At 43.3% G+C, this 60,948-nt stretch overlaps 1 protein-coding gene and 1 long non-coding RNA gene across 3 annotated transcripts; one reads left to right on the top strand and one right to left on the bottom strand.

Annotated features, from left to right (window-relative positions):
- Window positions 1-4,100: 4,100 nt before the first annotated feature.
- LOC114017680 (uncharacterized) lies at window positions 4,101-7,581 on the top strand. Its single transcript, XR_003562872.2, has 2 exons — window positions 4,101-5,115; window positions 6,047-7,581. It is a non-coding gene; the product is annotated as an uncharacterized LOC114017680 (long non-coding RNA).
- On the bottom strand, window positions 6,012-55,638 carry DCBLD1 (discoidin, CUB and LCCL domain containing 1). 2 transcript variants are annotated; one of them, XM_055714490.1, is made up of 15 exons: window positions 55,278-55,638; window positions 39,235-39,447; window positions 28,848-28,985; window positions 28,249-28,300; window positions 27,445-27,514; window positions 25,491-25,624; window positions 20,717-20,757; window positions 19,219-19,434; window positions 18,365-18,495; window positions 16,398-16,545; window positions 16,192-16,308; window positions 14,176-14,266; window positions 13,078-13,127; window positions 11,413-11,532; window positions 6,012-8,357 (listed from the first exon to the last, which is right to left on the bottom strand). In XM_055714490.1, the coding sequence occupies exons 1-15, from the start codon at window positions 55,516-55,518 to the stop codon at window positions 7,840-7,842; spliced, it is 2,280 nt and encodes a 759-aa protein (XP_055570465.1). In that variant the 5' UTR covers window positions 55,519-55,638; the 3' UTR covers window positions 6,012-7,839. The 2 variants fall into 2 exon arrangements, with proteins under 2 accessions (XP_055570465.1, XP_055570464.1); XM_055714489.1 differs by having other exon boundaries at window positions 27,445-27,517.
- Between the last annotated feature and the right edge of the window lie 5,310 nt (window positions 55,639-60,948).

Here is a 60,948-nt window from a genome sequence, read left to right on the forward strand (position 1 = left end):
GCCAGTGCCCTTCAGTCATGATATGCAACCAGCCTTGTGGCATTCCTGGGATCTTTGCTGGAACAGAGGGTGCCCATGTCGTGTCAAACTGTGGCAAGAAGTGCAAAAAAACGGAGGTGATGATTAGGTTTTCCTCTAGTCTAGTTTCAGACAGAAGCTTCTCAGCTGGAGGAAAGAGGACCGTCAGTTCACATTGACCCATCATCATCTTTTCTCTGCTGCTGTTGGTTTCCACTGACCACCCAATGGTAGTGCCGTCTCCAGACCTTGCTTGTTGTCGTTAGCCAGGTGATGAGTGATTTTCTCAGTGAAATGTTCTGTACCTCAGATATTTATGTCCTCTATGCTGATCCTTGTACAGTGACATGAGTGTACTATACGTGGGGGTGGATGGAGTGTGACTTCATCTGCAAAAAGTTACCCATATAAATGAAATACTTATCCTAAAGAGGTATTTTATGAATGCCATCTGCCAGGCATTTGTAAGATAGTAGACAAGTTATTGCAGCATTGTTACCAAAACTGTGGCTTGCTCTGTGTTGGGGATTGTCAAAAAAGACTTGTGCTGCTTTTCATAATGAGGCGCTGAAAGCACGTGGCTATCTGTGGAAGAGAAGTTGCATGAGCCGTCCACAACCTTCCCATGTATAACTCCGGTATTTCCATATAATGGGCATGCTTTATCCAGGTCACCTTATTCAAATTTTATAAAACTGTCTGTCAGAACAGATGGTGTCACTTAAGGATAAAAAGCTTAGCCATAGATGTGAAGAAAAGCTGCCTCTTCAAGTGAGGTCTGCTAGCTCATCTTAGTCTTTATGACCCCTGTCTTCCCTCAGTGCACGACAGAGGACTTCTCGCAGGTTTGCCATAGGCGTTTTCAGAGCCCTTTACATTTTTGGTTGCTCTTGATTTGTTGCTACAGCTCCGGACAAGTGGCAGAATATCTGCCTAAATTGGCCCATCTGTGAAATGGCTGCCTGGGCCACAGAAATTAAGATGTATAAAATAGGTTTGTAAAGGCTGAAGTTTCTAGTGCATGCTCAAGGTGTGAAATCGCTCAGACCAGAGGCTGGGTGCTGGCTACTATAACTTACTGTCTTTCTGTGGTCTTTTCCTCCCTTCTTTTATGGCCAGCATCACCATCATCTCTGCTACCTGCCACTTCTCCTGGAGGAGGACTTCCGATAAGCTCTCTGTTGTGGGTCAGGCTTCAATTAGTGCTGTATATTTCTGTATTGTTTGTATTAAATTGTTCTTGGTGTTTCTTTTAAGCCTCAAATTTTGGCATTATTTTTTTGCCTACCTTCTAGTAGGCAACGTATGTGTGCTTTTAAAGTCTGTTATTGTTTGTCTTATCTGAGTTGGCTTGGAGAATGTCACAGGTTTTGAATCATTTCTCACTCCTTTTAGTAGCTCATCTCACACTCAGGAGGAAATGCTGGGTATTCAGGGCTACTGTTCCTCTTCAGGTGAGCAGATAATGCAGATCGTGAAGGGAGATTTTCCAGTAAGGTCTGTTAAAAATTCCCTGTCTGGTCAAAATTATGGATTCCTGAGGACAGTTCAGGGTGGTTATTCAGGACACAAAAGCCTTAGTAACAGTACTATGTCATGTATGGTGGCTTATATTTTTTGCTATGCTCAAAAATGTTGTGCTTTTACTTAATCAGGTTGTCTCCTCTCTGGATTTCTCTTTTTAATACCTGTGACTGTATAAAAATAAATGGGACTATAATCTCTTGGATGTCCCATTGCAGCTCAGTAGCTCTGTTGCAAGTGTCTGAACAAATAGTAAATAAACTTAGCCCAGGACAAGAGGTCACTGAATAACCTCTGCCTACTGTGCATGGCAAATGTTTTTCAGGACTTACAGATGCATAATAGAGGCCCAGCCTGAACAAATACAGTGAAGTCTGAGTCAAAAAGTCTCCAGATTCTCATGTCTAGACTATACAATGAAATAGCACAGAAAGTCAGATGCTAGGCGCTCTCCTTATCATGGATAACAGGAGGTTTTCCCCAACTCAGGATGTCTTCCCTCTTGCCTTTATCTAGTTTTAGAAATGCTTTATCTGACGCCTTCTCATGTGTCCTTCATGGATGGTAGGATTGTACCGGGGTGGGGGTGGGGGGGTGTTCGGTAAAAGAGGCCCTCAGGAGAGGTTTCTATTTTAAGTTTGAAAGTGATTGTGCTTAAATGGCACCTTCCCTTCAAATAAGCATGTTCCTTGAAACTTCTTCTGTCTTCAATAATTCATAGACATTGCTGCTGCTGCTTCTTCATCATGTTGTTGGTCTTGTTAACCCCACACAGCTATGGCAGGGTAATTTTCAGTATAGTGTCAACAACACTGATGAGTTTCAAATGAAACGATAAATTCTGCTTTCATTTACCCCATGCTGTCTGTTGCAGCGGAGGTTGGAGTTCAGTGCAAGCTTACATCATAGGTGACATTGGAAAGAAAAGGGCAGTATAGAATTTTTATTATGGAAAATAATAAGGAAAAAAGGACTGCAACAACATAACCTTGGCATTCCTTGGGTCCGGACTGATTACAGGCTAGGGGAGCCCTTAAGACACCCACTCGCTGAGCAAACCTAACCTGGTTTTGGAGAGAGGGTGACCAGAAGCATACTGATGGATTTCTACGAGGTTACTTTTCAGTGAGTGCCCGGCCCCCAGGACTGCTGTGAGACCACTGACTCCTTTCTTAGATGTCACAGAACTCTGTTCATTTTTGTGCTTTTTGTTACTTGCCATCCTGGGCTGAATTAGAATGCCCTGGAGAAAAATTACCTGCTTGCCTTCCCTTTGGCAAAAGCCAAGGCACAGGCAAATAATTGCACTTCATTTAGTTTTTATTAACTACCTCAGTGGTGAATTTATATGCATATTTTTGAAGGTGTTGCTGAAATGCAACACTACTGTTTCAAGGTCAGAGGATGTCAGTGTAACTTAGTGTAAACAGTAGTTTGTTATGGCAATAGTGCTTCCTGGCTATGGCTTTTAGAACCCTCAGAAATAGCGAGTGAGTCCTCATATCAGATGACTGCCACCTGTATTACGTGGATACAAAACAGGGGCTTCCTTGGGATGTCACAACAGAGCTGACTTGGAGGTTTCCCTTAATGCTTCTCTCGTTCAGCAGTGGGTGTGGGTCAGAGGTGTGGGCTCTGCCCCTTGGTGATACTGGTCAGCTGCTTTGCTCTGTGGTGCAGAAGCAGGTTAGATCTCCCAAGCCCTGAAAGGCCTCTGGTGCCTTCTGCAATTTTCTGCACGGCCACAAGATCATTTTCCTCCAGTGCAATGGAATGGAGTCCTGGAGCAGCTCAGCTTCTGGAAATGTGTCCAGAGAGTCTCGATGATGGAGCTGCACTGGGGAGGGTGCAGCGATCCTTGCCGTGTGTCTGCATGGGATAGGAGTCTCCAGCACCATGGGGGAAAAAAATCATGCATGTTTTAGTGATAGTGATCCACCAAACAGGTAAGCACAGTTAGGTATCTGTCCCCGTAACAGGACCTACAGCCTGACATTCCCCTCCTGTGTAGGGAATATTTTGTGCCTCAGACAGGGACCCACTAAAATCTGCCCATGATGTGGAGAACTGCCAAATGGCAGGCAGTGGGAGAAATCTGACGGAAGTCTTCCTGGGTTTTAGCCGTGCCAGTAATGCAGACAAGCCATGGGATTCACAGTCTACTTCCCATAGCTGGAATCCAACCTCATGGATGGTTTTTTTTTTAGTGACGAAGCAGGGACCCCTCATTTAAAAACCCTCAGGTGCTAGAGACACAGCCATAACAGCTAAGCTAACGTGGCAGCGGTCACAATACCCATCGGATGCAGGGGATGCAGGTTGGCCCTGCTGCTTTTCCTGCCTTCCCCCATCTATGCAGAGACCGCCGCAGCCAGCGGGCTACAGAGATGATTGAACCCATCCTGTGGATGGTGTCTGGAGAGGGAGGTGGGGCCAAGTGCCTGATCCAGAGAAAGACGGTAAAAGAGAGCAGGGGATGCTATGAGTGAGTGAGTCGACATCTGTTGAGATGGGGAAATCTGGGGAAATCCTAATTCCAGTCTGCAAGTCAAGGGCTAATTTTAATCCGTTGCCTGTTGGGTGGAAAGATTCTGGTAGGTACTAAGGTAGGGCTTAATATCTGATGTTAAAACTCTAGCAACTAAAAGAAACAGGGAAATACTTTTCAGGATTACACTTGACAGGGAAAAAAAAAGCTATTATATTGAGTGTTGGAAAGCACTTGACAGAAGAAATAAGAATTTGCTATTTATTTCCCAGTCTGAGGAGGTGAAAGCAAAGAACATTTGTATTTTTGCTGTGGTGTTTAGGGAACTTTTGTTGTAGCTGGGTTTTGTAGGTTTGTGTGTTTGCTGTTTTGTTTTGTGCTTTTTTAAAAATATAAGGCACTGTCTGGAAATACATGCTAAGCTGTCACTTTTTAGATGTCACAGGCTTTTCAGATGTAGGTAGTGTACATCATCTTTTACACTTTCTTACCTCAAGAGCTGACTCCCTTGGCCAAAGACACGCGCAGTTACAGTGTGTGACCCTGTTCCTGGCAAAGGCTTGCAGTCAAATGCAGCAGGGACAGGCAGGCCCTTACTGCTACGACCAGTTAATATTTAACCGTCATGTGAACTCTGGCTTAGCTTTACTGTTCCACTTTACTGGGAGTGCCTGTTCTGGAAAGAAGTTTGATACAGAAATGCTATTGAAAGTCCCCATTGACAGTTCAGAGCCTGTTCTCATCCAACTTCTAGAGACACTGGAGAGACCCAGGCTAACACAGCACTTTCAAACATGTGAATGTCTCAAAATGGTGCACACTTTAACCTTCGCTGTGCAAGGAAGATTTTTTAAAATCTGTGATGTCTGATAAGGCTGCCTGTGTTATACCTGCAGCTGGTTGTGACGGTGAGAACAGGCTGATGTAGACAAGCTGGAGTTTGGTGTACCAGTATGCGAGAAGCCATTCAGAGGATGAGCGTGAGGATAAGCACTGCCATTGGGGAGGTTCAAGCAGTCCCCTTTCCTTCCTACACCAGGATTTAGTATCCCCACCACCACCACCAGGACAGAAGGACTACACAGGTAGGAAGTTCCCTGGCATATCTGCCGCTAGGGTCACTAAAAACTTCCCATTTCCCAGGCTGAGGTGGAGAAGCCCAAGGCTTTTTGTGTTAACTGCCCTCAGCACTTGCTCAGATGTGAACTATGAAGCACCACAGCTGTGACCCTGAGCTGTGAGCAACGGAGCTGTGGTGCTGCCTCTGTCCCTGTCAGCACCAAGACACAGGGAGGATGGAGATGCTTGGAGGTTTATTTTAACCCATCTTTTAGCAGTTTTGCAGGTTTTTTGTTGGGGGGTGGTGATGAAGGCAAGGTGCAAACTGAGACCCAACTTTTCATTGGGCTAAACCAGCTGTCTTAAGATGGGTTTGAACGGCAGCAGAAATGGGCACATGCTACCAGGAACCCTTTGACACTTGTAGCAAGCTGCAGACGTGCAAAGCACGAGGTGGGGGCATGCAAAAAATTTATTATAATACAAGTAATGTCACCTGCTGCCTTGTCCCGTTGCACTGCTGCGTTATTTAGGTGGGGAGTAGCCCTGATTACTGAACACTGCTTGTTTGTAAAGTGGTAAGTCAAGCTCATTAGCTGTGTGGGTGGAGTATTGGTTTCAGGCTCATCAGGAGGGCATCCTCATCCTTTCCTCAATTATATGCATCCAGCAGCAGGGTTGTTTACAGATGTTTGTTCGTGGGTGCTTCTTCTCTAAAGCTTATGGACAGAAAAGCAGGACTAAATGGGGCACTGAGAGAATCTTTCTTTAGCCTGTCACACTGGGCCGGCAAACTGCAGCAGTACAACCGGCACTTCTGCAGGGCGTGAGGAACGTTTCTTTCTCACCCTGCAGGATATGTGATGAGAGTGGGCGTGCAGCGATAATCAAGTCACTGAGTTAAGCAGCAGGCCTGTGTGACTGATTTACAAATACCAGTGTTCTTTATTTACACAGACATGTAAACAACAGAAGGTAAACAACACCACCCAGCTCGGTCTAACAAACAGGCTGCTGCTGTTTCACTTCAGGACCTGAGGTGTTTCAGACATTTCACAGAACCTGTATTGACAGCAAACACAGGAAGGCTACAAGGTTACCTTGACTCTCCTTTGCACGGGAATTGCATGCGCAGTGTGGCAGCGTGAGGGAATGGCACCGCTTGAGGTTGCAAAACAAGCATATGCGAAGAGCCCGCTAAAAGCCTGCCTTAAGGTTGGGTATCACTGGAGTTAGCAGTATTTGTGAGTAGTATCACTGCAGCACGTCTGGACTCTGACAGCACTTTCCAAACAGACCACAAATCTTTGTTGCATCCTTTGCAAATTATCCCCAGTTCACAGGCAAGGAAAAGGAGGGCCTTCGGATAGCTTCCCAGAGCTCAGGTTTTACTGGTCTCATTTCCCAACCCTGTGCTTTAAATATAGCACCATTCTTCCTTCTCAGAAGCATATCACTTCTCAGCATTCTAGGATAAGCTTTCAAATTCAAAGTGACTCTTCAAGTACTGCAAGTAGAAGGGCAGCGGACAGTCCCAGTTGCTACCAGAAGCTGTTTCACTTCAATGACACCTCTGCTGAAAGAGGAGCCAGCTACTGTGCGATACATTGCACCCATCCCTACGCTTCTTCAAGTTTGTCCAAAAACAGAAGTAAGGGTAACATTAGCTGCAAAAGAAAAACTATTTGAAAATAACTGTGCTGATCTGCTGTCTCGCAAATTTAACTGCAACAGTAAGCCACACGGTGTTTTACTTAGTTGAAATATTTCAAATAGAAATGTTACACTAAATGTGTAAACCAGAAAAATACCTAGTGGAAAAATGAAGAATTCAGGAAATTTGCTGCTTTATGCCAAGGAACAAATTTCCTTATAGTTTAGCAGCAAAAGCATCAGCTAGAGCTTGAATGGGATTTAATTCTCAGCCGTAAATTCACATTTTGGTTTCACACACACTCCCTGAAAAAAAACCCAAACCACCAGATTGGCAGGTGTTGGGCTCATGGTTTGGTTTTTGTTTTTTTTCTACTGCAGGGTGATCACCATGGCTTGAACCCAAAACTGGTTTCAGCCTTTCTACCTGTTTCTAACATGAACAGCAAGTTTGACAGGCTCAGCTCGTATGCTAGATCAAATTGAAGCTTGTAAGAATTGCTGCTAAAAAAGCAGCTGGGAAAAGGTGGGTTTTGAGCACGGTATTTAAATGCTCAGCTGCCTTCTCTTGTGCACATTGTTTGTTTCAAATAGTTTTACTTCTTCTACCCTCCCAGTGAGAACTACAGTGATGCCCTATCTTCAGTTATCATAGGAAAGGAGATGAATCACCACAAACATAAGATACAACATTTACAGCTGCCAGTACAACAGCAGGTAAAATAAAGAGGGAGGAGGCCTGTTTTTCTTAAATAGGCATTTCTGCAATCCTTTTGATCCCCCAGGAGAAAAGGAAACTTAAGAAATTCTCCTTAAATAAAAGCTATGTACAAATTGCACACGTTGCAAATAGAGCACTGAGATCAGTTACAGAAAATAAGATGTACAGTCTTCATTGATAACATCTCTCTTGCTATAAACAGTGATAAACAGCATATGCTTTCTTCAGATGTCAGAACCCAGCAAGACTGCAATATTATGTACACAGGGCTTGTTTGCCTTCTGCCTCCCGCAGCAGAGTCCCTCCAAACTCTGTTTTCACTTCAGAAAGCTGTGCAGTGACGTTCCGGCGCACCGCATCGCTCCTGCTCGGCACATCACAAGAGAGCTGTCATTGCTGTCTGGCTTATGGGCTTTAGGCAGTCTCTGGGCGTTGAGTAACCCTCACTTCCGAGGGCACTGGGCTGAGGTTTCTGGTAGTCCATGCTGTAGCTCACAGAGGTCAGAACACCGTTAACTTTGGGTTTGTCATAGTTTATGACACTCTGGGGTGTCTGATAGTCTCCGTTCCTGCTGTCGGTCTTACAGGAACTAGAGAAGCTGCCGGCAGAAAGGGGGTGTTTCTGAGATGAGACAACAGGTACATTGTAGCCGTTCTCAGAGGAGAAATTATTTTCTCTTGCTATGTGCCGCTCTATGATGGGGGTGGCGTATTCGGGCTCTTGGCTGGCCAGGGGCAGAGCATATTCGTGCCGGTTAGCTCTGTGCGGACAGTGATAGTGATTTTCAAACTCTGAACTCCCCCTTCTTCCCTCATCTTTGGCGTCCATGGGCCGAAAAGTAGATCCTTTCCGTGTTACCGTCCCAGTCCCAATCATGAGAGGCTGCTGATAATCTAAAAGGAAGCATGAACTGCTCAGAGTAAGGCACAGATCGGTGATTTTAAGTATATAACACTTATGCATAGATAGGTATTTTACATTGAAAAATGACTCTGCTATTGTATCAAACATGGTTATCAGGAATGTGAGATAGCCTTTCCCCAACGCTGGTCCTGTTGCAGAATGTGGCAAAAGATCTTCCACCAAGGAGCTCCAATCTGCCATCCCTTTTCCTACTCCCTGCCTGCCTTTCCCCACCTACCCATCCAAATAAATCAACATCATTTCTGGAGTGTACTCCAAAGCCCTGAAAAAAAGAGAGAAGTCAACAAAATATTAGCAACAAACCAGACAAAGGACATTGCATGAAGATCCACAAACAAGCTGTTCTCCAAAACAAGTGTTCTGCTTTAGGAATAATTAAAATGCCCGCAGGATTCTTAAACGAGCCTGACCAAGTGCCGGCTTTATTTAAAAGGCATCTCACAGTAAATGACTGACAAGAAGGAAGAAGTTAGGTGGAACGGCAGCCAAGAAAGTCAAGGGAAGTGTGAAAGGCGCTAAGCCAGCTCAGCACTGCTGCAGGCGCACAAAAAGGGATCAACTGTGGGAGGAGAAGCAGCACCAGCGCTGCTGGAGGGACAGGGCAGTCACCCCAGTCAAGGGGGGACAGCAGGGATAGAGCTGGGGATGGGCAAAGGGCCAGGGCAGGAACATGGAGAAAATGTGGCCTCAAGAAGCCCATGTTTGCACCTCTAGTCGAGGCAGATGCCAGGCTGCCGTGTAAGCAAATCTGGACTAAAAGGGTTTTAAAAAAATCCAGTAAAACTATTATGCGAAAATTCAGTGTTCTTAACTTTCTCGCTTTGGTGCTAGTGACAATCTCTTACGGATACATACAGTGGCCTGAACAGCTCTAGTAAATGACACTGCTAAAGTATCATGTTTTGACGCAGGCGTGAAGAAGTTAGCTCAGTTTCTTTTCTGGCATCGTGGTTCATCTGACATGAGCGTCGGATTCTATTCCATATGTCCTGTGAATTTTTTTGGCAGTTCCTGGCTACCTCCCAAACTTCAGCATGTAGGGTGAAGGTGTTATGATATTTCACTAAGTGGTGCAGCTCTCCCCAGCATTGCGCCGCCATCCCCAGCAATCTCCTGTGCTCAAGATGAAGCATCTCAACTTGCTCCTGGCTGCCTTTGGGAACCAGCAGGCAGCTGGGGATTCAAAGGGAGGGAATCTCAAGCAGCACGTCAACCTCTACGCAAGTTGCGTGCTCTCTGCAATTACATTATTAAATGGCACATTTCTGGGCTGCATATACATTTTTATTTGATGTTTCTTATTTCTGAGGGGACTGTAGATTAAATGCTGAGGCTGGGGAGCTGCCTGGCCAGGCTGAGAGTTAAGACTTCCCATGAGTGTGGCAGGAGGGTAGGATGGAGAGAGCAGAGGCTCCCTAGACATGGCCAGGGAGCCAGACAACCAGACAACCATGACTTGTGAGCAACCTTCATTCACTCCCTTTCCTTCCTGAAATAAAACTGCTCTATAGGTCTCTGCATATTTACATTGGAAGTTTCTGTAAAGGACTGAAACCATCTTTCAAAGATATCCAGGGTAGCACTGTATGGAATTACAGTAATGTGCTGGTTTGGGCTGGGCTAGAGTTAATTTTCGTCATAGCAGCTAGTATGGGGCTTGTTTTGGGTTTGTGCTGGAAGCAGCATTGATAATTCAGGGATGGTTTAGTTATTGCTGAGCAGTGCTTGCACAGGGCCAAGGCCTTTTCTGCTCCACCCCACCAGAGAGCAGGCTGGGGGGGCAACAAGGAGTTGGGAGGGGACACGTCTGGGACAGCTGACCCCGACTGACCAAATTCCATACCATATGATGTCATGCTCAGCAATAAAAGCTGGGGGAGGAAGGAAGGAGGGGGTACATTTGGAGTGATGGCATTTGTCTTCCCAAGTAACTATTACACATGACGGAGCCCTGCTTTCCTGGGGATGGCTGAACACCTGCCTGACGATGGGAAGTGGCAAAAATGAATTCCTTGTTTTGCTCTGCTTACGTGCGCAGCTTTTGCTTTACCTATTAAACTGTCTTTACCTCAACTCATGGGTTTTCTCACTTTTACATTTCCAATTCTTTCCATCCCACTGTGGGGGAGTGAGCAAGCCAGCTGTGTGGTGCTTAATTGCCGGCTGGGCTTAAACCATGACAAGTAACCATCCATTTGTTTTTTAATTTCTCTGCCAAATGCATTGGAGAAATTCTAAGGTATTTCTAAAGTCTAGAAGCTGGAAACAGCAAATTAAATCTTTCTGGAAGACTGTTGATCACTGATCCCATGAAATGGCTGGTCTTGCTAGCCTTTCCAGACAGACTAGACTAGGCAGGGGTAAGATGTGCTAAGAGGATGAATTAAACCATCATCCCTTTGGGATGCAAATAGTACTGATGTGGGGGTTTGCTCTATCCAAACACCTGGAGCCAAGGTAGCACAGGTTTTTTTCCTTCTCTCTCACCTACCTGCTTCCACTTCAGTGGGCCTCATCTCTGAAATAATTCAGGAAAGCTGCACAGGGATCTCAGCACAACTTCCAGCTGGGCATGAAATCCCACCACAAACCAACTAAGTAATTCTTCTATTTGCTCAGCAGCAAGGGGCATTATATATTTTGTTCCATGTCCAGAAACATTTGTGTTTTGTACTGAAACACAAAAATTAAGTCAGCAAAAGCAAACTATCCTGTTCTAGGCACATTCTTGCACTGCATCCATACCTGAACGCCTTCCACGGTTACCTTCAGCTGTAACTATTTCAGAGTCAGGAACTCTTTGCCCACAACTCCATGAAAAAGTTTCCAAAACAGTAGTCGTTTTTACTCCTAATACATTTAGCTGCTTCACTGTAACATCTGGGATGAACACAGATAAATCTGTTCCTGGGTCTCAGCTTGCATGAGAGCTGGAGCCTGTAACATTGCTGGCCCATCCCTCTCCCTGTTACCTGCTCAGCATGCAGAGAGAAATGCATGCGTGGCAGCAGGAGCAATTGTTACCTGCCATGTCACTGGTGACCAGATCTAGTTTTTGTGGTGTCTCCTTCTCATTATTATAGCTAATGGTAAATTCTGTTGACTGATGTCTGGTGAAGGGCTGCTTGATGTGTTTCCAACAACCTATGATAAAGAAATAAAAATAGAAGGCTTATCAGCAAGTTAAATGCTTACAATCAGAAGACTGACCAGAAAGCTTAGGTTTTGGTGTACTCGTTATAACTATATTAAAGTAGTTAAACAGCAAGACTAAAACATGCTGTTTGTAAAAAAAGCCCCCTAGTTTTGGAGGGTGAAAGGGAAAAAGTGAATCACCAACTGGGATTTCCAAGTAAAAACAAAACTTTATAGAGAATTTTCTTGGCCAGAAGGGCTCAAACTCTGTAGGTGCCTGCACTGATGCCTTAAAGTATATCAGTAAAATACCAACTTTAAATCAGTTACCTGCTTTGCCATTGCTTCTGTGGCAAAAATAATGCTTAAAATATCTTTTTTTCACCAGAGTAGTATGGCTTCCATTTCTTGATATCTGAGCACCTGCACTCATCAATTAATTTGTTCTCACGACATCCTTGTGAGACTGAAGAGAAAAAATCCACAGTGTCAGGCACTTGCCTGGAGCCTACAACAGGAGGTCTGCAGAGAGGTGGGTTCAGCTCCCAGCTTTCCAAGTCCCCAGCCCGGTTCACGAAGGCTTAAGGAGGAGCTTGATTTACGCAGTGCACACACACAACAAATGAACTAACTGGGTAAGAGGCTGTCTCCAATTTCTTGGGATTTGTCCTCATTAGCAAGTGAGAAAGGATTATGATGTGACCTTGAAAAATCATATTAGCAAATATGATGTTAAGTACAAATTAATTTTCTAATGAGGGTGAGCTGCAGTGGGTAACAGCATTCCTTTCACTGACGTCAGCACCTGCCGAGGGATGAAATTTCGGAGCCGAGCTATTGCAAGGCACTTGTCAAGAGACATGTGAATTGCTTAGTGGTTTCTTTTTTTACAAAAAGTCAAGATTCAGAAGGATATTCCTGTACAGAGTTGGCTGGCCAGGAAATACAGCTAAACCCTTCCAAGATGATGGGAGAAAGCATTACTGGGCAAGACAAAGAATATACTTCACTGGGATTTTGCAGGCATCTCCTAAACAGAGCCCTCAAGCCAATCCCCTATTCTGATTTTACACATGAAGTACAATTTGGTATTGTTAGGCTTTATAAATATAGTCCCAACCGGGGAGGGTAGCAAGATGAAAATATTAAAGCCATAAAAAGTTATTAGCCCTTGCTCTCTTAGAGAAAAGCAATCCCCTCTGCTGTGGGGAAAAGGAAAGAAAAGCAGCAATTTTCTGCAAAATAGGTATTTTAGAGGAGGGAAGGAAAAGGAGGGCACCTGGGAGCACTCTTACATGCTAATTTATGCACTCTGTATAATAGATCTTTTGCTAATTGCCTTTCTGTCATAGAAACCAAATTATATTGTTTCTCAGGGCACTGTACTAGAATGACACAAGTGGCACTACCGTTTGCTGTTTCCCTGGTATGAAGAGGTGAATTTGAACCAGGAAATGTGCATGCTATTTCATATGCGTTTCATGCTTAGTTGGACAACCCCTTCCCACTGGCCCAACAGACAGGAGAGGACAAAGTGCGTGATTCTCCACTAACCTGATTTCTGAGCACTGGATAATCCATAAGGAAGTCCTTTGGCTTCTCGCCTGAGAGGAGAGGAAAGCGTTTATAAACATCTGCACTTACACCATTTCAGCTTTATACCTTAGTTCCAGCAGAGACAGCCTTTGTGGTTAGCAGCTGAGGACAATGCTTCACTCCGAGTTCCTGCAGGCTGGTGTCTACTAGAACGTAAGGCATGCAAACCAGCATTTTGACATTTCATTTTTTCCCCATCTATATGCAAGTTTTGAGTGCTGGTGTTCAGATTTCTTGGGTCTGGCACTCATTGATTTGATGTATCCATGCCTCTATGTGTCACTCCAGGTTATGTTTCGGGTCTGCTCTTCTGAATTCTTTGGCTAGGTTATATAGATTTTCTAGGTATCCAGGGCAGAGCTGGGTACCACCAGTGATGAAGCAACACCACCATAGCATTGCTTATACTTCCAGATCCTCATCTGCTGACAGAAGCATTTCCCAGCTCTACATGCAAGTGCAGGTTCATGACTGAACATGTAGCAGGAATCACAGTTAGCAGGGCTTCTGCACGTCCTCTGACGTGTGAAATGAAGGGGCTTACTTTTAGCTGCTTACCAGCATACGTGTGCAACTCCTTACAGCTAGGCTCTGCTTTCAGCCCACTAAGTTAAGTGCTGTGACTTAAGGGACTGGGAAGAAGAAACACAACAGGAAGGAAATAAAAAGAAAATGATCCAGATAGATAGCTCAAATCCTCCCTTCAGTGAATTTTTAGTTGGCTTTGGTGTGGAAACTATTTCATCTTGATGGCTTTACACCTTAGTATTTGTGGGTATATGTAGGCTGAAGAGAACAGCTGGTTACATCGGACTGTAAATTGCAGCGTGCAGTTCTGACCTGCTTTGCCTTTGTTTTTGTCTGACTAGGGTAGATAGATGTACAGTAAGAAATACAATTTTCAGAGACACGACATGAGTTCTGCTTAAAAGGCAGACTGTCAAACAGGATCAATTTCCAGCTCCCTGGTAAAGAGGGTCTGGAAAGAGGGCACGTAGCTGGATGTGCTAGCTAGGTAGTCACAAATGCCTCCTATGACAAGAGCCGGTATCTTACCTGCGTAGGGCTGCACAGATACAGATTCCAGAGAACAGGAACAGACACAGCACGATGAGGACAGGGACAATTATAGCTGTAAGCTTTAAGCCTGCATGAGGGGAAAAAAAGAAAAGGATGAAAGTTTAAAAGGCAAATTACTCTGAGGTTGGTAATTTTTACTACAGAGAATACAGCAAAAGGCAGATAATCTTGCAGGAATGCTCCTTGCAGGAGAGCATGAAAATGTAAAACTACAGAACTGCAAGACCACTCCTCAGCCATACTTGGCAGCCATGCACCTATGTGGAACAGTGTTGAGACAAGAGTTAAATATACTTTCTCCTACACTTAACACCTAAATGTGTCCTTACAAAGAGCACTTCTGTCTTATTACACACTTAGGTAACTTTTACAAAGCCACTTACACTCTGTTTTCAGTTGCTTATAAAAATGCCAAATGAGGCTGCAATTTTACATGCCAAGTATCTGGCTCATGTTGAACTGGTTGAAACACTTCAGTCAAAGTAGTTCAAAAATTTCCAGGAATGGTGCTAGGGAAAAACCTGTTTAGCCTCTGTTAAATTCTAACACAACACGGTTTAGAGCAGGGATTAGAAAATTAGCAGTGGGGTGGCTCTTGTGTCAGGAGTGCACCGTTCACTATTCTAACAAACACCAGTCTGTGAGAATAAGGTGGTACATGTGTCCACAGGGTATTTACAATTTAGCAGATGAAATCTCAGTGGATTTAATTTTCAGTGAATGTGGATACAATTCACCATACTGCTGCACAGATGAACTGAGCTTGCTCTTGGCAAAAGCAATGCAGTTTCAGAAGAGCTTTTGTTCTTACAGTGATTGCTTCTTACAACCAGGTTTTTTTAAAGAGACATTTCTACAGCTATCAGTTACATTTATGGGTAGCAGTGTTTGGTGTAGTGGGTGTGGTAATTCCTGCCTGGCTACGGGTCCACCAAACAGTCAGTATAAGCAACAAATTTTGTTTGTTTGCTTTTTAAGATCTAAAGATTTAGCTCCACAACATTAAAGGATGAAGACTGCAAATTCAGGGAGAAGTATGCAAATCAAGGTTGTCTGAGCCCCCATGAACACAGGCATTATGGAAAAGTGTTTAATTACATGCACTACTGTATGCTGCTTAGAGCTAGTGACCTGCTCTGGGAGGAGTCATGATTGCATAGAGAGAATCGCAGAACGGCTGGTGTTGGAAGGAACCACTGGAAACCATCTCGTCCAACCCCCTGCTGAGGCAGGTTCTCCCAGAGCAGGTGGCACAGAGTTGTATCCAGGCAGGTTTTGAATGTCTCCAGAGAAGGAGACTCCACAGCCTCTACGGGCAGCCTGTCCCAGGGCTCTGCCACCCTCAGAGTAAAGATGTTTTTGCTCATATTCAGATGGAACTTTCTGTGCTGCAGTTTGTGCCCGTTGCCCCTTGCCCTGTCACTGGGCACCACTGAAAAGAGCCTGGCACTTTTGTGTGTCCTCTTGATACTTGCCCTTAAGATATATAGATGTAGATGTAGATCCCCTCCCAGACTTCTCCAGGCTAAACAGCCCCAGCTCTCTCAGCCTTTTCTCATAAGGGAAATGCTCCAGTCCCCCAACAATGTTCATAGCCCTCCGCTAGACCCCCTCCAGTAACATTTTTGTGAGACTACTGCCTCACGTACTACCAAAATTATACAATAAAGGAAGAGTGTGAGGAAAAGCTCCTCCAGAAAATGCTGACGAGTGTTCGGTATAGTCCCTTGAGCCACCTGCCAAGCATAGCAAACATGCCAATATGACAGGGAAACCGAACCCTGATGTTTCACACATCAAGGAAAATTAAGGCTTTCAAGCTCTTTCTGTGCCTTAAGGCAAAACCAACCTCCCTCTTCTCCCTGTCATTAACCTTTAATAGAGTCTGAAAGAAAAATTAAAAGTTTTGATTTGTGAAGAAAGTTTAAGTTCACCCAGGCTGGGCTGAAGACATGATGATCCTACAGAAAATGCAGGGCTAGGTAGTGTTACCCAAGTTAGTTTCTTCTGACGGGATGGGCTCCGTAACAGTCCTGTCTTCTTTTCCGAGGGAGGTTTCTGTGCTCTGACTTGGTTTCTGCCACATTGAATGCGTAAACGAACTATTAGCTGCAAAAGAGAAGGGGGCATCAGTGGCACTGTGGTAGCACAGGGGGATTTGGAGGCACCATGCCTGGGGAGCACTGCTTACCCCATACCTTGCATTATTCGACAACCCATCAGCTCAAGCTTCAGTGCTATTCTTTGGTTCCAAGTTTGAGGGATAATTCGCACGTAACGGGCCACTATTGGAGGGATGAAGTTATTCCGTACTATGTCACCAGAGTTGGAGTTGCCTTGGAATACCTGCAACAAAACGTAAGCACATTGTTTGCTCTGTTTTAAAAGTCTCTTTCTTCAAAGTGCTCCTGACATCTGACTTCAAAGATTTTGCATTATCCTAAAATTAATATATTGAAAATCTGAGATACAGCCACAAGATTTTTGGAATTGAGAGTTCTGGAAAGAAATATTTTTTTTTCAGTTCTGACAGATGATTGCATTTTTCTGTTAGCTCTGAGAAGAAAGGCTATCACTCTGTTTCAATTCTGTGTAATTTCTAGTTAATGCATGCTGGTATAATGCAATCATTTTTTATTTAATAGCACTGCAGCACCCTTACTTGGGCAACAGGGGATAAAAATGTAAAAAGAAAAAAATGAAGTGAAGTATTTCTAGACATCTTAGTAAAATGGTCATCTTCCTGTATCAAGCTTGAAGAGCGACTATTAAACTATGTAGTTGTGTCTCCTTTTCCCTCCACTTACACAGGATTTTCCAGAATCAGCTAAGCCCATGTGCAGAACAGTAGTCCTTGCAAAATTAGTTCTTGGAGGTGCTTTTGCATGACCTAGGAAAACTTAAAAGCCTGATGAGATAGGGAAGTGAGCTCAGCATTATCTTAGATAAAATGCCAGGCACATGGGGTTCTGATGGGACAGGTTTTGTCACGCACCTTAGCTGAAACTAAGATCATATACAATACTTCCATAAGATTATTTGTATATAACAAGTCATTGTAGAAATCTGAAAACCTGCAGATTTTTAATGGCTGGCCTTCACAGTTCAGCCACGTTGATTTGTCACTTTTTGGGTCAACACCGCCTCAGTTCAACAGTTAAAAATATTAAACCAGTTGATGTTGCGCAGTGAAATTCCTTGTCATATAAGCTAAGAAAATCAGAGCTAGTAGGAAATCTCTCCACAACTCTACCAAGTTTTTAAAAGCTGCCATCAGGACTGAGGACAAAGTAGAGCATTATCCTGAGGCAAGCCGAAATCATGAGTGAAGGTCTGACTTTGAACCCTGTGGTGGCAGGGAGGGGGGATTTTGCATTTGGGGGTTTTTTTTGTTTGAAAGGAAACAGGAGGTTTTCTGGGGAAAATGTTATCAGACAAACCTGTGTAGCACATCCTTTGTCTGCAGAAACTAGTTGTGCTGCTTTTATCTGTTCATTCTTAAAGTCACTCAGAGCCTGTGAAAGCTGTTGTGTAGACAGGTATTTTGGTGTAAGAGCAGTTACGTTAAGTTCACTTACACCAACTCCTAGCAGATGTAGGCTGTGTGCCCACTTGTGTCACAAGGGCCCCACCAGCGAGGGCAGGGAGCGGTGCAGCTCCTGGTGACTGTAGGGCGGCCAGACAGAGGCTGCGTGTGAGGGTACAGCCCCACCAGCAGCCCTCTGCTTTTACCCCAGTAGGTTGTTTTGCTTGTGGGGGATGGGTTGACCATCCCGGTGCATCCGATGCCGAATCTCATCTTTGCTGGTGCTGTACTGACCACTGCTTCTGCACTGGTACGGTGTCCCTAGTGCAGGCAAATGCTGAGCTGAGCTGAAGACTTGCCCGAACAGCCTGTTGTACAGCTTTAATTACACTGTTCTTTTAAAAGAAGGTACGGATATACACATGCCTCCCTGCGTGTGTCTCACAACTTGGATAGCTTCCTTGTTTCAACAAGCTCACTATCTACTCCATGGCCGTAAATTACACTGGCAAGGACAACCCAAGTCTAGACAAGTCTGAAACTCCTGATCTTTCCTGACAGCGAACGCCTGCCTTTCAAAGTCAAGGCAGCATACACATTATTGCTCTGCATTTTCCTGTCCCTCCCACTTACCCTTACCTTTTCTTCATTGCTCAGAATCCCTTTGTAAGTTCTCCATTTCGAGTTGTTATTTCTGTAGTTCATTGTAAATGTCTTTACGTAAAAGTTCAAATTCAGTGTCGTGGATCCAGAACCAGTAGTCTTAATCCCTTTCAACAAAATGCAAAATAAATTTTCATTTTTTAGGTGTCTGTTATAAAGGAACAATTTCAAATGCAAACACAGAAACCAAAACAATTGGGAGAACTTTGCATTCAGTCTTAATTTATTTTTCAAGCTATGTTGGAACTGAGTTTAAAAGTTGGGTGAAGAATGGGTATCAGTTTTAAATTATGACTTTAAAGCAATGGAATTTTTAATGGAGCCCAAATTAATGACTCTAGAACTAGTAATTGCTTTTTGATATTATGATCCATAACAGCAGTCTTTATATCTCTAGTAGCAACTGTAATTTACATTTTTACAAATAAACCAGGAGTTGGAAATGGGAATTTCTTTCACCTGGGCCAGTTTCAAAGGCTATGACTTTACTGTTTCTTACTGATTCCAGAACTGCACCATTAACAGATCTTATGCAGTCATTTACCAACCATCCAGACTCTACTGGTTCCTGTGTAAGTATTTTGTTCTGAGCCTAACAGCATGTTTACAGATCAGGCATACGTGACAGCTGAGTTCAATCCTGTATCCCTATAGGAAGACCAGTCCTGTAAATAGCCATGACTTTTTAAATAGGAAAATAATAGTCCTCAGTGCAGACCATTTGATTACATTCAACAAAAGAAACACTGCATTAGAGCATTATTAGCTTTTCAGCTGCATTCAGTTTCTTCTCCAGCTGAAACCCCAGCTGCTAATGACCAGTGACATACCTGTTATTCTCTTCTTCTCTCCCAGGTCTATCTCCAACCATTCACGACTGCTGCTGTGGTTAGAGGCCCAAGCTAATCCTGGGACTTGAAGCCAAGCCTTGCTGGGAGACCACTGGAAAAGTTGCCCAAATTCGTTGGTCTCCTCCCAGTAGGAAGATGCAGTAACCTGGCTCTTGGAGAGGAATCCATCTTCTAGACTGAGAGATTTGTTGCAGCCTAGGAGTCCCCACACAGACAGGCAGAAGGAGTTATTTCGCGTTTTCACAGCGTATTTTTATATTAGGCTAGCAACATATGAAGACCACCCACAACAGCAAAGTCAGATGTTGCTTAATCTAGTGCTAGCCTGATGCTCTCCGTTAGCTGTAGTGTTTGCCAGTCAATTCGTAGTGGATGATCCAGTACCAGAGCGCTGCGGTCCCTCTCCTTTACCAGTTTAACTCCTACATACATGACACCTTCCGACTACATCTGCTATTTTTGCCATTTTGGTTTTTAATCTCTGCAGTTTTGTCTCATTCCTGTGAAGATTTCTTGTATTTTAATATAATGTTTCAGAAGGAAAATTTTAATATTTTGAGATTGGCATTAACTAATTTTGCTGTACAAAACATTTCTCAGATGAAGGCACTGTACCGAAGGGAACACTTTACTGTAAATATTGCATGATTCTCACCTGCAATTAGGGCTAGAAAAGTTACTCATTAGAGTAGCTCCTTGATGCTGCTGCCAAGAGGTGATATCATGAAGATAATAGCTGCAGGTAAGTATTACAAACTCCACCAAAGAACCCACAAAATTTCTGCACATCAAGGTTCTTCACAGAAAACGGGCCAGTGGAATAAGGTTTCAATGAAGTTAAAAATAATTCCCTGGCAGTTTCAAAGGCCTTTACGTGCTCTACAGTTTTCAGTGGAATAGTAAATGATTTTATCTCAGATGACTGAAATATAATTCAAATGAACAAGCACAAAATTCCCCCCCCCCCCCTTTGCTATGTTTCATGCAAATGAACAGCCTGACAGATTAAAGATGCTTTTGCATCTTGGAAAGTCATAAACAAAAACTCGTTCTGTATCAGTGCAATGTAAATATATTTTCATTCCTCCTATGTTTTCGTTCTCCTCTTGTATAATGAAGATGGAATTTATAAATGTCTGAAGAGAAACTGCTTTCATTTTCTGTCACCTAAAGTACATAAAAATGGGATTATCTGATTGCCATTTTTCATATGCTGGCACCAGAAATGTAACAGCAGAATACTATTTCTGTTGCTCGTCTATGTGCGTATGACCTATTCCTATTCTGCTTCTTTCTAGCTCGCTTCACATCCCTTCAATTTTTTTATTCACTTGCCAATTCTAAGAAATTGCTGTCCTAAAATATCTTTCCTAGACACAGCCTGACATTCTCCTGATTACTTTTCAAAACTTTTAGAGAAAACACTTACATAAAAAGGTAAAATTTGGATAGCTAAAAATAAAGCCATTATTCTTACCATTTGAAGTAAATATAAACCGCTTATCTGACAGCGAACCACTGCAAGAAAAGAAAACGGTAATTGAGCCTTTCGGGAGGTGGCCACGGGAATGCCGAGGTGCAGTTGCAGAACCACTGTCTATCTAGCAAAATCTCTGGCCGGATAGCTGCTCGCTGCGCTGGCTGGTTACTGACCCCAGTGAGAGCACTCCTGCGCATCTCTCACCGTGACCGAACCCAGATCAGCTCGTTAATAGTTTGGAGCATTTGCTATGCTTTAAACTGCCTCCCCGTCGCATCAGCCTGCAACTCTCGCCACATGTTTCTCCTTTTCTCCTCTGCATGGGCCCTGTACTGCTGTGGGAATGCTTTCCCCTTCTGCTCCTCTGGCCAGCAACAGAAGAGCGTTCAAAAGAGCCAGGATTGGGAAAGCGAACCCCTGGAGCCTGGAGCCCCCAGTGGTGCGCGGCTCTAGCGCTGTGCCCAGGTCTCCTGTCACCAACAGTACCTTCAATGAGAACAATGTCACCAAAACCAGTGACTTTCTATTAGTCTAAGCCCACATCTAGTGAGAAGCAAATCCAGTCTCAAGCACTGTGAAAGAGTTAACGGTTGCTTGATGGTGACTAAACAATGCCAGCTCTGGCCATTCCTACCAGGGCTACAGGTATATCATAGCCAGACCAAATAAAAACTACTCCTTGTTTTAACACAGATGGGCATCAGTTCTGTTATAACCACAACCAACAGCTCCCATCAGGAATGGTTCTTTTTGCTTCATTAATGGGAGAACATCTATGGCTCCCCTTTTCTTCCTCCTTCTGACACGCCTGCTTTGCTTCAGGAGAAAAAGCATTTCTTGGGCCGCTCCATACAACCCGGCACGATGCAGGGCAAGATAAAATCACCACTGTAAGGGAAAGCTGAGCTTTCCTTGGCCTCCCATGGAGCTGCTTTCTGATTGCCCACGAGATGCCCCTGAGGTTTCATTCCAGAACTGATGACTCTGACTGGTTGCCTATTAAAAACAAAAGCCCAGGTTTTAATGTGAAATTAGTTTGGATTTCTTGAAAATCTGACCCCTTCAACATCGCTTCAATTAGCTGCATGCATCACTTGCCCCTTTGAAAAGCCTTGGCCAGTGTGACTGAGCAGTAAAACAACTTCTGCACTTAAGCATCAAGACAGCTCCCTTTTGGGCTGCCCTTTGTTGTTGGCCAGGAAAATTTCCCCCCAGGTACTGTCTGTGGGCTAACAGCCATGCACACAGCTGTATGTTTCGAGAGCGCTGCAAACAGGGAATAGGAAAGTGGTCCCACGTCAAGGTCAATAAAAACACTGCCTCTTTTTGTCACTGAGGGAAAACTAATGACTACAGGCAAACGAAGCCCTTCAGAGACGACTGAGGGCACTGGGAGGGAGCTGATTTATTTGGGCATGTAGGCGGTAGAGCAGCTAGAAGGAGATACTCAAGCCCTGCCTCCCACATCTTCCCCCCAGGCAACCCTCAGGGGCGATCAGATGCACTCTGCTCTTTTCAAACCAGTTTGACATTACAGCCAAACCAATTTTTTCTTCCTTAGTGAAGCAAAGCAATCTGTTTCAAGAGAAAAGAAGAAAATAAACACCTATCGTGATCAGTAAGACCTACCCAAAACAGAAATCACAGCACTCCTCAAATACTCATTTATGAGATAAAGCTCGGTAATAAAAAAGTCACCCAGATTCCTTTCAAATAGAGGGCTACAATTTTAGCAAAGAAAGGGAGGAGGTCAGCATTTCTAAGGTCTATGAAGCTATGAAATCAAACTGAAACATTTCTGCTGTAATTCTGTAAGTCACCGAAGAGGACAAACTAATTCAGTAAGTGGTAATTCATCAGCTTCCTAATGTGACAGGTGGCATTTGTCACACAAATTTCACTTTGTCCTTTAAGGGGTGGTATTGCCCCATGCGCCTCATTTTTCTGACAACCTTCAGGATCCTGCCTCACCAACAGTACCAGTGGCAGGAGTGCATGGGAGACCTGTGCCAGCAGCTCTGCAAAAAATGGATGCTGCTTCCCATAATAAATTTCTGTTAGCAACAAATATTTTTTTCCCCCCAGAGTCAGCCTCAAGCAAGCTTTTTACAAGCAGTGCAGGTTAACCCTGAATTTCATCTTTCACAATTCATGAGCATGCCGTTTCTCACATTTTCAAAGACAAATGATTTGACGTGCACAGATGTACAGACACAGCCCAGGGCACATTACAAAGTTACCCCCCCCCCCCCCCTGTTTGTACTGGGATATCAGAACTGCCCAATAAATCCAGCCACTTGATCTTCATTATAGGATTTGCAGGTGCAGGTCCACGCATGGATCATGAGAACTGAAAACCTCACAGATGCTGGAGTGTCACACGTGCACTGAAAAACGGAGTCTGGGAGGCCAAGGTCAGCTCTTGCGGGCTGGCAAGTGAGCCATAGCTCCCCTGTCACAAAGCAGGTATTGAACAGCTCGATGCACTCCAGCAGCAGCTTCTGATGAGGTCAATTTCAGCTCAAGTCACTAAATAATTTAAATTTTTAGTACTAAAATCTGCTATAAAGGATATTTAAAAAACTTGAGTAAGCTTTTATTTAAGGGCATCTAAAAAGCTCTTAAAGCACTGCTGTCCAAGCACCAATTTTTTATCGCTGGCACTGGCTGTGTCACAGGAATTTCTTGCAGCACATATGTACCACGGGCACAGGGAAGCTGTGCAGCTTTGGAAATACCTCTTCTAAAAGCCTTTTTAAAAACATGAAATGCATTGGTTCATTTGCTTAGTAAACAGGCCCACTGTTTCTAGGAACACTTTTTCATGTTTTGAAATAAAAGGACTGATTTCCCTGCATCCTCCAAATCCCTTCTCCTGGGATAATGGGCTCACACCAGCAGTTCATCTGCTCCTGGGATTGTCCCAGCTGCCAGGAGCAGCAGAAGCATCCTGGGAAGTGCTGCGCTCATGGTCCCATTTTTCTCAAAGTCCATGCCATCTAGTTTCCAGGCATCCAACTCAGTATGAGCCCATTTACCTATGGTTCCCTGTATCAACTGTAGAAAGCCCAAGTTGTCTCCTTGGGGCAATTCAGTTCCTTCAGGATGTACATCATGCTGGAGAAGTGCCTCTGTCTGTCTCGGTATGCAGGAGAGCTAAGGGGGCTGCGCTTCTCGTTAGAATGCTCTCTCAGGGGCCTCACATTAAACGGGCTAAACCCAAGCCATAAAGGCTGGCTTCAGCCTGGAAGTGCACGTCTCAGCTCTCCTTCACATAAATGGGATTTTCCCACTTGATGTAATACAAGTAAGTTTGCATATCTGTGGGTATTTCTATTACTCACATGAAATGCATAGGATATTTTGTCAATAGCAACGTTAAAAGGATGCTTGGCAATTAAGGTGATGGGTTAATTATGCAAACAGTGGTTTTCCCCAGCACATGTACATTTGCTGTCTTACACGCTTCATTCATTGTCCACTAGCTCTTGTACTGTGAAAAAAATACAAATGGGAATCCCAGCTGCCTTTCATTGTAACATTTTATGTGCTACTGTCTAAGTTACTCCTGGGATTCTCAAGGATTGCGAACATACAAACATATGTAAACCATTCTATTACGTCTTTAGATATGGCACAAAATATTTAAATCAAGGTTGCACTAAACTGGCATATGTGATGGAAAGAATTTGTATTTTTGTTTTACAGAGGGGCTCGGTGTCTGAGCTGAGGTCTCAGTCCTGCTTTGCTTGAGACAAGTTTATATTACACATTATATGTCTTTGGCAATTAACTTTCAAGAAAAACAGAAAATACTTAGGCTTTACAGGCCTTTGGCTAGTGGTCTACATGTTACCCAGCTTTGTATACTCCAGTGCTGTTATATATAAAGCATTTCAATCTGGGCTGAAGTTTAAGCACAGCAACAGACCAAATGAAAGCGGTTCTTTTTTTTCCATGAATGAAACCATGATTCTAAAATTGTCAGAAGGGTGTAGGGAAATCATGGGGAAAACAGGAAAAAAGTATAAAAAAGACATGTTCCCTTAGCTCTTGTAGGCTATGGGACTCAGGAGATTTCCCTCCCTACAAAAAAAAAAGCCTCATGAAAAACCAGATAACGTTTGAAAATTAAAAAGTATAAACCAACAGGAATGACAGAGGCAGTTGCTGGAAGGACTTAATGTGCTGGATAGAGATTAGAGGATTTATTTCTACCTCAACAACAGTACAATTAAAAGTCAGAAGATAAGTGGTAAATATAACAACCTTGCTATAAATACTCTAAATGAGAAAAACTCTGCACATGTCGAAAACACAACATTTAAGAGGTTGTTCATTAAATCCCCTACGGATCAACAGCATTTTTTATTTATTCATTCTTCCTAGCTTTTTTTTAAACTTTAACATGAATTTATCATGATTTATTAGCACATTGATTAAAGGTGTTTGTTGCAGAACATCATACTTTAATGTATCTGCTAACAAAGTGATTTGCAAATATGTTTTGGAAGGAATAGAAGGCAAAGAAAGAAAATACCACCCTACATGGTACAGAGCCACTGAAAACTTGGAACATTTTCCTATATGCAATGCCAACACCATGTTAATAAAGCTGTAGGAGCAAAGGCCAAAAGCCCCTAGACCCATATCTAACACTTTTTCCTCCCCCAAAAATCATCCGCACCTGCTTCTGCTGATCTGGGCAGTGCACTGTGCCCTGGGGGTCGCTCCCCGAGCCAGCCCTGCCAGCGGTACTCACGGTACTCACTCATGCGAGGGGACACCGTTGGCGACAACGCCTTCGTAGTGGCTGATGCCCTTCTGCTGGGTGACGCTGATCTGACCGCCCAACTCATCCGCGATAACGCCTGCATGTATCGCTGACTTGCACAGCAGCGAGGTCTGAAAGGCAGAAGCCGCCAGAAGCCAAAGCTCAGAGGATCAGTCTGACAAACTGCTAATGCTTTCACTTCCAAGCCACTTTTATACAGGTGTTACAGCTCATAAAATCCAGCAAAGGATCAAGAGGAATAAGAGGCAGGGGAGCGAGAAAGAACAGTAATCTTTTGAAAAAAATAATGTTTCCAAAAGTCACCTTCCCCCCCCCCACACATGAAAAAGCAAATAATCCGCTTCTAAGAAGGTGCTGTAAGATTGTAACCTAGTAAATATTGTGTCACTCCTCAGGAAAACAAAGTCAAAGGCAACGGCAACTCTTCTTTGCAAAGACAAAACAGTAATTACTTGATGGACTGGCCTGAAGGCAGACCTATCTGTTACTGGCCTTAGAATTTTGAGTCACGTTAGGAGATTTGGCTGTGATGACTGGCTACTGCTGGGTTTTAAGTACAGCCCATTTGCCAGTATTTGAGGTGGGATAATGCTGAAAAATACAGGCAGAACAACTTGTATGCCAACTAGGTAGCAATAACATACCACTGGGCTAGGTGAGAGCAGTAAAGTGCCAGTGCAAAGATGCAAAGGAGACATTCCCAGGGGCTACTGGCAGAGACTGGTTTCATTCGGGGCTATGCTACTCAACAGGCTGGGATGCCAAGCTGGGGTGCTAGGCTGTCCCCTTGAAGGAGTGCTGGGAAGTGTGGGGACACAAAGGCAGCAGGTCTCCAGGAGAGCCCTGCAGGTTCTTCCCATCAGAAAAGCTGAATCCCCCTTTAACAAAAATTCCTCAGCGCAGATAAGATCTGCATGAGGTCATGCCATGTGCTGTTTTTCTTTCCTAATCACCCGAATGAAGGGCAGGAATAACTCCAGCTAATTAGAGTGTAATGTGGCGTTTCTTTGTTTTTTCAGCTCTGCCACTTTCCAGGCTGGAGCAGTGTGCTCAGTTAACTGGAAGAACAGGTTAAACATGAACACTAACTTTTTGGAAACTCAGCAACTGCTGTATTTGTGATGGGGAGGGATTTTACTTCAGTGGTATGATTAAACTTATTCCACTGTGAGAGATGTAAAGATTTCACAGGCACCTGGTCTAGTGGAAGGTGTCCTGCCCACAGCAGGGGGGTTGGAACTAGATGATCTCTTAAGGTCCCTTCCAACCCAAACCATTCTAGGATTCTATGATGGGAGGACAGTCCAGGGTGAGGGACAGAGAGAGCAGAGCACTGTGTGGTATGAACTGTGGATAAATGCAAACACTCAGGCAACTTCTCCGCTTTAAAGAACGAGCAGTCAAAACAACCCAAGAGGTTGATAGTTATCAGTGGGATGTGATTAGGCAGTGTATAGTATTTATTTCATCTAACAGCAGATTGCTGGGATACTGCAGGCATGATCTTAAAGAAAACCCGCGTGTTACTGAAATATTTTTCCCTACGAGAGATAAATTTAGAAAAGAAATGCACATGGGCTCCAAACAAGTAAAAACCAAAGTCGCAGAAATATTTAAAATGTCAATGGCCACTGCCTCAAAAGGCAGAAACCCAATGCAGGGTTCTTCCAGAAAGCCAGAAACCACAAGTAGTCAGTAGGTGTATTTGACAGTCAGTGGACTTTGTTCTCACACAATTGATTGGTCTGTTTGAAAAGTGTCTCCGTGTGCTTATATACTGATAACATACTCATATACTGACAATAAAAGGTATACCTAACACAGCTGGGAAGAATTACTGACAAAAATCAAGCAGAAAAGGTGAAACGAAGTTGTGCTATGCTTCTCTCTTCTGTCTTAGAAATTTCCCTTCATTACTCTGTGTACTTACATCTCTGTATCCTTCTCTGATATTCCCAGAAATGTCACCTGCTATGTCCCTGCAGCCAGCAGGACAGTATCTGCTGTAGTGAGAGAAAAGAGGCTTGTTTAAAATATGAACTGTAGTGATGATACACAGAAACAAACTCATACAGAAGAAATGTTCTCAAACCAATAAGTATTCTAGCAGTAAGTTCTAGCTGATGCTCTGTTCATGAGTCTACAAGGTAAACAAATAGGCCCTCGAGTTCCTGAGTGGATTGCACAAATTAGCACACAAAGAACCAGAGAAGTTTTGCAAGGACATTTCTGTTTAATCCTCTTGTTCTAGAAATATTACCACATGAGTTTTCAGCACAGCCCAGATAAGAAGCCTACATGCACATCCAGACACAGCCAGAAAAGCACAATTTATTACCATTTCAAATCCTATCACAAAGTTCAAGGAACCACGAAATTACAGGTTGTCCTCAGATAATCTTGTATCAGCTAGGATGTGATCTGTTCTCAGGAGAAGCACTGATATTTGAGGCTACTTTGAATTTCAAAGTGGAAACTCTTTTTAAATATACGATGTATACGTATGCCCTAATGAGAATTGCTGAGAGCTCTGTAACTCCATGCCCTCATTTTTCTGGGCTGCAGACTTCCATTCTGCACTACTGCTTCCCACAGCCAGGCCTTGCAGTATTACAGCATTGGAGCTCAAAAAAATTCTCCAGAAAACCAGCACGATGACATTTTCTAACAATTGAACCAGATGACAGATAGGGCAAAGCAAGCCAGAATGCTGAGAGCTGCAAACCCTCTTTACCTGTATTCAGCCTTTGTGTAGTGGTTTGCTCGTTCCAAACACGTGATTAGATCTGTGAAAAGTTTACAAATGTCAATCCCCATTGCAGCACATAGAAATGTAGACAAATATTTGGCTAAACATGAAATTAGTTTGAAAACCTGTCGGTATAATACTTAAGCAATTTTATTAGAAAGCAACAGAAAGAGGTTTTCCCTCTTTCTTTTCATCTCCTTTTTCTCCCTGTCTGTGCAAAGTTGCACAGACCCCTGGAACATTAAATGCAGGAATCGAATCTTAATGTCTCCTATTCCTTCATCCTATCACTGCGTGGTAGAGGCTGGAGCCCAGAATACAGTGGTGCTTCAAGGAGAAGGTACTGATTTTATCTTTCACTGGGCCTGTGTTGCAAATAGTCTAGGTAAGATTTCAGCAACTATTATATCTGGTTAATGTTACAACTGCTTCTGTACACATGCTATTAATATCATGGTTCATGCTAATCTGGAAATATTTAGGACAAAACATTCTGACTAAAATCTGTGTGTGTAGAGAAGATAGATAATGAAATAGGAAGGACTATGCCACTAATCCTTTACTACTTTGGCATTTCACTTTACCTGGATGATCACTGCTGGCATAGGACAACAGAAAGCCTCGTCCTGACACGTGGGATCCACTCTCAAAGTGAATAGTCGCTTCATTGCTATCCAGAATGATTTCTTTGGGGATGGGCATCACATTACCACAGTAGGGCCCTACAGAGAGAACAAAGATTTCAGAAGTTTAGATGACATAATTAGGCTGGAATATTCTCACAATTAGCAAACAGTTTCATAACACACTCATTCTCCTTCAGTACCAATCCAAATGTTGACAAAAGGGTTTTGGCTTCAGTCCTTTATGGGTACGAGATCCAAAGTTACCCTGAGAAGGAGTGGCCAGGATCCAGTTGTCTCTCCATGGTAGCAATTCCAGCATCTACTTCTCTCATCACATAAGCCTTAAGAGAATGATTAATGCCCTTCAAGCCTTTGAAGTACAGCATGCTTACAACCAGCAGTAACTCATTAGAAAAAAGAACAGAACGTTCAAAAGCAATCCAAGGGCTCTACACAGGGTCTCCTAGATAAATTCTCCAGGCACGAACAGCTCATGCTGCTGTAGCACAGCAGCCACCCAGGAAAGATGAAGATCACAAACAGGGTACCTCGTTTTCAAGGACCTGTGTGCCACAAGCCAAACTGTAGTATAAGGCAGTACCACTTGACTCAGAACCTGTCTTGATTTATTTTCCCTTAAAAACATCATCGTACTATTGAAGTACACAGGTCAAGTCCCTAGAGTTTTAAACAAAAAGAGAGGGGGAGAGAGAGAGGATGATGAAGGGAGCAGGACAGGGAGACAAGAACCTTGAGCTTACACTGAATTAGATAAGGGGTTTATAGCTACAAACTGCAGTATCTTGGAACACTTTGGGACACTCCTTCCTTGTGACAGCAGGCGCGCCCAGGACTCTTAATAATTACCTTTTCTTTTTCAGAAGTCAGTTCCTGAGGGGAGCTTTCTTTTGAGATTGCCACAGTTTTTGCTTTTGCCTCCTGTCACCACACCTGGGTGGCAAACGCTTGTCCCTGGCTGCCCTCAGGAACAGATGACACAGAAAATCCAAAGCAGTCTGGGTAGACTTTTCTGAATTTATGAGGATACTTACAATGTAAACTGCTAAGAAGAGACTTTTGTAAAACATCAAGCTGTTCTGTTTCCCAAGAGAAAAAACAAACAAGACCCTTCACAAGCCCTGAGCCCACCTGTTCTGTTAAGGTTAATGGCAGCTTTTGTGTCCTAAAGGAAATCCTCCAGATGAAAAATGATCACTTGCATTTTTCCTAGATAACCTCATTTTATTGCTGGTGGGTACTTTAGGGCAACATGGAACTGACTTTTGAAGTACAAAAAATTACAGTCACAGCACAACATGAATCTGATGAGTGGTACCCTTCCTAACAGGCTCCTAAGAGCTTCTTCATTTTGCTTGATCCCGTTGGGAGGATCTCTCCTGAATACTTCATTGGCCTTATAACAACTATAAGATCAGCCTACAGAGTAGCCCAGTCGGATCCAACGACAGCCAGTTGTCAGCAGAACTGGACAAACCAAAGGAGGAAGTCTGTCTTTTGGCTTATAAAAATCATACAGCGAAGCCAGGCAGGCAGGGAAACAAGCGACAAGTGTGACATTTCCCTGGAGTACTCGTGTTTGAAAATGACTCATGACTTAGTCAGAGAAAACAATGTCTATAAAAAGGGTTAAACAAATTGCTTAGGAAATGAACTTATCAAAAAGACAGCATCTGACACTGTGTCATACCAGACAACTGCACGAGTGATTTATTTGAGAAGGTCTTTTGTGTCAGATTGCAGTGGGAGAAGTAAAGTGCTAACTTAGATTATTTTTTTTTCAGGAGAGAGAAAAGGGAAGAAGACAGGGAGGCATCACATTTCTTCAAATTAAAACACCTGAGAAAGCTTTAGTCCTTTTCTTCCCTCATGGACTGTCTCTACATATTTTCTCACAAGTGCTCTCTGGCTCTCTCCCTCGCAGCCATTGGCAGTGACCTATCTCCTCTGTAGGTATAATTGAGATGGCTGATTCACTCAACCACACACTGGCTGGATCAGGGCTTATGTGTCTCCTCCAGCAGCAAGTCTACATACGTTCCAGATAATTATACAAAGAAATCACATGTCATGAGCAAAAACAGTAAAATAAAATAAAATAGTCTAGACACATAAGAGTTTTATAATCCAAACAAAAGCCAAAAATTCAGAAACAATCAGCTTAAGAAATCGGCCTGCAATGCCTAAAGACAAGTTTCTACTTTTAAGTAATAAATACAAGAAGAGTTACCAGGCTATTACTGCCAAGAGAAGTTCTGGTGCACTGAGAGATTCCCATCAGTAGCTCAAAACTAAGGAGGCCCAGGATTAATTCCTTAAAGGATATAGAAGCAAGAAAGAGCATACACTTTCTGGTGGAATGGATGAATGAAGGAAGAAATATTTTCCGTAAGTTTATCGCTTTTCTGCATAGACTTGGAAAGAAAAAATAGGGGGACATCTATCATTACTACAAAACATTCACTTGTTCTTTCATTGCAAACTGAGGAAGCCTTGCAAAATATGTCAACACATTTCTTCTCAGTAATTCAGGTAATACCCTATCAGCACTACACTCCCAGGTCTTCAGACTTGCCTGAGGTCTAGCACAGTTTATTTCCATGCTATCAAATACAGAAATGAGAACTGAGAGGTAGGGTTTAGAAAAACATATAAGCGGTATCTCACCCCTCTATTGCTGTTCTCAGAGAAACCAAGGAGACACCCGTTTGCCTTAGAGGTTCTTTACTCCCTGAAAGAACTAGAGACACATGCAGTCTGTATTTAGAAAAAGGTGGTGGTCCACTCTTTTCAGTGCTTATTGTGTTTAAAATGACCAGTATAAGCACCTTTCTGATTTGATTTACCCAGAATATTGTTTTAGGTTTAGCTGCACCTCTCTCCATTTTGCCAAGGTTTTGCTGAGTAGCCTTTTTAACCTTTTAATTCTCTTCCAAGAAATTTGCCAGGAGGACAACTAGTAATGCTTAGAAAATAAAACCAATTCAGGGCCAAGACAATTCTTTGGGTTTAGTTTTGACTGATAAGAGAATTGTACGCTTTCATCTGTTTTCCAATTCTCTTTAAAAAATAATGTCTTTGTTTTTAACCACAGGTACTCTTTCCTATGCACTTCCATACAGCAGTCCTCCATTTCCGCTAATGTAAAGCCAGAGAAAGGATAGTCTCCCAGGCTCCGTGATGTGCCTGAATTAGATGCACTTTCTATATCCACAGCAACACCTAGATTTCTTCTCCACTCACTTACCCATTACCTTGAATGCACATATTGTGAGATTTTATAGACATTAGAAGATTAAAACCAATCAGCATCTGTGCACATCAGACTTCATCTTAAAACTGTATTTACTAGTCAGTATTTTCCACTTGCAATTGAGGTGACAAAACCACTACTTTATCGACTACTTCGAAAACTCACATGTTCCCTTCTTCTCTGTCCATTCCACCTAGGATTTATTGATTTCCCCAGGCTGTCTGTATGAATACTGTACAACCATAGCGGAGAGGAGGGATGATGGAGAAAGCCTTGGTTTGTGTCTGGTATGAAAATGAGAAACTTGTTTATAGGGGTTCTGCTAACTTCTACTGCAGCATTTGGACTTGACTCTGGATAAATATTTAATTCCTGAACCTGGGACTAAGCCAAAAGTTTTTTAAGATCCCTTTTGAGAACTGCCAGATCACGTTATCAGTTTTTCATCTTCTAATGTTAGTTTGAGGTGGGTTGTTTTGCATATTTGGCTTGAAAAACAAGTCATGAATGCTGGTCTCTCTCCCTGCTTCCTGTTAAAGTGACTCGGCTGGAGCTCTGCTGGGGTAAGCAGGCAGGTTTATTTACTAAGAACAAAGAAAAGCATTTGATTTAATAAACAGATGTGCTACATGTCATGGAACTGAGTAGGTATTTTCCATATTTCAGTATTGCTACAACTAGACGCCAGGTCCTTTTCTTCCTTCTGTGTCTCATTAACGAGCTGACCCCACCATGGTTCCGTCTGTTCGCTACAGATTCTTTAATATATATGTTTTTTTTAAATTATGCAGGAGAGCTATTAGGAGCCATGGGATTTCAAATGTACCTAATTTAATATTCTCGATAATTAAACTAACATTTAATGTCGTCCAGAACTTCTGATGTGTTAGTACGGTTTAGGCGGCTTACATGAAATACTTTTATTTTGGAATCACCGCCTCCAAGCAATATTAACATCCTGCAAGATACAGGGTAAATTGTCTCGTGGATATCCTTTGGCTGGTTCCTCTGGAGACTGAAGAGACTATTTTACATGTTGTTTATATTTTAAATGTTAGCAATAGTCTACTGCTTTTGTCTTTTTCCTAATAGTGTTGTTTTGCAAATCTGACGATCTTTACTGCATTGTCTGGTTTTATGAGGTCTAGTTTACTTCTCCTGTCAACCAGGCTCTGGCATACTTCCTGAGATTGCTTTGCTGAATTATGTTCCTTTATTTTTTCTACTTCCCTTATGAAGCACTGTGCCTAGAGGACCCTTCTCTCACACCAGCTGGCAATGCCTACATGCCATTTGTTTCTGTACATCTTAATACTTTCTGCCTCTTCTGTAAGGGTTTTGCTTCCTTTCAAAAGTAATTATTTCCCTCTTTAGCTATTGCATATTCACCTTACTATGCTTGTTCTGCTTTCAAATTCCTCAACTTCATTTGAAATCTGAAGCTTAACATTCACAGAGGTCCTTAAGAAACTCAGTTTAGACATCAATGCATGACATCCTCTGTTCAACAGGGAATCTTCTCCCTTTTTTCTGTCTTTACTTGCAGAGTAAGCCATAGCTAGTGAGCTATGTAGCTCGCTACATGGGTGTAGCAATGATCCTATGGATTTACCTCTCCAGGATTATAATTTCCTAACTTTTGTTTGGGGGAAACAATGTTTAAATTGTGATCCTTACAGTCAGTAGCTTTTCTCAAAGAAAGCAATTTGGAAGTACCTCAGTAGCAGGGGAAAGACAGGGGATGCGAGGAACGCAAATTATACTTGCTTCACGTTAAGAGCTAAAAGCTCAGCCAGAGTGCAAGTCTTTCACAAACAGCCCACAAAACAAGCAAGGACCCATTGCATGAAAACATCTGCATTTTTGAAATTCATCCCCATTCCACCTTCACACAAATGCTTCACTTTGATAAGCAGTAATTCTTCCTCTCCCCCTTACTGAGAGGAGAGGTCTTCTCCACTCCAACCCTGCCACGCACATGCGCAGGGATAACCAATGTGACCCTACAAGGACATGCCAGGAGATGAAAAGTGCTGCTCTGTGTCCTTTGCAGAACATGGGGAAGGTGGCGTTTAATACTCAGTAGATAGGAGTTGACAAAAGTAGTCAGCATGAGACAGGCTGGTTATTCAGCGTTTAACTCTGTGCACCACAGTCTGACCTCAGCCTGAGCAGAAAGCATTTCTCATTTAAGGAAAAACAAACATAACTTTCAGTTAACATTTCCAAAGCGTTGCCAAAAACTGTGATAAAGGCACCCAAGTAGCGTCAGGCCGGAGAAGTAATTACAATTTAAGAAGGGAGGCTCTGGGCCACCTGCACAGGCTGTAGGTCTGCCTGACCTGCTTGACCTCAGGTGAGACCCCCCACTTCTAACATGGCTGTGGTTTTAGCCAAACCCAAAGACAGGAGCACAGCAACAGTTAAGAATCATTAATAAAGAACTGCAGCTGTTTAACAAAAACCACAGAAAAATACACAATACATTTTATGCAACTAAGAGGAAAAAAAAAGAGTTCATTTGATAAAACAAACACAGACATTCTACGTTGCATAAATCTTTCCAGAGCTGAAACCTTGGGATACTGCAACCACTCAGGCGAAACCTAATGTTAGAAGAGTTCTGACTATTAAGAAACTGCTCAACTTGATCTTCAGCGAGAACTTGTCTGGGCATTTCCCTGGATTTCCTGAAATACCAGAAACAATACTGTAATAACAAGTTTCCTTTGAGGGGCAAAAAAGAAACCTGGACACTCCCTTTATTCAAGCAAGACACTTATTACAATACATAATAAGGAAAGACCAGTTTGATGAATCCCCTCAAGTCATAATGACAGGTAGAAGGCATCCAAAAAGCGCTCAGTTCTCCTGCACACCCACACCTGTGTGCATACAGGCACATGCACACACTCAGTCAGCATCCGTCAGACACTCATGTATCAGTAAATGCTCAATTTGTCTAACAACTCTCAGTGATGGGGTGCAGGGAGGAGGAAGCATTTTCAGTAATTTCTCTATCTATTTGACGCTACTTACAGGCTATAAATTATGCAAGAACAAGGTAACTGCACTAACTCTCCAAATTATTATTAGTCACTCAGCAGATCTGACATCCACCCCAGAGGAACACATCAACCTCCTACTGACTGCAAGTGAATGGAGAAGTAAGTAGGCACTTATCTCTTCTTTCATCTATCTCTCCAGTCAAGACTGATGATCATCTCACCAAATTAAGGGAAAAAATATTAAGCCATTAGTTGGGGAAAGCGAGGGGAAAAAGTAAGAAAGAAGGGTCAAAAGAGGTACAGAAATCTGATAAAGACATTCAGAGAAACTGACTAAAAGCAGGTCCTGTCGAACTTCTAAAACATTTTTATGTTACACCTTCACAAGTAGTGAAAGTTTTGTTCTTGAGGACTACAGGGCCCACATAGTTAATCTTGTTTTCACGTATTCCTTTAACTAATTAAAAAATCAGAAGCTCTTATTCAGAGCTCAGTATTTTTAATATGCTCAGCTAATGCTATTAACTTGAGAAGAAAAGCATTTCAGTAAAGGTTGCACCTTGTCTACACCATGACATCATGCTTTATATTTATTTTTATTCTAGATTTTCCTTCTGTGGGACAAAAACCCTCCATATTTTCATCCAGTGCAAAGCTATGCCTTTGAAACAGAACATAATCATCTATTTATTTCCCCCAGAGACAACACGTGCAAAGCTGTGCTAATATTTAAAGGTTTGTCAGACAAAGGTGATTCAGTTTCAGCAAACCTGGTGTTAGACTACCTTTGCTAACTGATGATTAATATTTTCACATCTAAGTCTGGATACAAAGCTAACAGTTTGAAAGAAAAGGCTTGCTACAGGTTTCTTCCTCCTGTGAACATCAGAGGAATAGTCTGCAGAGTAATAACCCAGAGATACAGTGTTCAGCAACTTTATGTCTCCAGTTTTAGAGCTTCATTAAGATTATATAATGACTTCCTTTTGATTGCAATATTGGAGAAATCTAATTGCAGTGGCTGCTTTCACAGGTCCATCAAAGCTGAGAAGTATCTAAGGTGAGAAGAACTGTAGCATCACATTTGTGTCCCATTGAGCAGGGAGGCTTTAGGAGACAAAACAAGGCTTTTCTAGGAAGGAATTAGATTCATAGTACTATTCTATCAACTTAAAAATTTACGGAATGCTCTGAACTTAAATAAAACTTGCATGTAAGTCACCTAATCCGTAGTCACTGACTTACAAAAGTGAAGAAATCCATGTTATGACTAACATAAATCAATCAATCCATTCATTTATATATGACAGCTTCCCCTTACTACATGGAACATAAATACCCCAAACATGAATTGAGTTACTCCTCGCTGTACTGCGTGAATCCCAGCAGAAGGTTATAACGATGAATGAATCACAGCTAAATGTAAAGACAGCACGTGGGAGAAATCTGAAAGGAAAACAATACTTTGTCATCTGAAGACTTGTTTACACTAATTTTATATTTATGCACATAATCTAGTGTTTTGCCTATGACCAATTTCTAAGCTTCAGATACACTCCTCAACAGATGTTTGTATGCATACCAACATTCTCTTTTGTCTTCTGTAGAGCTGAAGAGATCAGCATGGTATTTAAAACATACTTCCCTTTAGACCTTATTGTCTTATAATTGCAAACCTCTTCTATAAAGAGCAAAGACTGCTTGGCTAATTTGAAACATGAGTAACATTCACACCACCAGCTTTCATACTTGGCTTTTTAGGTTTTCCTTTTTAAACCCAGGTCAAATACAGAAAACATGCAAAGATTAGTTTTTAATTGCACAGATGTTTTCAATGCCTGCAAAATCTTTTCAACTCTCCACTGTCCAGTGAAAGATTTCAATGGCAAAGGTCAATATCTTCGTGGCCAAAGGGAAGATGTCGTCCTGCCTGTAGATGTTCATGAAGAGGGGAGGGTTGCAAAGAGGAGATCTAGGCTCAGAAACAGCTACCTAAAAGGTCATTTAACAGGCTGAATGGACTTCACAGTGCTTACTCACAAAACTTCTTTTGTTTATGTAAATGCATATTAAACCCCAGAGCTATAGCAAGACTATTGAAACAACCGACTTACAGAAGCTCTTATCTCATCTATGAATTCCCATGTGTTTTAAAATACAAGTAATATTATGAATTTATGCATACAGTGCTATTTCCACACTGGTTTTCCATATGGATTTACCTGAATGTAGAGCAGAGACTCTGTAGGTATGCTAGTGGGAAAGTCTACAGCAAGCTGCAGATCACAAAAACCATTACAGATGGTATGCCTGCCTAAGCTATAAAACTTGTTTAATCATATGAGTAAAATCTGCTAATTGTGCAGTTCGTTACTGCGAATGCAAATTTACAGTCCACATGCACCAGACATTACCAGTCAGGTCTGAAAATGGGTGGGGGAATACTTTAAAGAAATTCATTATATGGATTTCATTGCATAACACACAGGTATTTCATGGTTGCAGGCTGAGTAACTGCAGACTGAACTACATGAAGATACCTTCAGGCTGACATGTAAGGAGCCGGAATTGCCATCAACATCCAAGATTTTTCACTTCAGAAAACAATATATTGATTTATCCTTGTTTCCTAGAAAAGCCTTTGATTACAATTGTCAAGATAGCATCCATAAAAATTGTTCAAAGATACAATAATGCAATACTCATCACCAATCTCTTACTGCCAAGTACAAACTGCTTCAGCTGAACGCAACTCATTACTTACCAATCTGAAACGAAGGAAACAACATAAAAAAACCATCCCAGCACACACAGAGATGTTCCCTATGCTTCAAATCAAGCTCTATGCAAGGCTTAGGCATCAACACGTCACTACCCGCTCTTAGCAAAGGCAATTTCAAAACGTATACTCCCCCATGAGAACAATAATTACCTTTACCTTCCTTTGCAAGCAAGGCTATAATACTTCACCTGATCTTATCTTACCAGATGAGTGATAGGCCTATCATGCTCATGAATGAAAGGCAATCACCCCCTCCTACTACTAAGATATCTTATGAGTCCTCATCTTAGGAGAGCCACACAGTTTATTGAGCCAAGCAATGAGCTGGGTGAGCTGAAAACCTGCAGAGGCTCTATATAGCTCATCTCTTCATCGTCTTTTCCCATTGAATCCATTCTGCTTGTTAAGTCCAGTACAGCACATTCAGCCTCAGCTGACTGAAGGGCTAGAGCCCACTCCCAGCAGGCAAAATTTTATGAACTGTCAATCCATTAGTTTCTTTCTGCAGTGTGGAACTTCTTGCAGCCCTGACTTTAAGTTGGACTTGTGAAAAAGGGTGCACTGACTTGAAAATCAGTTTGACTCTTCTAGAAAGAGCAGATCAAAAGTTTCAGCGACAACTGGCTGAGAAAACTGATTTGAGAATGGCCTCAGGTTCTCCCTGTGGGGGATCCCGTTGTCATTATGACTGTTTTAAGTGCACAGCTGTAGCAGATTACTCACTTATCTTCCTGCGCAAATCTCTCACAGGAGTGCAGACTGGCTGCACATATTTAATGTCTTCGAGTATTAAAGCCTGTATATTAGCAAAGGTTATCAGTGTCTAATAGGTAGCATTAACAAAGGTTACCTCCTCTCTGAGCCCTGAACTGCCTAGGAAATAGAGACGTGCAGGATCATTGGCTCCAGTTTCTCATCTCGCCTCTGTCTAGCCCGTGAGCTACCCGAGAAGGGTACAGGGCCGATACAGATCCACGTACTTGCTCTACCAAAGCTGTGACAGTACGGCTCTGCAGGCCTGAGGGCAGAGCCCCTGCAGTGGATGCGCCAGAAGCAGGCACAAGCCCCGGTGGGCCCCTCCACAGAGCAGCATGGCAGCACCTCCAGCCTTGGCAGAGCAGCACACGGTGCGGTCAGTGGCCTCCCATACTGAGAACAGCACACTTGAATACAAAAAAAGAGGAGGAAAGGACAAAAGCTGACATTTCTTCCATTCTGCTGACCCAGCCTTTACTCACATTTCTACCAGTTCATGCATCAACCACTGCCTTATCTTTTACATACCATGCAATGTTGAAGAGCTCTGGATGGTAAGGTAGCTGGATTCACATTTCTGTGATTCGATATCCAGATCTCCAATTTTTAAGATGAGGCGTTTTCCTGGAGGCACTTGGATTTTCTTTTCACAAAGAGTGTAGTTTGGGTATGTCCCGGGATAGTTCTTGGATGCCAGGGTCCCACTATCCTGATACATCACCATGTGCCCACATCCATCCCCTGCAGCAGGAGAAGAAACAAGGAAGGGAAACAAAACATATTCCTCAATAAAAATGCATAAGAAAATGCTGGTCACATAATCATCTCACGTGCGCTTCCACCTTTTAAAAAAGCATTTTGTTTTACTCCACCTCAGTTATGCTATCGTTGGAACATTGGCAACAAATAAACACAGTCATATTTCTCTTGTAAAGCGGGAGAAAGGAGGGCTGGAAATACTCATGAACTAAGATGTATTTGACAGTCCTGTACAAGCAGAGTCTCTCTGGCTTTCTGTTTTACAGCCAAATCCTACTGAAACTCTGAAGGTGCAATTCCACATGTAATAGGTAGGATGGTTCCTTAAACTGTTTTCTCCCAATTCTTGTTCCACAATTTATTTCCATAGAAAGAACCATCAGAGAGAGGGTAACTGAATCACACATGAAAGCACAGACATGATTTAACTACGTACTGTCACAGACCTGACTCATCTTACTTTCCTGTTGGTTTGCTTGCACCACTTGCACAATACAAAAAGCCCAGGGGGCAAGGCAAAACCACAGGAGGGGCTACAGAAGTGGGACGTGCATTGTTAATGGTACACGGACTGCTTCATGGTAGCATGCCTGGAGATCTAAGTGGTGCCGCTTCCTTGCTCCAGGGGTGAAGGTAGGTGCCCACAAAGTGTGTTTCTGTGGCACTGTGTAGGAGCCAGCTCAGCTTTGGAGCCTTTCCTTGGTGGAGAGGCATTGGAGGAGCAGCTGCAGCAGAACGCATGACAACAGGAAAAGGTACATGGAAATACATGGAGGGATGTGGGGACGGACATGGAAAACAGGAAGCATCCATGGAGGGGAAGGAAGCAAGTATCAGATAAAAGACCTTGACTACTAAATGAAGTAATTTTTGCTGAACTATTTAAAAGTGTACTAGTAACTTAAAATGTATATATTAAAGCTTAAACCATTTCATTCTGCTGAATCTTCCAAATCATGAAAACTATTGCAACAGTGGAACCAGTCCCATAGATACGGGCATATAACAGGCAGTCCTTGGTTTTAGGTCAGTTAGGGCATCGGCACTATTTACATGAGTCTTGTATTCTGTTATCCTTTATCACTGCAAAACCAATGTTAGTTCCAGAAGTGTTAATAAAATAAAGAATCCTGCAGAGCTGGGAATTCACAATATTCACTTTAACTACCCAAAATTTTACCTTTGGGGATATTTTAGTAAAACTGTTTTGGTCTGTGCACTTCAATGACTATCTGAATTTCCTTCCACAATCTCTAGGAGGAACAAATTTAAAGTTTGATAAGATTATTTTAAAATGAACAACTAAAAATGAAGTGTTGATAAAGAAACGTGCCATACCAGGGGTTGGGGGGAAGGTGGCATGCTGTGCAAAGATAAGCTCCAAGCTATCAAACTTCAACTTGCTACTATATAATTACACTGCCATTTCATCCAACTCACTCAACCACTTTTTCACAAGAAACAGAATTTATTTTGAAGCCTTATCTTTATCACTAGCTTTTTTGCCTACAATTTAATTTTGTCACAGGTTCATGCTTGGAATAGCGGTGAATAGAAGACATAGATCCAAAATCATATCACCATAAAACATATTAATTTTTTTTTCAGAGCTCCTTGTTCGCATACTTTAAGACACATCCATTTTTCAAGTTTTTTATTCAAGCATTATTGATTTCATAATACATAGGAAAATGCTCAGGATGAAAGGCAAACTGGCCTCTTGAGCAAATCATCTTTTAATGGAAACTTTCTACAACAGGAATAAAAATATACAGAGTAATACAGTACACAAGCTATCAACTTTATGAACCCAGAGAGGTGTCCACAAAGATCCAAGCAGTGTAAAACCAGATCATGTGCAGCAGGACACAGGACAACCTTGCTGCCTGTGTAGCCAACTGCTGCGTACTAAAAAAGAACTGCCCGTGGCCTTTAATTTACACTGTGTGTTTCTATCAGTAAGCATTTACTTTAGTTGGACTGATGAAAATAAAGTAACTACAACCCAGAACTTGGTTTGCAACTTACCCTTATTGGGAAAGAAAAGGAAAAAACAAAGGGAAAAGTTACACAACCACAACAAAATGTCATGGGGATGAACTCCTTAAAATGAAAAGTCTAGTGTTGCACAGTCTTCCCTCGCTGGGCTATGTTCTGGCCTGTGTCACATCGGTACAACCCCAAGGACCCATTGTGGTACAAAACTGAAAAGACACTGCTATCATGGTAAGACCCTGACAGCTGTCCAGGTCACAAAGCATTGTATTTCTGCAGAAAGCGTACAGGCAAAACTGGGCACCAGACACCTCAGCCTGCCAATCTCCGTTGAGGTTATACAAGGTCTTGTTCCCAGGGAAACTCCTTTTTTTTTTTTTTACATCTGCCTTTCAGTCAGTGTTGAAGCGTATTAACACCAGAATACCTTTTGAGCTGAGAAAGCATAAATGCTATTTTCCGACTTTTCACTGATGAAGCATGGTCATTCAAACACTCCAGCTGGTGAGAGGCAAGCACAGCACCATCCTGCCTCGTAACATCCCTTGTTGCCTCTGTTCTGTCTGCCTCAAAGGAAAAGGTCATGACAAAAGCTTGTTCACCACAAGAACCAAAGCAGCGTGCAAAAAGTCAGACCAAGCCCTAGTAACTATTGCTTCTTACAGAGAAGCCTGACTGCAGCTCTAAATTTTTAATTTCTCAGCAAGATTACCACAGCAAAATAAAAATCTTGGACTGAAATTTGCTAGGAAATGCACCCTAGGCAAGGAGTGTGAAGGTATGGAGGGAAGGGGGAATAAAACTCAGGATCTGGTAACTCATTGAAAGAGAGATTTAATGACTAAATGTAATAAAAAATTTAAAAATACAATCCCACTATATATCAAGGGCTCAGAAATGAAGGCAAACTGTAAGGAATTCAAAACGTATCCCTGTTCACAGTTTCAAATGAAAAATGTGAACAATAATACCATTAGTTTGGTTCTTAACATTATTTTCCACATTACATTTTGATTTTCAATAGAGATGTATTGACCAAGCCTCAGATATGTTTCCATTTAAAACACAACTGCTTCCCCTTATGAAAACTATGGTTTAAATACCCGATCTCGCACTCTTTTCTATTGGCACAGCTCTTCTGGCTGGAAATACATGTATTCAGCTGGTCAGTTCAATGCAGGATTTCTGGCTAACACTACATTTTCACTTACTGTTTACTTCTAGGAAACTGCTTTCTATCACCCCATTTGGCAAGAAGCTGGCAGCCTTGCCTTGGACATCCAGGTTTCACCACTTCTCACTGGACAAGAGCAAAGCAAAATCTTTGGAGCACAAGAAAGACAAAACACACTTAGATTTAATAAAATCTCTCCTCAGCACCAAGAGTTACTAAAAGCACATCAAACATGCTTTGTAAACAAAGTTCCCACAGGCATTTGAATAAAGATCAAGATCATGGTCTCTGGATCGCGGGTGCCCGCCTGTTGGCCTACGCACAGGTTGCACCAGAGATCACACAGCGCTGGAATGAAGGCTGTTTACCACAGATAAAAATAGCCTCCTACAGCAGAAGGTGGAAATAACTCCCCAAGTAAGAACCACAACCGGCACCTTCTGCCGTTGCAGCGGGCACGCCGCCTGCACCTTGCCCCCTCACACGGTGCTCGCTGAGAGCTGCGCCTGCATGTGAAACCAAACCTGGGAACCTGCCAGAAGACACCAGCACATGTCCCTGTGGGGAGGGCAAGAGGAGGTACCAGGTGGCTGGCAGGCAGCACCATTTCCCATCCTCAGACACATGCATGATGGATGTGCGTAGGACAAGGTGAAGGCGTAGCTCCAAGTAGCTGTGTCTGGGCTGGGTCTGACCATGGCTGCTGGCTCATGGGCACAAGGGCGCCTTCCAGGATCTACCCTGCCCAGGATGGATGTAGGCAATGAAATCGATGCCCACGAATGAGCTCCAGCCCCACACTGTGAGCTGCCCTGGACATAGCCCCAACAGATACTGTGGCTTTAGCAAAATGGAGTTGATCCCAGAAGAAGCAGAGTTAGAGACCTCTGAAAATGATGCTGGTTCCTTCAGGTACCCTCCTGCCACCCAAAATCACCTGGCTAGGCTGACTCTACTCCCACCTCTTCCCAAATCCAGTGCACAGCCAAGCCCTGGCCTCTTCACTCCTGTCTCCCAGGCTTTTCCACCCCTTGCTCACACACATAAGGGCACACGTACCCTGCCTTCATCCAAGCACTCAGCACATCACCCTCTGAGTTAGGGAGAAGATTACAGTTTTTCAAATAACTGCTATAAAAAGTTTCCACATGCTGCATCTTTCATGAAACACATTTATACCACTAACTACAAAACAGCTACATAGCATGATATCAAAGTACATTTTCAGAAGCATTGCTACAACATCCTGGCAGCAAACAGCTGCCGCCTTCATCCTTCTGATTCACCCTTACGAAGCAGTTAATAACAGACTTGGACTCACTCCAGCACTAAATACGTGTTACACCTAGGTGTGCTCACACACACAGCCAGAAGCTCCCTGTCCTCTTCCACCCCTCTGCGCAAGCCCTGTCAGGCACCAGCATTTCTCTCTCAGCCTCTCTGGCTACAGGCTCCCACTACTTGCTGCCCCTTGGCTGCTGATCTCTTTCCACTGGGATGAAGACACCCAAAGCAACCTTATTTCCCTCTCCGCCTCCTCTCCCCCAGTTTGACATCCTTTGCATGCCCACCATCATGATGGTGCCCAGGACAGGGTGTTTTCTCCCTACCCTGCGTGGAGGCCAGGGTGCAAAGCTAGTGGGGCGCTGCCAGCCTGTCCTTCTTCCTTCCCAACTCCTCCTTCCCTTGAGAGGAGAGAGCAAGAAAACTGAGTTTGTATACCTACATTCTTGATTCAGCCAGAAATCAGCATTTTCTGAAGAGCCACAGCTGCAAATGGACACAGCCGAAGTGAAGAAAATGCCACTGAGTTGAAGGTACGGCTTTGCAAGCTCTGACGAGAAGCCCCACAGGGAGAAGTGAAATTCGCCTCATCTTCCATGTTGCTTTCCCTCAATAACTCCAGCTTATTAAAAGATACAATAATAACTGAGTCAAGAAGGAGTTATGTGCCCGTGTTTAAGAGAAGATTTGAGTTATGCGTAAGAACAGACAAGTATCTAAAAAAGAAAGCAACTCTTTCCAGCCAAACCTGTGCCCTCCCTGCTCATGTGGGATAGGAGAAAAGATCAGGGAAAAACCAAGACTTTTTGCCAGATGCCATCCAAATCCACTGTTGTGGTCTGACAACACTTCAGGTTTTCATACGGCTGCACTAACAGAATCATGCACACTGCGAACACAAACGGTTTGTACCTTCACTGCTCTGAGGTGATGGAGTAAAACCCAGAATTAAGCATTTCATCTCCAATCCCTCCACTGCCAAACCTGCATCAAGAGCATCAGCTCTTCACTGAGCCATCATAATGGGAGAGAGAGAGAGACCACCATGCAACCATGACCTGAACCCGTCATTTCTCCAGAGAACGATGAAGGTGTCAGGCCTCTGTGCTGCTCCTGGCAATGGGCTCAAGCAGGTAACAAAAACAAAGGGCAACACTGTGGGCCTGAGGCATTACTGAGCAGGTGAGCAACCCCAGTCCCCGTCCCCAGTGGTGCTGGGGTACAGAGCCACGGGCGTCACAGGGAGCAGCAGTGGGGGTGACCACATGCATTTGGGGATTTCACAAACCACAATTTCGGGGAAGATGCCATTTACACCACCTGAGCAGCAGGCTGAGCCCTGTATCTAAAGAAGTATATATATCCAAGGCATTTTTTTTCAGAAGTCCAGCTTTACATTCTTCACAATATTTTGTGGATACAGCAAAAACTGTTTTCAAATAAACCACTGAAAACTAAGGCCAAGTCTATAAACATCTGAAAAAACAGTGACTGCAATCGTCCATGGTCCTTAAATTAGTATTAATATCTTTTCAAGGGAAGAAGTCCCCCACTTTGCAGTATACTTTCAAGTATACTTTGCAAGTATTACTTTGCAAAATGCAAAATAAATAGTGTGTAAACTTCTTCTTTGAACTGCATTTTCATTTGTTTGACTCCATTAGATTCCCAGGAAACATTCTAATCCCTGTGCTGCAGCAATTCCTCAGGACACCCATTTTGCTGCCCAAGCTAACCAAGCAGTGGCTTGGAGGAGGGCTGAGAGAGCAGGAACAGAAGGTAGAACAGCAAAAGAAAGGAACATTGCGGAGTGCTGATATGTTGCCCAAATTATTTACTTACCGGCTTCAAAGGGATGCAAAAGGAGAAGGTCAAACAAACCACAGTGTGTTTTTCCTCCTCTTCACAGACATTATTACTGTAATGTCCCTCTTAAAGCAGGAATGAAAAAGCAGCAAATGATCTCCAATTGGTTCCATAAATCACAAATTCCCACCGTGTGCCCAAGCTGCCACCCCTCCCGCTGCGATTCCGGCTGCGGGCGGAGGCTGGCTTTCCCCAGGGTGTCCCCTGCTGCCAGCCTCAGGAGATGCTCTGCCTCAAAAATATACAAAGTTATTTTGGTAACCACGTTGGATGGCCATCATCAAGTATAGAAAAAAAAATACTCCTAACAACCATTCTAAGTGTCTTAACCAGCAAAGTAGCTTACATCTGTACTACCGTTTTTCAAAGTTAAGAGAGTTCTACAGCAACTGCAAGCACTGCCACATGCCAGTAGCCAGGGAAATCTTTCCAGCTGTGCTGAGCTACATGGCAGTGACTTTGCAGGACTGCCACAACCAACCCAGGCAGCCTTTACTACCCCTGAAACCTCTCACCTTTGCAGAAGTCTGCAAAGACAAAAACCCAGCAAGATCTGAGATTTTATTTATTTAGCTGCTGAAATGCAAAAACAAAGCAGAAATCTCCTTATAAGCAGCTTCTTCCATCAACAGGAAGCCATGTTCCACCAAAGAGGAAACTTCACACCCAGCATTCAGGTTTGCAACCTTAACAAGTAGGAGAGTAAATCTTACTTAAATGAACACAAATGTGAGCCAGAAACTCATATACTGAAACTCTTCCAGTTTCACTGTATCCATAAAGACTGGATTAATTTTGCTGCTTAATCAAATAACTTTCTGGAGAGCAAGCATCTCATCTGCATACACATGTTAGGGACTTAATGTTGGAATGAAACCTAACACTAGCTACATTCACACATGAGACCTCGGTGATATGACAATTCGGATTACCACAGAAATCACAGTGCCAAAAGGAGACAACGGCAGCTACACCCTGGTAGTCCTTTTTCCATTAATTATTTATGAGGACACAGGATTAAGAACTTGCTGCACTTCATAAAGAACAAGATTCTGTAACACATGAGAGACAAGGTTTACACAAAAATGTAAACAGCATCATACAATTTTCTTGCTTTGCTTCTATTAAATACCCAAATAGTAGCAAACTAGTTTGCCTTTGCTTTTCAGGATCACTATCTAGTTCCATCACAATCTGTGAAAGACAGACAGTACTGGAGTACATGTCAAAAATAAGTATGTTTTAGTCACTGCTTTCAGGACTTAGGCAGTACACCCAAATGTAGTCCTCCACAGAAGTGAGTTTCAGCACTGGAATTTGCTTTTCAGCACTCTAAATACAGCACTCTCAAGCTTGTGGGTGTGAGAAAGCTTCTATGCCTTTTTTACTGCTGCAACAAAAGAGATTTGTAAATTTTTATTTATTTCCTGCATAGCTGCATTTAATATTTGTCAACGCTTTTGTTTATGGAGGTGGCATATTGCTGTGATTGACCACCTCAACACTTTATTGGTCTGTGTGTTTTTGGAAAGAGATATGAGGACAGAGCTATGCATGTATGGAAATTTCAGAGCAATCTTAAGTGCAGAGTCTCCTTTTTGTAAAAGGGAAGTTGATTTTTTGTTTTCTAACAAATACCTGCCTACTTTAAGATACATATCCACATTACAGGCTTCAAGTGCAGAAAAGGCACCAAGTTCATCCCCAAGCACTTGCTGTAACTGCATGCTCAGAGGGAACCTTGAAGGATGGTACATAAACGGGAAGATGCTCATGCTCCTCCACCAGCTGGCCATGTAGAGTAACTCAGGACCCCAGTGATACTTCAGTGCTATAAAGGCTATGCGGAACAAATATTGCAGAGACAGAGGTTTCTTCCCTGTCCTCTGCCTGCAGCATAGCAGGAACATGGGACCGCAGTGGAAGATGGAGACCCCACCCCATGCTGGGCTCCCTGTGGGTTGGGGGACATTGTGGCATTAGGGCATTTTCTCTGATTCTACTGATTTGAGGCAAACATGCAGTTGGATTTTTATTAAGGGCTTTTCAGGCAAAGTAGGAAATGCTAATCTTAACTGAGAGACATATCATATATATGCAAATTGTTTGCTCTACTTTCTCCATCTGTTTTCTTCCAAGGTTTTTCTCTTCACTGTGCTTTACTGGAGATTAACTTACAGTATATTGCACCGAATTTGGACTGTGTGGGAAACATATGCTGCAAGCTCAGGGCCAGACTCGAATATTGGGTTGCACAGGAATAGGAATATTCACAGCAGTGCTAAGGACTGACAAACCCACAGGGACAGGAAATTCAGAGACACCAGGCTAAGGGACAGGCTGAAGCAGAACTGTTCCAGTTACTGTAGCAGGTGGGAAGGCAAGACTTCAGAACAGCTTCAATTTGGGTAGGAGGAAATGGCTGAACACGATAGAATGAAACCACCATCACCCTTTTTATAATATGTAATTCCCTTGTTAGTGTGATACAAGTCAAGCAAGATAAACAGTTATCAGTAACGAAGGGTGGTCTCTTTTGAAATCAAACCTGTCCCAGCTTACTTGAACAAGCACACATTCACCGTTTTCGCTCATGTGCCAGGGTGGAATACATGGTTTGTTAGTAAGAAAGGACAACAGAAAGCACACCACTTTTCTCAATGCAAATTACACACACACACCCCGTTATCCCCAAGGTATAAATTAACAAATATCTCAAGTGAAAATTAATCGGTTTGTGATTAAAACAATAATTGCTATTTACTAGCCAGATGCAATTTTCTGTTTTGCTTTTTGAGTCAGTCAACCCAGCTTCTAGGAAACTAGCTATTTCCTCCATATATAACAAGTGGTTCCTCACAAGCCCAGTAGAAATGGACCCCAAAATTAACTGAACTAAGACGAAAGTATGGCCAAAAAAGCTACATCAGGCTCCTGATCTCGAGTACTGAAGGCAAGAAATGCCTTTTTTCAGCATTCTCGCGCAACCAGCCTGCCTGATACTTATCATCAAGATATTAACCAGAATGGTACACTCTGAGACTGCATAAACCAGGAAATTTAGTAATCTGTCTGGTTCATTGTGGTTACATATAGTTGCTGTGAAAAATATTTGAATTTTTTTAAAAAAAAAAAAAAGGAAAGCAGTCACACTGTTACTTAAGTACTACAGTGTCAGTTGTAGAACTGTATTTGATCCACAGTGCCGTTTCTGCATGCTCTGTGACATGTTAATATGAGACTGCATAAAAGGTTATTTGCAAATGGATCTGAAAAATAGTACAGAGAAAATGTTTTGTGCTACCCTGTGTATACCACTTACACCGAAACTCCGTAATTTCATTCTATTTGACTGGATTTTTTTGATTAGCAGTTGTATCAAACAATCATGTTCTTAAGTTTTGAAACAGTGTACAGCAGAAAGGTCTGAACAGTTTTTCACTCATCTCAAGAGTAAATACCTCAGTGTAGCTGCTCGATTTAGTTTGATACAATACTATTTTGCTTTCCACCTAGAGAACACAGGGACTTAATTTCATCTAAAAAATCAGTAGATTCATTCTCAAAAACAAGCGTTAGCACTTGTTGAAAATCAGCATGTTTTAAGGTCCGTGAGTTTAGCTATGCCTGTTCTGTCTCTGACTAAATACTAATAGATCAGCAAGTGCTGACTCCTCCTTGGGTTTGAAAATGTTAATGTGACCACCCAAGTACTCACCGCATGTGGCACAATACTTCATATTACAGCTTGTCTATTGAAATTCTGTTTTAAAGCCTTCAGCTCTGTGGCTCCCAAACATTTCAACTTCAACTTCCCTGCACTGTGCTGACACAAGAAACATGGGATAATACCCCCTGGCTTTAGGAGCAAGCTGAGACAACAGGGAGGGCAGCAGCACTGGTGTGCACCTTGGATGTTGCTGCCAAAACCTCCTGGTAGAGGGAGACCCACAGGATGCTTGAATTTATTTCACAGGTTAAAATATATTTTTTCCTTCAGTTTTTCATCTGGAGAACAAAATGGACTTTGTTTGTTACAAGGTCATTTTACAAATGAAGCATAGCTGACTATTAAAGTCAAAGCAACCCACCAACAGAGAACTGGTGTGGCACCAGAGCAAAATACAAGTAGTTTCTGCAGTTACCACAGCTGCAACAACAAGGCCGAGGCACATAACAAAGCCATTCTGTTCGGATGGGTGAAGAAATCCACCCACATTTCCAATGTTTTGAGGTCTCTCCTACTACACCATGGAGAAAAGTTTTGTTTGATTTCTGACAGGACACACAGGCCTTTGTATAGCATGAGGGATCGCACCCAGAATTCTCTATGTGTTTTTGTAATTTGAAATAGAACAAATAAACATAATTTTTATTCAGTAGACATGAACATCTGGAAGATGACATCAACATGATTCCAACTTTAATGTCAAAGCGTTAGACTGAAATTCAATATCGCTGAACAATTTGTGGAGGAAGTGCCAGAAATGAACAACACAAGATTAAAACTGTGATGGAAACAAGGTTTATGCAGCAGCTGAGGGAACAAACAATGTTTTAGAGCTCTACTAAATGCCTGATGAACATTATTGTAATTATAGGAGCAGCCTGAGCCTAGATGTGTGATTCTAAATATCAAAAATAAGATCATGGTCTTCTAGGAGGCCTTAGGTCCAGGTTTCTAGCCTTGTCCTGCCCTGCTTTCCACATTTATTCTCCTGTCCCTCTTTATGGCACTTGAGAACACCTTTACTGAAACTCTGGAGACAAGCAAAGTCAGCACGGCCTGGGCACCCTCATCCTTCCCTCTGCCTACGTGGAAAAGCAGTGCAGAGCTGCCGCACAGGCAGCTGCTGCCACCGGACAGCACCCCATCCCACCAGGGTAACAGAAAAGAGTAAGGTCACGCTGGGACTGGAAACCGTGCTCAGGCAGAAAGCCTCACCACCATCAAACTAAGACTTCACGTCTTGGAAGGAACCCCCTGAGAGGCAAGTCCTGGCTCTGTCAGAAGAAGAGACAAGGAAAGAGAGAGGAGGAAAGACCAAAATGTTTCCTCCTCATAACGCTCTCAGGCTTAATTACACAGGATCAACAATCCTAACCATAACTACTGGCAGCCTCTCTATGTGCAAGCATCCAGCCAACCTCAAAAATGGGGCTTTAGCACTGACAAAATTTTCACAGGCAAAAATCAGTTTAATTAGATAGTTTGTAATTTATTCTGAAAGCTAAAATGAAGATATCTGTACTCCTAAAACTAGTCAAACAACTATCCCTTTTTATTTAAACATCACTATTAGATTGTCCCAGTTTGAAGTTTCCTACTCCCAGTTGTAACGCTAATTAAACCTTTTGGGGAAGTTGTGTGCTCATTCTTATGCGGTGCTATTAACATTTTTTATTGCAGATGGTTGGGATCCAATACCATTCCACTGAATCCAGTCAGAAGGATTTTATTTTGATTTTGTCTGGCTTGTTTTATTTTTAGCAGATGGTGCAAACCCATATGTTGATGAGTACGTGCCACAGGAGGGCATGTGATACAATACAGCCGGCCCCAAACTACAGCGACGTCTATGCTGAGAACTTCAGTGACCATCACTCAGGACCACACTTCTTGGCATGATGTGTCAGCCCTGATGGGCTTTCAAAACTATACTATTTCTGGTACCTAAAATAGCTTTGAGAAGCTACCTCAGGCATCTACACAGCAGTGTAAGCATCCTCAAAGTCAGTGTTTTTCAAACTAATTTTTACTGGGCTACACGTGTAGCTCAAGTGGACTGAAGTGACAGTTTTGATAAATATAAATTTGTGTATTTTGCATATGCAAGTCAACAAATATTTTTCACAAAATAGGTAGGATTCAACAGCCCCGCACATTACATGCATATGCAGGTAACAATTTTCCCAAGGCATCTTTCTCTCCCTCCTTTGTCAGCAAGACTCCCAGTGGCCTCCCTGTCTCTAATTTTGTTTGCAATACATCCCCTGGATAACCTAAAGAGAAGGACATATAACAGGCTTAGAGCTATTTATAACAATGTCTGTGCGACTGAAAACATTGCAGTTTTCATGTGGTGGGTACACGCATTGCTTATGAACTGCAACCAGAAAACTGTTGCCTCCTTCTTTAGTGATTCTAGTCAGCATTCACAAGGCAAGATGGAGGGAGTCAAGGGAGGAAGCAGACATAAGGAAAAATGCAAACAAACGGAAAATTTATCAATCACTTATATTCAGAAACTGGGGGGTGGGTGGGTATATGTGTGTGTACACGAAAGATTCATCTCTGTCTGCATTTCAAACTGCTGGAAACGGGCATGCAAAGTGGACTAGCACGATCACACCAATATTCTTCAGTATGGGTTTTTACAAGCCCCTGAGAACAAGCATAATCTCTCATAATTACTGCATATGCTGTTGTCATATTAAATAACAGCCTTGCCTCAAAACATTGAAAAGTCTACTGCCCATCAATTCTTCCAACTGGGCGCTGGGCACACCTGTCAACAGACCCAGCAATACTGCAAGCAAACTTCATGTTCAGGTGCTCACTTGCAAAGCCCACATGAACTAGTTCCATTGCTGTACTTTATATGAAGTGAAAATAAATTAGTTTCAGCAAGAGCAGTGGCTTAAAACCTTCTTCTTAATAGAGTAAAAACCCCATTCCTCTTATGCCTTCCTACAAACAGTCAACCCTCAGGTCAGTTTTAAGTCCTACTGGTCAGAAATGTAATAGAAGACTCAAAACTCTGAGAAGACTCGGATTCAACTCTGATTTCTGCTGCCCACAATTACGTGGTTCAAGGTCTTGTTCAATGAGGCCAGAAGAAAAAACAAGAGAACAGTAAAAGGCAAAGATAACATGTTCAGGTTTGCCTCCCTTCTGCCTTGGGTTTGAACTGCTGGAAGGAGATTTTGAGAAGAGATACCAGGTCAGGTATGGCTGCATGAGGTTGGCAGATGGGAAGCAAGGTGTATTTTGTAGTTGTCAGCAAAGAACTGGCAACTGAAACCGCAAGAGAAGTTAAAGATTGGCATACAGCAGAATAAAAAGGGAAAAGAGCCTTCTATTATAAATCCCAAAGCTCTTTATTACTCATGGACAGTCATAGATGTGATATTTGTCCCCAGGTGAAACCTGCTAAGCTTATAAATGTTTTAATTAGAATCTGCTCACTAAATGCTGTCTTTCCTATCATTATTCCATGTTTCATAGGTGTCCTCGAACCACACACACATTTAACACATTTTCAAGAGCAGAAAAAGAGCAGACACTTGGGCTCTGCAGTCACACTCAGATAACGAGCCATGCTATGAAGTAACCAAGCCAAGTGAAAAAAAGAGGCTTTCCCTTAATTTAAAACATAAGTAAGAAAACAGAAGCTGTAACGGCAGCTTCACCCTTGTTCTGTAACATCCCTCCAGAAAAAGTGAAGAGGCAGGTGAGCTGGTCATGAAAAAAGCAGGTTGTACAGACAGCTCATGAGAAGCCAGAAAAATGTACTACTATATTTTTAAAAATGCGTATTTTTAACTCAATATATTTAAACCAGCGCATCTTTCTTTGAACCAGCTGGTGGGAGACACCAGTGGTGACAAGATGCAGAATTAGCTGAAACTCAAGCTTGATTCACTCTGGCACTTTGCGCACTCCATTACAACTTTTAAATGAAGTCAAGAAGCTTGCACAACAGGAAGTTTGTATCCACTTACCCTTATCTCCTTTCTCCACTGGTGTGACTTTAGAACACTTAGCCCCTAATTTATAGGGTAATATCAATAAACAAACAAACAGAATAACTGCTCCCCGAGGGGAAAGGGAAGACAGGGGTCAAAATTCTCTTCTGCTTTCTAGACACTGGACAGACTATCTTGCAAATTTCAGTTTGGTCCAAAGAAAACCAGGCAAAATAGTACTTGTGTTTCCATGCTGTTGGTTTGATAGTAGAAACATTTTTTAACATAGATTCACAAATAGAATTAGAGTTATTTGGGTTGGAAGGCACCTTAAAGATCATGTAGTTCCAACCACCCTGCCATGGGCAGGGACACCTTCCACTAGACCAGGTTGCTCCAAGCCCCATCCAACCTGGCCTTGAACATAAGTGCTTTTACCAATTAATTTGGGAATACAGAACAGGAGTAGGATTCATACTTAATGCTTAGTGCCACTGTATGCACTAAAAGCCCCAGAAATCTCAGCAAACTTAGTATTTCTAACTGACTTTCCAAATGACTTTATCCTTGATGTCATCACGTGCGAGACAAACATTGGTGAAAGAAGAAACAAACAAATAAAAAAACCTGCCAAAACACTGATGAAAAGAGGGGACTGAAGGAATATTTTTTTCTTTGCTACATATGTACTTCCTGGAGCGTATCAAGTTGGAGTCTCAAACGGGGAAACATATTGAGGACAGAATAGCAAAGCTGGCATGATGCTGGCAAGTGGAAGGCGACACAAAACTCATACCAAGTTCTCCCTTCTGTGGAGATCTGTATCAGAAAGCTGCATTAATAGGAAGTTACGGGAAAAACAAGTATAAATCAGCCCAACAAAGTACTTTGTACCACTACCTGGATGCAATGCTAATGCACAGCACTGGGTTCTGGAATTTGTAGCCAAGTTGCCACATTAATACGGGGACTATTAATTTATCTGAACGTGTTGTCAAGCTCATTACGGCGCCTAATTTCCAGTGTTAACTACGCTACCAGTAGCTGTCAGCGAACTCTTCTAAGATGGATGCACTGGCCACGCAATGCCACAGCCAAAAGGGGGCAACTCCTCGGCAGCAGAAGGCAGATGTAATTTACACAGGAAGCTTAACCGTGAGCCGCATGAAAACACGGGGTGAGGACAATAGTACCTGGGCCCTAATTTTAGCAAACTGCAGTACCACAAAAGGGCTTACAAGGGCCCCTTGAGATTCCCACGAAACTTTGTGCCGGCACGAGTAAGGACATTTCTCTTTCTCAGCAGAAGAGCAGACCTGCCGGTATCCAGCTGTGGGCCAAGGGCCGCCGGCCCCGGCCCCGCTGCCGGTGCCCGAGAGGCGACCGCCGCGCACGGGGCTCCCGCCGGGGCCGATGAGGCGCGGCCGGAGCCGGGCGCCCAGGTGGCAGCGGGGACCGCGGGGACCGCCGGAGCCGCTCCCTGCCTCCCGCCCGCAACTTGCCGGAGACTTTTCCTCCACTACTTCTTTGACTTAGAACAACAACAACAAAAAAATCCTAATTAACAAAGGATCAAGAAAGCCGTAGTATACATTTACCGTAAGGCCGGTTACTATGTTAATCTCGCAGCTACTCAGACACGGGGATAAACCCGGCGAGGATTAACCAGGTCAACTATACACAGCCCGAGAGCAGCTCAGGCAACGCTCCCGCAGGGCGACAAGGCGAGGGCGCCGGCACCCCCACCGCCGCTCGCCCCAGCGCGGCGCGGACCCCGGGGTCCCCCCACGCCCCCCGCACTCACCCAGCTTCTCCGCCCGCAGCCAGAGCGGGGCCGAGGCTCCCAGCAGCAGCGAGAGCAGCAGCGAGGGGGCGGCCCGCGCCCCCCCGGCGGGGCCCACGGCTCCGGCTCTCGGCGGGGCGGGCAAGGCACAACTTCCCCACTTCCCTCCGGCTCCTTTCTCTTCCTCTCCTCCTCCTCCTCGCCGGGGCGGCTCCGGGGCCAGCCCGCGCTCCCGCGGCGGGGGGCGGCTGCCCCCCAGCATCCTTCCCCCGGCAGGTGCTTCTGCGGAGGCGGAGAAGGGGCCGTGCGGGGCTGCTAGTGGCCCCGCGCCCCGCCGGTGGCCGGGCTGCAGCGCTGCCGCCTCCCGCCTCCCCAGCCCGGGGCTGGGGGTGGAGAAAGGAAGCGGGAGAAAGGGAAGCGCCACTATTCCCATTGGGCTGCAGCGCGGGGTATCTCCTCCTCCTGCCGTGGACCGAGGGGCCGGCTCGGCCCCTCCGCCCCCTCCCCTCCGCTCCCCGGGTGCTCCTTCTGCCATCCACCGCTGTTCTGGGGGTGCTGCACAGGGGGCGGGGGGGTCCCCCCAACGCGCGCAGCCCCCAGCATTGCCGGCGACCCCCCGAAGTTGGCAGGCCATATATATATATATGCACGCGTGTATACGTATACACACACACGTACATACATATATATATATATTATTAAGCAACAGGATTATTTTGCTGTTGGCATGCTAATTCCCGGGCGGCGCTCCCGCTGCCACAGCGGGGAGGGACGCGGCGGGGGGCGCGGGGACGCGGCGGGGGGTGGACACGAGTGGGGCGGGCACGAGCGGGGCCGGCGGGCACGAGTGGGGTGGGCAGGAGCGGGGCGGTCGGGTACGCAGCCGGACGGGGCGAAGGGGAGCGTCCGGCCCCTGCAGCAGAGCTGCGGTCGTGCTGGGGCTTCGCGCTCCTGTAACCGGCTCCCGGGGTGGTAACTCCGTGCGTGCGTGATGTGTGCGGGGTTTTGTGCGTTAAAGTTCTAGGCTGAGTTAATTATGGCTTTTTTTAAAGGATGTTGTGGGCAGCCCTCTGTCCGGGTGGGGCGGCCTTAGCCACCTGGCTCCGGAGACCTGTGGCACGGGGAGGGACGCAGGTGCATGGAAGGGAAGCGGCTGCAGTGCCAGCAGCCGCAGGAGACTGGCACATTAAACGGGCCCAGCGGTTGCCTTTCCAAAGTGTGCCGGAGACTTCAAAGTAGCCTGAGCCATACAGCCTTTCCAGGGGTGGATTGCTGTGCGGCAGGTGGAGTCGCACTGCTGACACGTCAGAAATACTGGGCTGTTATGCTCAACTGAAGTACGCAATTAACTTGCATGTCCTAGAGACAACTGATAATTGTTAGATTTTATAGTATTTCAGAAAAAGTCAAGTTTAGTAAACCTTTGTTCTGATCATGCTCTTGTTTTGTGTTTGTAAGTGTTAATGTCTGGTTTTTAACTTTTCAGACACCATATGTGTTAAGGCATATTTTTTACCATGTACTCGGTACATTATATTCTTGGTATATGTATTTAACGCAGGTTTTTAGCATTTGAGACTTACCCCTGCTTTGCAAAGGGGTGTTTGAAATCTGGACTGAAATGTTAGATGCGGTGTAAGGCAGAGAGTGTCCGTTCCTGCAGCAGTTTAGCAGTCAGACTAATCCGTGCTGGACCTTGTCAGCAAATGCCAGCATCCTCCTGGCTGAAGGAGGTTGTGGTGGGTCGCTTGCTTCAAAGCTCTGAAAGCTGAGAGACACTTAAAGAGGAGTATGTCCATGTGAATAAAACTGGCCTGTTCCTGTTTGTGTCTTACAGATTGTCAGGAACAAATCCATACAAATGAAGGGGATTATGGAGGGGAAGAGGCGAGAAAGTCACTCTGCAACAGCCTCAAGACTAGATTTAAAAAGAACACAGAACTGGTGAAAATATTGCAGTCATAGAAAATAGCTTTTTTCACTCTGAAAGAGTTGCAGTTATTGAAAAGCAATAAAACAACGTAAGAGTGTGCATTGTTTATATCAGTCTCAGTGGGTAATCAAAGCCAGTCAGTTATACATGGGTTGGTTCTGGGAGTTGTAGCTATTTGCATTCCATCAACTGAGATCTAGAATATATTCTTTAATAACAGGGCCAGGTTTTAGTTCCATTTGTTAAGGGTCATCATAAATATTGGCGGAAAAGTCCTGCAAGTCAATCCCTTACGGAATAGTAACCTGCAAGTAACCTTATGGAGGAGGCAGTGCTGTGATAAACTGGGTCTGGCAATCTTGACCAATTTAATATGCAGAAGCCTCTACCATGGTGTTTGCAGATAACGTTGCTAGTGCTGAGCTCTCAGCAGAACTTGGGTGGTTGGTACTCAGTACAGGCAAGTTAACGGCCTTGGAAGGCCAAAATGTTTTTTGCCTGTCACACATCTATTGGAGAATTGTAAGGAGGAGGAAGGTGGGTTTGCAGACACTGGGAAAGGAGGCTTTCTCCTTCTCCTGGGTGTTGGAGGCTTGGCAATGCCCTCTGGGATAGATAGCTAGAGAATAATTCCCTTCACAGGTATTTTTATTCCAATGATTTGTACTAAAAAGATGTCATGCCCTTGAGACTGGGGCTGTAAAATATCTGGGAGCGGTATTAGTTTTCCTTTCATGTTTGGTGGAGTTTACTGTACAGGAGAGCACTGGTGGAAGAAAGGGCAGGCAGGCTGCCTTTTCAGTCTTACCACCCTGGGCTCAGCAGGGTGTCACTTGTCCAAGGCCATGTGTTTTTCGTTGCAAACATGTATAATGCTCAGGTGGAAACTCTGCACTTCTTCCAGAAGGCACGGCTTTCCTATTGACTCCAGTAGGATAATGAATAACACAATCAGTGCAGTAGCTTCTGTATTATTTATTTTGCTATTAAATTCACATTACTTTACCATGCCCTCTCCCTGTCAGTTTTCAATATGCTGTAGGCAAGGAACTTACTGTCAGCTTCCAAGATTAAATAATCATTAAGATGAATGAAGTAGTCTATAGCTCTCAAAGCTGTTATTCAAGGACTTGTGTAACCCCTGTCATATTGCTGCATTGGTTCATGTATACTTTTCCAAATTTCCCTTTGTAAGGAAGAGAATTTAAACCAGCTTTTAAGTAAACACAGTTTTAAAGGCAAGGGCTTTGAGTCAAAGTAAAAGATTAATTCAGAAAGAAGGCATACATCGAGCCTGACTGATAACTTGTGGGGATGTCACACAATGGGAGCTTTGCAACATGAGAACTCCCTGGCAGACTACTTCTGCAACTTAATGCAGCTGATTCTGGTCACTAACACTGATTTAATTTGGAAGTGACGGGATCCACCCAAGGATGTAGACAGGCTACTTTTTAGCGTGAACTCGTGCCCTTCCTTTACAGTTAGTTTTCCAAGTGTACGAGTTAGGAGTATTTTGTGTGTTTAATGCAAATGGTATTAACTGAGCCACCTACAAATAGATAATGTATCTCATCTAGTATTTATTGTATGGTTACCTTTACTGTGCAGCCACGTGCAAATGAGAAATTATGTTTTTACTCCACAGATGTGTAGCCTCAGGATGAACAGCAATACAGGGCTTCAGGACAAAATCAGCTCAAAACACTTTAGAAGGTGCTTGGTCAGTATGGTGGGGACATAACCAGGTTTTATTTATAGATTTGTACAGTCTTACAGCTTCATGGGTTTGCCTTCTACCTGTACTTGTTATATAGTTATGTACTTGTATACAACATGTGCTGAAAGAACTTCTAAGCAGAGCTAAAGCAGGTAATGAGTCCTTGCACGCCTCTTGTAATGTTAAGCTGGTAGTTTGTCTGGGGCAAGGGGCAGAGGAGGAAGGAAAAACACACTGAGGAGTTTACCTAAGCTTATCTTGGAAGCTTGACACTATATGCATACTTTCTTTGAAAAGCATCCTGTGTAAGTGTTCTAGGGAAAAAAAAAAAAAAGCCAAAACCCTAATTTATACAAAGAGATTTAAGTTTCATCTTATTGCAGCAGCCTTGCTTTTGTGCAGCTAACAGGAAAATTCCTGTTCTTCCTAAGTTGTAAGCACTTTCTTTGCTGCCTGTGTAGAAGGGGGGGGAATCAGAAGGCACGATGAGGTGGAGAGTACCCAAGGTCACAAAATACAAAGCACAAGAACAATTCTAGACAGTGAGATGTATGTTAATCTCGTCATTTAGCAGAATGATAACTTGCAAGTTGGGAGGTCTTTTAGCAGTCTTTATACATGGGCCAGGTTTTGCATTTGCATTGGTGCGAAGAAAATAGTAGCATGAATTTACAGGATAAAGCTGAGAGCAAAATGCTCTGGTTGCTGATCTCTCTGTACTCAGGTACTACATTATGTCAGAAGCGTATGTGTTGGTTGCATAAAAAAATTAGAATATAAAACATCTAAGGTAAAAGCCTGATGTATCTAGATTCAACATTTGTATATGGTATGTGAGTAACCCTCCTCGTGAAAAATGGTTAGGCTACAGCAAAGTCAGTGCTGCTGTAAGGCTGTGGTATGGCTTAGGAAGTGTAGCAAGTTCCTTGAGACACATCTGAATTATTCTGCATATGTAGAGTATTTAATGGACACGGTATACTGTGTTGTGTTTGTATTGTTGGAAGGCTAAGGCCATGCCCACAGAGCAGTAAAGATGTTTCAGCCTGTATAACACCCCTCGCTGTTAAGGTCTGTCTGCACACCATTAAACCAGCTGGAGACAGACTGATCTCCAGGGTATTCTGACCTCTGGGCTTCTGGTTATTCACCTAACTACTGCTGCAAAAAAGTTCGTTGCATTTGTAGCAGATTGTGGCACTGGGCTCTCCTTGTCAGAGCCAGCCACAGTTCTGGTGAGGCTCACGTTGGCAACCTCCATCCTTGCTTACTGTTAGCATCCCTCTCCAGGTGTGAAAAAGCACAGGAGTGAAGGAGTTAGTAAAATACCATTTCTACTTTTCAAGTAGTTCTGAGCAAGTAACTAAGAGGCTATCATGACTGAGTACTTCATTAAGGGAGACATGAGGTAAAAATCAGACAGAAAAAAACCCCTACAAACAGAAGAAACGGCTTAACTTGCACTGGCACAGGTCACTGCCCACACTCATTTGAATGAGCTGGAACCATAATACTGGTATTATGCAATTACAGTGGTAGCAAAAATCTCTAGGGGGGAAGAGATCATAATTATTTTTAGACCTTAAAAACACTGAAGAAGAAATTGCAGGCAATAAATTCAGGTAATAATCTCTGGGAGAGGAGATGAAACTGCACCAGGCATCAAGACTTTTGCCTTTTATTTTCAGCAGCAGAGAATGATGGGCCTTGTGTAGGTGGGAGTGGTCGCAGGGCCCTTGCCAGCCCTGGCAGGGGATGCCTGTGGGATAATTGGATGCTAAGAGGATATGCAACCTCATTCACTACAACAGCAACAGTTGGGTGTAACTCTAATGAGAGCCATATAGGGGATGAATGTGCACTTTTCATCACTTTAATTACTGTAACCTATCCAATCATGTCACCTATTATGATGTAATTATGAGATCAAGCTGAAGAATAATCATTTGTCCCACTGCCACATATTTTACAGTTTCTTACAGCTGCTTGGTAGTTTTAGGTCATAATTTTTCTTACCTTCAAGTGAAATCAAATAAAGT

This window comes from Falco cherrug, chromosome 6 (genome assembly GCF_023634085.1).
Source record: "Falco cherrug isolate bFalChe1 chromosome 6, bFalChe1.pri, whole genome shotgun sequence".
Classification (NCBI taxonomy): Eukaryota; Metazoa; Chordata; class Aves; order Falconiformes; family Falconidae; genus Falco; species Falco cherrug.

Excerpts from the sequence above, each read along its gene's own strand:
- DCBLD1 (XM_055714489.1), bottom strand. The coding sequence starts at position 55,518 with ATGCTGGGGGGCAGCCGCCCCCCGCCGCGGGAGCGCGGGCTGGCCCCG. Across the intron at positions 27,518-28,248 it reads TACACAAAGGCTGAATACAG|CAGATACTGTCCTGCTGGCT; the intron begins GTAAAGAGGGTT and ends CTCTCACTACAG. Across the intron at positions 16,546-18,364 it reads TTCTGAGCAATGAAGAAAAG|GTATTCCAAGGCAACTCCAA; the intron begins GTAAGGGTAAGT and ends GTTTTGTTGCAG.